At 40.8% G+C, this 71,890-nt stretch overlaps 4 protein-coding genes across 5 annotated transcripts in view; all 4 read right to left on the bottom strand.

The window, feature by feature from the left end:
* LOC103371855 (carboxyl-terminal PDZ ligand of neuronal nitric oxide synthase protein-like) overlaps positions 1-21,037 on the bottom strand; it is a gene marked incomplete at its 3' end in the record, with an annotated part of 35,974 nt that extends 14,937 nt beyond the window's left edge. Inside the window, exons 1-2 of the mRNA XM_008301319.1 lie at positions 20,574-21,037; positions 19,121-19,192 (exon numbers count right to left, since the gene is read on the bottom strand). Coding sequence (XP_008299541.1) covers positions 19,121-19,192; positions 20,574-20,678 — 177 coding nt within the window. The remainder of the gene's footprint in view (positions 1-19,120; positions 19,193-20,573) is intronic.
* Positions 21,038-26,560: 5,523 nt separating this feature from the next.
* Positions 26,561-34,168, bottom strand: cacfd1 (calcium channel flower domain containing 1). 2 transcript variants are annotated; one of them, XM_008301317.1, is made up of 5 exons: positions 33,562-34,168; positions 30,492-30,564; positions 29,673-29,798; positions 29,384-29,491; positions 26,561-29,016 (listed from the first exon to the last, which is right to left on the bottom strand). In XM_008301317.1, exons 1-5 carry the CDS (start codon positions 33,668-33,670, stop codon positions 28,926-28,928), a joined length of 507 nt encoding a protein of 168 aa, XP_008299539.1. In that variant the 5' UTR covers positions 33,671-34,168; the 3' UTR covers positions 26,561-28,925. The 2 variants fall into 2 exon arrangements, with proteins under 2 accessions (XP_008299539.1, XP_008299540.1); XM_008301318.1 differs by lacking the exon at positions 26,561-29,016 and adding an exon at positions 29,029-29,255.
* Positions 34,169-36,523: 2,355 nt separating this feature from the next.
* ptcd2 (pentatricopeptide repeat domain 2) lies at positions 36,524-39,250 on the bottom strand. Its single transcript, XM_008301316.1, has 10 exons — positions 39,121-39,250; positions 38,666-38,758; positions 38,184-38,313; positions 37,932-38,049; positions 37,751-37,829; positions 37,570-37,661; positions 37,326-37,439; positions 37,161-37,235; positions 36,964-37,077; positions 36,524-36,755 (listed from the first exon to the last, which is right to left on the bottom strand). Exons 1-10 carry the CDS (start codon positions 39,248-39,250, stop codon positions 36,534-36,536), a joined length of 1,167 nt encoding a protein of 388 aa, XP_008299538.1. The 3' UTR covers positions 36,524-36,533.
* A 7,102-nt stretch (positions 39,251-46,352) lies between these two features.
* map1b (microtubule-associated protein 1B) lies at positions 46,353-66,237 on the bottom strand. Its single transcript, XM_008301315.1, has 7 exons — positions 66,063-66,237; positions 63,877-63,978; positions 55,213-55,295; positions 54,236-54,376; positions 48,841-53,989; positions 48,503-48,741; positions 46,353-47,909 (listed from the first exon to the last, which is right to left on the bottom strand). Exons 1-7 carry the CDS (start codon positions 66,235-66,237, stop codon positions 47,754-47,756), a joined length of 6,045 nt encoding a protein of 2,014 aa, XP_008299537.1. The 3' UTR covers positions 46,353-47,753.
* Positions 66,238-71,890: the final 5,653 nt, after the last annotated feature.

Genomic DNA, 71,890 nt, shown 5'->3' with positions numbered 1-71,890 from the left:
GCCTCATCCTTTGCTTAGCGGCCAAGACGACTGTGACTGGTTTAAAAGAAATGTAAACAAGCCAGAGTGTTTTCCCCCTACAGCAGAATGATAGTGTGGTGTAGCCAGCCCATTGTGTTCTACAGCTACTTAAACCGGACAGCCGTCAGATCCTCTTTTATAACTTGCAGAGTTTGTCAATGCATCTGCCACAGTTAGGAGTTATGTGACCATTACAGGCGGTCAGCAAACACACCTGTAACTCCATCTTATTAGGCAATAAGAGGCCAACACCTCGGTAGGCACTGCAGCAAATTTACAATATATTTTCTGACATGCATGTTGCTCATTCTCTGCCTTATCAGTAACAAATAACAAACCAAATTCAGCACAGTAGCAGCCCTACCAATAATAATGAGCAACTGGATGTGCTACTTCTATCTATCTACCCCTGTGACCTGCAACAGTGACGCATGCAACTGCTTTTCAGAGCAGGCAACGAATTGCATATCATTTATAAAGTGCTTCATTGGCTCAACAAGCACGGCTGTCTGGATATTATTCAGGACTGATTTAGCCAAGGATATATATTACAATAAAGAAGTCCTTTAGGCCTTGCTGTCCAGACTGATCTGTAGAAAATGCACTGATCAAAACTGAAAGCAAACGGTGCGTCTAAATGTCAGACAGAGGGAGAAGAGCAGGCACTGAGGCAACAGACCGTCCTGCAGAGAGAGGTGAACGTGGAGACCGTGGCGATACAGAGATGCTGAGCGTGTCCAGTGCAGTAGTCTGGCAAAGCAGCAGTCAGAGTAATAGGATTACTGGGACGAACGCTGTCAGATCACAGGCCCTAAAATCCCCTTAACACCCAGTGCAGGGGGGCAACCATCACTGATCTACGTCCATACTGTACAAACACTATTACAAGGTTTATACTGCAATATAGTCAACACTACGACCTCTAACTAGAGGTCATAATTTTTATATTTTAAATGGAAACGAGTTTATTGCCTTGTTTATCTCATAATTTAAAAAAGAAGGCTTCCCCCTGAGTTGTAGCCACACGCTGATCAACTAATTAACTGACAGAAAATGAATCAGCAACTGTTTTGACAATCACGTCTGTTATGTTTTTAGGCAAAAAAATCCAACCATTGTCTGGCTGCATTGTGTGAGGCTTTGCTGCGTTTCTCTTTGGACAACAACATTTGAAGGCGGCACTATTTTTTGACATTTCCAAAATTAATCAATGAGGAAAACAATTGTTTTCCTCATTGATTATTTCTTCGATGATCTGATCATTAATGATCAGATCATCGAAGAAATAATCAACCCCCACTCCTCTATTGTATTATCCAGCTTATTTAGCTTACGTGCAGGAAAACAGATTAGAACAAGTAGCAACCATTTAATTCAAATGCATAAAAGAGATAAATGACAACCTTGCATCTGCTGGGAGTGGCTTGTCTGTTTAATTAACCCTGACTTATTGGCACACATATCTGTAGCTACAGATCTGTAGCTTGTCGAAATCACAGGTGTGAATGGACAGGACGCTGGGGAGGCTGGAGGTGGTGTGAAGAAGGTACATGATAGCAGGAGACCAGAGAGAACAGTCCAAGGCAACAATAATTAAGTAGGTGACAAACCATTTAATCCTCTGAACCCCAAGTAGCTTCTGGGCATTTTTCCCTCCTGTCACATTTTTCCTCACCGAGGGCTAATTTTGGACTGCAATATAAAGTCCTGCACCACTATGGAAAACAGCACAACCACAGCTAGAAGTAGAGAACACTCAAAAATGTCTTCTGTGTAATATGACGCAGTCATACGTCCATAAATTATGAAAAAGAAATTGGATGTCTTTGTTTAATTGTGGGCTGCAAGGTGGCGCAGTTGGTAGCGCCGTTGCCTCGCAGCAAGAAGGTCACCAGTTCACGTCCTGGTGGGGGCACCGGGATCTTTCTGAGTGGAGTTTGCATGTTCTCCCTGTGCAGCGTGGGTTCTCTCCGGGTTCTCCGGCTTCCTCCCACACAGTCCAAAAACATGTTGAGGTTAATTGGTGATTCTAAATTGTCCATAGGTGTGAATGTGAGTGTGCTTGGTTGTCTGTCTCTAAGTGTAGCCCTGTGATAGACTGGTGACCTGTCCAGGGTGTCCCCTGCCTTCACCCTAAGTCAGCTGGGATAGGCTCCAGCCCCCCGTGACCCTAATGAGGATTAAGCGGTGTATAGATAATGGATGGACGGATGTTAATTGTGCAAAAATTTGAAAAAAAAATGGAATCAACATGTGCACAGGTGTTACCAACACTTGAAAAATGGTGATATTTTACTACTTAGATGCTTAATTTGTTCCCATTCTTGTCTTATATCTGTTCTGCCTGCAGTTCAGCTACTTGACTGTTCAACTGGTTGCAACAAAGTCAATAATGGCTTCACAGTTGTGCTGAGAAACTCCAATTTTCTTTTCTTTGCAATATCTTATTAGTGCAAACTGTCAATTTTTGGTAAATTTTTTAAATGAGACATGTAGAATAAAGTGATTTTGATGAAATATCTTGATTTTAAGCTTAGATTTGGTTCCTAATCAAACAGCACATCACAGATGAGTAGTTTAAGGACCATCGGAAAGTTACAAATCCAATGATTCTATCTGTTTTTACAGTTCTTGCTCTGATAAATGGGGTAATTTTTTTTTAAAAAGACAACATGTCTGTCAATCCTACTGGTGGGTTTTGGGGCTCAGAGTGTTAATAAAACAATGTCCGATTTGAGGTCAGTGCTTAACCGCATATTAACCCTGTTTTCGGGGGGTAAACATAGGGTTCGACCCAGGGGCACCATCTGTGCCTTACATGCAAACAAGTCCCCAAAAGCCCCTCGCAAGAGGCTTTGTGGGTGTCGAGTGAGAGCTTTCATAAAGCTCAAACATGAGTAGCTTAAATCTGCGTCTGAGAGGACTGAGACAGCTCCACATGCAGCCCACTACACCGGCAACAACTTGTCTGACAACAGAAGGTTGGGCAAAGTGTGCCACCACATGGCATTGATTGATGACAGTCAGCTTGTCTCTACTTACTGCTGTCTGCCTTTTTTTTTTTTCTTCCTACCAGCCTGCTTCCTTCCATTTGTCAAGGTTAATATGCATTCACACCTAAGCGAACTGCTCTTATCGTGGTGCAGTTCACAGAGTATCTCGGAAATAACTACAAAGTGAAACTGCAGTGTGTCAAGTGGAGTCCCACAGAGGCAACAGGAAGAGATTGGATCTGGCCTGTATTCATTTAATTCAATCAATCAGGTAGCTTATTTTGTGTTTTCATTTGCTGGGCCTCGGAGGCTCTGTGATTCTCCATCAGTAATACACTGCAGCAGATTAGTGGCAATCAGATGGATCAAATGCACTGTGCAGAATCAAAGGACGCGCTGGAGATGCTCAGCCTGCAGGATGATAAACAAGATGATCACTGTCCTGCCTTTGTGTTATTACCCAGAGACATGACTGAGAGTCTATAGCTATGGTGAGTTCAGCTAAATCCATCAGCTAAAATGCTCACATTAACAATGCTACCATGCTGATGTTGAGCAGATACTATTTCCCATCAGCATGCAGACAGACACATTTATTACTAAAACAAAGTACGACTGAATGTTCAGTTACACAAGTTACATTTTTTACTTGATGATGCTGCTAAATGAAAAGCCAATAGCTGTGACTGTGCCATCCCGGAGCATGAATTTTTGTATAAAATATCACAACAATTAATAATTGCTGCGAAATTATATATACACAACTGCAAATGTCAATCATGGTGCGACTAAAACTGAGTGGAGAAGTAAGAATTCATGCTCTGGGGACCATGACAGTTTGACAGAAGAGCAGTTGTCTGTATGGCTGATTTTTTTTCCAAGTAATTCCCCAAAAAATGTACTTTCAACTGTGCAAACAGCAATTTGCATATCACAGCTCAACAACCAACATGGCAGATCATCTAGAGGTGATTTGAGGTAACTTGTCTGTGTTTGATTCTTCAGTAGCTCTTGCGCTGGGATCAGAAGTTAATATAGTTTAATTTTCAGAGCTCATATGAATATATGTGTGCTGCAGGTCTATTATCAGTTCAGTATAAAATAACAAGGTTAATCCTATAATTTATTTAGAGGCCTAACAGAGAGAGTGCAGTCCAGTTATGTTAATGCAGAGTTTTTTTTGTTTTGTTTTGACTAATTGTTTAAGATTTCAGTTGATTAAGATTTTCACTACAGCCCTGAAAATGTCCCTCTAATGCACCAAACAGCTGCTGACATGTTAGTCCTCGATGCTAGTGTGAATATATTCGGATCCCAACTGTCTGCAGCAACATTTGGACAGCAACACCCGGAGCTTCAGTGACGGTTGGTGGATATAATATGGCCTGTTAACTGTGACTAAAGCTTGTTAGAGAAGGTCAGTTCAGTTAAACTGTTCTCCGGGACAATGAAGCCCAGATAATGCCGGTAAGTCACGACACACTGCTGCACTTGTCTGATGTTCCTAATGCAGGTGACGGCAAAAGGGAGACAAACAGACAGGAGGAAAGAAAAAGAGATCTGAAGAGCTCAGGCTTCATCAAACCTCCCTGAACACACACACACAAAGTCAGAAACCAGAGCAGTCAAAGGCAGAGATTACACCAAAATCCAGTTGGGATCAAATTATTCAGGAAGCACAAGACAACATGAAAAAAGTGCTAAGTTTAGGAGGCTGAGATTCCGCTCCAAAAATATGCAAATGCCTCCAGTGCATATGATTAGACGGCTTATGGGCTGTCTCCTCCCTCATTATCCATTCAGTTTTTCTGCCCTGATGGGTTGATGCGCGAGGAGATAACAATGAATGCAGCAAAAACAGTTTCTCAAACTTTCACTGCAGAGCTGTTTGTTGCATAAACAAGAGTAAAGGACATCATACAGCATGAAAACCCTGATCTGCTTGTGCTCATATGCAGCTTTGATTTCATTGTATTTATTATTTTATCCGCTGTGCCGTGGAAGCGACAAACATGAACGCATGGATGGAGTTTGACAGGCAGGAACACGGTCCTCTGTGAGACCAATCTGTTGTTAATGTGAGTGACGGACATATTAGCCCTGTTATTTTGACAACAGAGAGTATGTTGTGTTGTTAGTGGTGGATGGCAGCGCTGAAGCAGTCCTCTGGATGAGCAGCAGCAGTTTGCTCTCATCCTCCATCTAATCAGAGTAGAACAGCAGCAATCACCGCGCCCTCAACAGACGAAACAAAAACCGCAATCCCGTCAACGCCTTTGGATTCCTAGACGCATCCACGAACCACACACATCTGTCAAACTCAACAGATGAGAGTTTTGGTAATAACAGAGAGACAAAAATTGTGGATGCAGTAGTTGGTTTCCAGTGTGGAAATGTATCCACTGGATGAGAGAGTAGATTTGGTACATTCACGCTATACGGTAACATGGCACTTACATAACAAACATATTTTAACACACAATTATTTATATAAAAGCAATACAATCAAGAAACATTTAAATATGACTTCTTTTTTGCCCAAAGATGCAAATTTGCTTTCACAGAAATACAGTATATGCAAATGGATTAGAACCATGAAGGGTCCCCCCAAGAATTTCTTACTTTAAAAGGCCTAAATAGGACTAGTAGTTTGATGAAGGTGGTTAAATTTGCCAAAGATATCAGTTCTGTAAGTTTTCAATTATAGTTACTGAAAATATGAATAGTGCCAGTGGATGAGTTACATTGAGGCTAAAGAAATACACGCATATACATACAATAAAAGTAGGGATGCACAATATATCAGCCAAAATTAGTGTTTTTCTGATACATCGGTATCGGTCCAGTGAACAAATTTAGCCGATGTGAAAAACCGATGATTGTCTAACATTAGCACCTTCTTCTCTACATTTGATATTGCTGCTATTTCACAGATCCGTCCATTAACTATACACTGCTTAATCCTCATTACGGTCACGGGGGGCTGAGTCTATCCCAGCCGACTTAGGGCGAAGGCAGGGGACACCCTGGACAAAATGGTCCTGGACTTGAACGTTAAACATGTTTTACTTTTGTTACGTAATAAAGAAGACTATGTGGTTTAATTTGGTATGGACTTCTTTTGAATAGTTTTCATGTCCTCACAGTGCTTACTTATACTTATTTTTTGGTGTGAACAAAAATTGAATATCGACATCGGTAATATCAGTTATCGGCGATATCAGAAATCTTGACATCGGATATTGGTATCGGCCAGAAATTTTAATATCGTGCATCACTGCATTGTTTAGTTTTAACAGTTCGATATAATGTGTTTGTTTGTGAGCTTTAGAGATATTGGTAGGCAGATTTTATCTTTACCATCTTACAAGTTTCGCCCGTTTTCGATTGGGCACCAAATGGTTTGATGAGTATGAAAATAGCGTGAATTATACATTATGATCTTTGCAGTCACCACATCTCAACCTCACTGTCCACCTATGGGACATTTTGACCAAATATTAGACACTGATCTCTGCCACCATCATCAAAACACCAAATGAGTGAATATCCTCTAGAAAGATAACGGCCCAGCGCTATACTACAACAACTTATGTTGGTTTACCTTTACTCTGTCATCAGTCTGTCTCTTGGTGAAAATCAAATACTAACCCTCAAAAAGCTGAAGCTAAAACTTTCATATCTTCTGCTTACTCAAGCAGAAACTTACAGCTCTTTCATTCAGGTGACTCACATAATACATGAGACTGTTGATATCCGATGGCAACCCACTTCGAGGTTTCCGCTTCGTGAGAAAATCGACCCACATCCAGCCCAGGTCAGGACAGGCATCGGCTAATGTGAGTTGACCCATTCAGCCATTCTGAATAGGAAATTAGCCCATTAATGCGCCCCCATATATGGAAAACCTAATATTGCCGCATTAAGGGTATTAAGTCATTCCAAGTAGTCGGAAGGACGCTGTTACAACTACAAAAGCACAGTGTAGATAACTGGTTAATGGAGGTGTTGACATCAGGATGTCAGCAGCGATTTAACGTCAACTTGAGCCTAAAGCTTTTAAACCCCCGACTGCTTCCTGCATGTTTAAACCAACACAGACCTGAGACAGAAAAAGAAGAAACCAGAGTAAAGGTAGGTACAATAAAAGAGAGATGAGGAGGGCAGAAAAAAAAAACAAAAAGAGAGAGAATCAGAGTGAACGATAGGAATGGGAGAATGAGACCTTGAGGCTTTTTATGTACCATGCTGGAAGAAGATGAGAGAAGTGAGATGAATGTACACACAAATACACACAGACACACACACACACAGACACACACGACTCCAAATCACATTTAGAAGTAGGGCAGCCTATCTGCCAGCTCAAAAGCCTGCAGCACTTTCCTCAATCATTATCCAACAAATGATACCATAACACAATAGGCCTAGTTTATCTGCCTACTCATGCTAAGAAAGAACGCTCCCAGGCAGAGACGCACAACTTACAAACCTGACACATGTTTATTTAAAGTAATATGGAGGACACATGTCTGGTAAAATGAATTTAATGTGTGTGAATATGAGTAAAACCCATGTGTGTCTTTGACAAGCAGAAAAAGGTGCTGCTTCTTTTTCTTTTAAACAAACCGTTACTTTAAATATGGATAAGGCTGCATATTTACAAAGGGTGAGTTTGTTCGCCCAGACTAAACTTTGAGACCGACACCAACCTGAAGATGAGAAGTCGGCAAACACATGTTTTTCGCGGCAGAAAATGTTGCCAAGGAGACGCGAGGAGCAGCCTGACATTTGTGGTTAATTCAAAGCTTGCGGAATAATAGCAAGAGGGAGCGAGAGCACAACAGAGCCATTCATCATTTATCACTCAGGATGAACTTAGGCAAACCGTGCAGTCGAACAAATCTAATCGCGCTGTTGGCTCAATTAGGAGGAACAAAGTGAATTTGTAAATTTGCAGACCGGGGAAATCACTTCCACCGAATTCAGACACAGCAAAAAAATCAGAAGAAGAAGAAGCAGAGAAAAGAGGAGACAAACAGTTATGGCTGTTATGGGTGTATGGAGAGCTCTGACCTCATAGAAGAGGTAGAGATGATGAAGAGATTCTCGTGGCTTCGAGGTAGAAGGTATAACATTTTCTATAATCTTTATCTTAGTTTAGGCTGCTAAGTACATCTAAAAGTGTGACACATACAACTTTAGTTGGTTGTAAAGTATGAAATGGCAAAAAGCGCTTTACAATGTGTTTCTCATTCACCCATTCATACACCAATGGCGACAGAGCTGCCATGCAAGGTGCTGCCTGCCATTGGGAGCAACTTCGGGTTCAGTGTCTTGCCCAAGGACACGTCGACTGTGGAGGGGGCAGGGATCGAACCGCCAACCTTACGATCAGAGGACAACCGCTCTACCACCTGAGCCACAGTCGCAAAGTGAAATTTTAGCCTGATGACGTCACTGGACAAAAAGTCAAGAGATCGTCTAAATTATTCCCTAAGAGGAACATTAACGTGTTTTTTTAATTAAACTTTACAGGAATCATTCCAATCATTTTTAAGATATTTTACTCCAAACCCTAAATGTCAAGCTCCCCAAAATCATCCGTGACCCGTGAATATCTGTGCAACATTCCACTGCACGGTTGTTGATATTTCAGTTTTGACCCAAGTGGTGAACTGACGGACAGATCGAGTGGCTACCATCATGACATTTCCATTTCCACACACAGAAAATCCACAGTTGGTTTTATGTTGGATGCATGAGAAATAGGTGAAAAGATATTGCTGAGGCCTCCATTATAGCTCGACTAGTTGAGCTGGTGACCCATGTACAGGGGCTATAGTCCCCGACGCAGCAGCCATGGGTACGAATCTCGCTCTTGGCCCTTTGCTGTAAGTCTTTCCTCCTTTCTTCTCCCCCACTTTTCTGCCTCTCTCTCGACTGTCCTATGCAATAAAGGCAAAGAGGCCCAATAAAACTAAAATAAAACTTTAAAAAAAAGGAAAAATGATATTGCAGTTATTTTGACAGATTTGCGATTATGATACGAGTCACAGTTTTAGCGGTAATTGTACTTCTTTACATTTCTTTTCCACTCAAACCAAAAACAAAAATGTTCATGTGATCATCTGTACCAAACAAGTGTGTTCCCTTTACATCTGGAGAATATGATATGCAGGCAGGGGCATCTCTGTGGCACCACAATGCTTCGTTTAGAATGGGATACTGTGACGCATTTGGCAGCTCCTATGATTTGGATATTTCACTTGGCCGTATTAAAATTTTGATAATATTTGGAATAATTGTTTAGCCTTGGTGTTACAGCATCTCTGAAATGTTATAGCCTGTGGGGTGCTTCTAATCAGAAGTGGCAAGAACTTAAAAGAGTGGTCAGAGAAGGGAGTGTTGGATCCCACTCTCATTAACACTCTAGTTTCAGTCTTCTAAATATAAAGCTGCAGCTGGCTTTGCCGAGACTAAAAACAGGGACAAGCAGCAAGTCTGGCTCTGAAGGTAATAAATTCTACCTGCTAGAGCTGAACAAAGAATCAACTCACATCTTAACTTGAAATAATTAAATCAGGAAATCAGAAAGGCTGCAATCTAGTATATGTGAAGTAAGGCTATCAAATAATGAGACTAATGCTGTAATTCTCCTTTATTCAATTAGAGCAGAATCAGGCTTTCAGGGGTTGTTGTTGCGTGCCCATTAATCACTGTATGCAGGCCCAGGCTCATTATCTAATAAACACACCTCACACATTTTGCAGCACAGCTGATCCAGGGTTTAAACTGTCGTGTCAATGGATTAACAAATTCATGCTGTTCTCTTTGTGTGACAGTCACGCTCTCCGTGGTGTCTCATGTCGCAAAGCTCCATCGCCGTTTAAAATCACAGTGAATACTGGACTGATGCTTGACTTTAGAAAATGATGTCTACATGACTAGTCGTTATTGTGACTCTGCCAGGCAGCCAGAAGAGACTCCAGCAGGAGATGAGTTGACCGAGGTGCTGTTTTATCACTTTGGTAATTTATTTATTTTTTTACAGAGGCTGGACATATGGCCTGCACACCTCACATACAGTCATTTATGCAGACACAAGGACACACTCTGATGCAAATGAGTTCACATGAGTGCAGATTGCAGGTGCAGACACACACCCATAAAACTCACACAAACAATATCCGTCCAACACGCACACAAGCATGCGTGCAAGCCCGTCCAGTTCCCCGGTGTGTTGACTTTAGTTGTGTTTGCACTTGAGATTAGCGACAGCAGGGAGTAACAGCAGCAACGGGCAGGTTATAGGGCTGCTCAGATGAGTTTCAGGCTCACAGGGATCTTTGTACTGTAGCCTAACGATGAGCTTGGACTTGAGAGTAAAAACTATGATTTAAAACGTAAAAGTTTGTGTGGCATCTTGATTTCAACAAACCTGCATCAATCTACTAACATTGTGCGTTCACATTTATATAAAATAAATGATTTTTGAGCTTCCAAACGCTACATCAGTGCAACAACTAGATACTGAAAACCTGAAAAACCACACAGCTACTCCAACTCTGCGTGCTGAGGCTGCAGAGTAATGGTCAGGGAATGTCTATGAAGAAAATGTGTCCTCAGGCTTCACAGCAGGATTGAGTTCATGGCTTTGGAAATGTCTCTTAGGATGGAGCTTGTTTAGGGTGAGCACGGGGACATCGGAGTATGCAAGACCCGACTAATTGTAGCGCTGAAAGGCAGGGAACAGCTTCAGGGCAGACGATGACAGCAGAAGCCTCTGAGTTTGTCTGTGCGTGTGACATGATGCTGGTAGCAGAGACGGGGAACTCTCACCACCTGTCTGTCCATCCATGTGAGCAAAGACCGGCTGTCCCTTCGGTATATTTAACCACCTCACACACCAGGTTTTTTAAAAAAAGGAAAAAGTGCAGAGAAAAGCAGAAAATACTCCACAACAGAACAAGAAATGTAATATTTAACTCTAGTGCACAGTCATGAAAATAAATGTATATATCATATATTCTGAAGGTAACATGATGTTTCCATTATCATGAGAAGAAAATCATCTGAATTTGTTTTTCAGAGTCAGAATATTAGTTCACTTTCAGGCTCACTAGCATTCAGAAATCAGCTCGTTTCAATTGAACTTCTGCAATCAGTAGATTTCTTCTTGGAGACAAACCAAATCTGCATTAATTTCTAACATCATGTTCAACTTTGGTGAATTTTTATTTGCAAATTAACATCATTCTGTAACAGGCACGCCTATAAGGCGACAGAGAGCCGAGCAACAAAGTGAGCTGTCGTAGCTTGTCAGTTTTGTTTGCTTGTTCTATTTTATTTAATCTCCATTGTTAAGTAGTCTGTTGTTGGCTGTCAGTTGGTCACCCTGGAGGAGGAGGAGGTGGAGCAGAGGACCAAACTGCTGGTCATCATGGACGACACCTCGCACCCCCTCCATAAAACCATGGACAATCTGAAGAGCAGCTTCAGCAACAGACTGATACAACCCCACTGTTCCAAGGAACGTTGCAGGAGGTCATTCCTCCCGACAGCAATACGACTTTTTAATGCTTCAGTCTAAGCACATTTGCATATTCTGTTCAATTGCACATTTCTGTATCTCTCTTATATATTCTTGTAAATTTGTCAACTGTTTCTATATGATACTTTCTATATTTTATCTTCTTTTATCTCGTGGTTAGGAAAAGGTGCTGGAGGTCAACAACAGCAACATATGGTATAACAGTGACAAGTACAAGTGTAACATCTAGGGCTACACAATATGCCAACAAAATGTATTTTGACAGATTTTGCAATTGGGATATTCATCACAATTTTAATGGCAATGGTACATTTTCGCATTTCCTTTTCAACTAAAACAAATATAAAAACAATAGTATTTTTGCTGCAGTCTGTACTAAACAAGCTTGTTCCTGTTTACTCAGAGAATACGATTTTGAGTCGAGACATCTTTGCAGCAAGAAAAAGCTTCTTTTACGAGTACAACAGGATGTAGTGATTTTTTTCTTTTATTAAAAAACTGCCCCAATGACAACAGGTCTGCAGACACAGGTACAGGTCCACTGCAACGTCATTCTGAAATCCAACTATTAGTGACAGCTGTTTAGTAGTAATGCTGCACGCACTACTTTCACTCAGACTAACGAGGCGATTGCTCATAATGTGAGGTGGCTGCTACTTTCAGTATCACTCTGCAGTCAACTCTGTTCAATCTGTCAAAATGCAAGGACCTACATGTTTAAATCTCAGAGTTTGGTCACTGAAAGGTCCTATTATTTTATGATTAGTACTTCATTTATTTAACTTAAGACTGCCGCAACTTTTGTGATAACCGTTCCATCTCTTATAACATTTTTAAAAAGTGCAACAAATACATGTTTGAAACTATTTATATCTTTCATCCCTTGCATTAGAATGTAGAGCAGTGATTTTTTTTGCAATCACATCACATGTTTTGAATGTACGACACAATAAACACTGAACTGGAGTCATAGATTTCAAATTATCCAGCCTTACTGTCTGCTAAGTTTTTGTGAAATCCCAAGTGTGCTGCACTCACCACATTTCTACAATTGCATTAAAAAATGCACGAATGACTTATTACTCCTGTGCCACTTTCTGGTCTTCCTGATGGTGAGGACAGATTGTGACATATTTTTGAAGTTACTGTTAATCAAGAAGAATGGGACCCCCCGTTCCTTGGGAGTAAACAAAGGGTAGCTGCGCTCTTTCATTGCCGAGATCACGTCTAATCCACTAAACATATAGGTCACCTACTATGCTCTTGTACATCTGCCATTAAGCTGGCATGAATACACAGTGAAAACAATGCCCCCCATTATGGTTCATGCCTCCCGAAATACAGCACATCCCACATTCACACATGTGCCCGACCAACCGCCCGCGCTTTGCTATAGATCTGCAGCCCCCCTGGAGTTAAGCTGTGCTCTCATTTCTCCCCTGGATTTCTGGGACATTCAGGGTGTGTAATTGTTATGCAAAAATGTAATTCACTGATATTTAAGATCTTTTCATGTTGGGTCCTGACTCCTGTTCTGTTCTGCATGGCCGCGTTGTTTGATCATGCTCTGTGTTTTAATCTAATTTTGGTTCTGCTGTAGGTTTAGAGTGGAAAAGCCTCATTTATGCATTTTACACTCATGCATAGTCCGTATGTATATGTGTGTGTGTGTGTGTTGATCAGCAGCCTTCAGGCATGGGTAAGCATTTGTTATGGCTAGCTGCCAAAATTTGACTATTAGGAATTAATTGAGGAAGGATGACAATGGAAAGTAAAGAAGAACATTTTCTGTTTTTCTCATTTTTTTCGCTGCTGCCAAACAAGCCGACAGCTGCCACAGTGATGTATGAATGAACATGCAGAAAAGAAAAAAAAGGCTGTTAATAGCGAACACACATGCTCTGCAGCGCCGGTGCCTTCATTGTGTTTGATGATTTGGCAGTTCCCATCAGGTTTTGTTGACAGAATCCTTGGGCCCAGACAGAAACTGGAAGATGTAATGTCAATACCCGTATGCCAATACTTAAATATTTACCATTACATAACTGTCTTTGCTGAGAAAAACTGTTTTTCTTTCCATAGTTTGAGTAAAGTCTGAAGCATAGAGACACAAAACTAAACTGAGCTCATGTAAAAATTTCTGTTGCGCTTTCTGACAGGTCCGGACCGACTGCCTTCCCATGACATCCCTCTCGACAGCCAAACATCTGCTCCTGACTGAGTCATGACAGAGCTCTCGGTGGACTGACACAGACTCAGCAGACCCACGCTGAGAGGGCTGCAACCAAAGGAACGTGAGCGCTCCTTCTTTCTCGCACGGAAGACAGGAGTCTTCTCCTGAGATGTTCCAGACAGACGTGCGGACAAATGCAGACAGAAAGAAAAGCTGAGGAAATCTGACTCTTGGCAGTCTGAGGAAGGAGGCTGCATCCTGACGGACATGTGAGGGAGGCTTAAAATCCCATTAGAGCCGATCAAAATTCAAAGGGAAGCATGCATAGCCTGCCCTCAGCCTAAAAATCTATTCCTGTCAGCACTGAGTAGATAGCCAGAGATGGGCTAAATTGAGACGGTCTATTTTGGTAGGAGGAGAGTGAGGGGATGGAAAGAAAGCTGCACCGAAGAGAGGGGGGGTCAGAAATAAGAGAGAGGGGAGCGATGGAGGCATAGACAAGGGTGACGAGGAGAAAAAAGCCTTAAAACTGCTTCCTTTTGTGTGGAGACAGCAGCCTCCTGTAAATAGTACAAGTGTGTTTCCCAAAGAAATTCCAGTACATACACACGTCCTTTTCTGAGGCACTGAGCCGTGGCAGACAGCGAATCTTTCCATGTGGGTGCAGCAACACCAGCCTTTGTTATGCAGCCTCGTTAATCGATTGTGGAGGTTGTTAGAATGCAAGAGGTCTCGCCGCTACGCACACACACACAACAAGCATGGAAACGTGTCCGCAGACGCACTTGCAAACTTTCTGTGCCACCGGTCAAACTGAATGAAACAAATTCTTAAAAACCAACACAGTAGGGCCGGTCAGCCATAATGTGTGTGTGTGTGGTGGTGGGGGGGGGGACGGTTAACAAAAAACTACACTGAAAAGATCCCCAGGATACAAAATTGTGTCTTTTCACTCTCTCGCTGTGGGAATGGCAGGTGTGAGAGTTTGTAAAAACGGCTTGACTCAACTAGCACAACTCCCCTGCTCTGTCAAACCCAGATTCGCTGTTTATTCAGAGATGATCAGGCGGCGCTGTCTGCTCTCCCTCTCGCTCCTCTCATCTCTGCTCCTGTTTTCTCACATTGACTGAGACTAAAGAGATTAGCCGAGGGAGATGAAACGACTACGGCTCTGCCAGCAACCGCGCAACCCCTCTCGTTTCCAGGACTTCCTTCCCCAACTCTTTCTCCCGCTGCCATCGCTTCATTCCTCACTCTCTTTAATCACACTCAACTCCTCTGAGTCGCTGCTCGGTGCCTCGGCTTTAAAAAAAAAATAAAATAAGGGTTGCACTTTTGAATTAAAGGCAAGGTCTTTGCTTTTGTGAAGAGATGAGGAAGGGGGAAGTCAGGATAGCCAGTCAATATCCGTCTAAGTTAATTACATTTGACTTGGCGAACAAGCCAAAAGCGCGCACGCTTGCTCTTAAACGCTCATGTGTTTGCATTCACACAGCGTTGGCGCAGTGTGAGAGGGTTCACCCGAAGGAAAAAAAAAAAAAAACGAGGCAGGAGGCTCAAAAATACTTCTCATGTGTTTGGAAGCAGGAGGACAAGCGCTTCCATAAGACCGACTTAAAAATGAGAGCGTGGAACTTTTGAAAGAAGAAAAAAGCTTCTTACAAACGAAAAGCTTGATGCATAAACAATGCAATGCACCCCCGGGGGTTTTGCTGCCGGCCTGGTGTTTTATGATGGCTAACATTAGCTAGAATTCATTCGCAATCCGTGACTAGAAATAGCAGCTGTATGCCTGACATTATTAGAACAGTTCACTTAATAACTTTGAGACCACTGTGGTGTAGTTTACATGTCCAATAAAGAAAAAAAAAACCTGACTGATATATTAGACATTGATATTCTAGATATATCTGGTATTGCTGTCTGATATGTGGCGAAATGTTTTAGGTTTTTCTTGATACAGAACATCCATCCATTATCTATATACGGCTTAATCCTCACTAGGGTTGCGGGGTGCTGGAGTCTATCCCAGCTGACTCAGGATGAAGGCAGGAGACACCCTGGACAGGTCACCAGTCTATCACAGGGCTACACTTAGAGACAGACAACCAAGCACACTCATATTCACACCTATGGACAATTTAGAATCACCAATTAACCTCAGAGTGTTTTTGGACTGTGGAAGGAAGCCGGAGAACCCGGAGAGAACCCACGCTGCACGGGGAGAACGTGTAAACTCCACGCAGAGTCCACACCGGGATGCGAACCGGCGACCTTCTAGCAGAACATGTTTGAGCTAATTTAGAAATGGTGTCATGGCACAGTTTGCACTCCACTGTCTGCAGCACATGTAGCCAAGTATGCATCACACGACAATAGTGCGGAGTCAAGTGGCCTCTTCACGGTAATTAACTAACTAGTTTATGAAATACATACGCGCCACTGACAACTGTAATTGCTGTCATGGCTCTTTCCTTGTTCCGTAGATAACAACCCTCTCTTGTTCATCCAGAATACAGTTCGGGGACGTTTCCAAGATGGCTGCTAAGTGGTGAGACTTGCCTACAAGGACTTTGAAAACATGTACGTCTTGAAATTTTTCTTAAAAGTGGTTGGTGCCAAAAACAACCTAGATATGCTGTTAAATGTCCTAAAAGCAGCTACAAATAACATGTAGTTTGCCAGCTCATGTGATTGCCACTTGTGCCCAACATGGCTGCTGTTCAGTGAATACTCTCGTTTTAAACACGGCACACTAAGAACCAGGGCTGCTGTGATTAGTTGGCATAATTAATGATGGTAATGATGAAAATGCATTCACATCAATACATTAAAGAGAAATGTTTTTTAAAAAAAGAATTCTAAAAGGTTTCAGTGTATTACACCAAGTCTCCGTGTTCAAATGTAACTGCTGCATCATGATGTCAGAAATTGTTTGAATACAATTTGCGCTGCAGTTTTTTTTATAAAGTCAAGATTCAATTCTACAGTCACTGTGTAACATTGAAAAAAATGACAGAGCATGACCACATGTGAGACCGTCAAAAAGCGATTCACACAAGAATTACATTAACGTGACTCTTTAAACCCTGTCAGCCGGGCTGCAAAATGTACAACATGTATCTGATAGCTATTAAATAATGAGACTGTGTTTATGTCAGTGGAACCACAGAGTGCAAACACACAGGATCCAATCATCAATGGGCTTAAACAACCTCAAAGTGAATAAAACTGAATTATGGCATATTTAATAGCCCCACCTCATAGATTTTAAATTACAACCATTTGCTAATTGCACTGTTTTAAATTGTGATTTAAACTTGAAACCTATGACATGTTTAGTCCTACTCAGCACTACGGCAGCAGTCTGACTCGGATGCATAAGAATCAGTTGTGCATTTCAAAAGACCAAAGGCTTTGAAAGTATCGGAATACTACTCAGATTACCACAACACAAAAGGAGGTTCATTCACTAGTGCAATACATGAGTACCTGAAGAGATAACACACGGGGTGTTTGTCTAGATGCACCACCAGAAACGGTAAAACCTCTGCAAGTGTGCAAGAGCACGGAGAGCTTTTAAATATATTTTGTCCTTGTAACTGCTAAATTCACTCATAAAGCTCAAACTCAAATATAACATGAACTTAAACAAATTGGGAAAAACAACTAATTGGGAAAATAGCTGACAGATTAACTCAACTAAAAAAATAAAAAATGCAAATCATGGCAGCTAACTAAGAGCCGAGCTAAAGTCATCCACTGGTCAGTGGACTAACTCCAGTCTATAAATAGCCACATCTTGTCACTGTCAGTGGAGATGACTTTAAATACATAAGTCAAATTAATAAATCAGAGGCTGTTTTTATAGATCTGTGCTTCCGATCAGCCAGAAACTCCCTTTTACATTCATCACGAGACTCTACGGCAGCACTGTTCTTTATTCTTGTTCGCCATTGAAAAATAAAATCAGTCTATACATTAGGCTGAGAGTTGCAGCTTTAATAAACTAACTCATTCATTATTGATTTAAAGTTTTTTTTAGATTTGAAGTTAATTTATACACAAGCCTGTGCGTGCACATGTGAGCCCACAGTCAGACATAAATAGGCCGTAATGACTCATTACGTGCATTTTTAAATAGGAACATCACAAATAGATGCTGGTAAACAAGACTTCACTTTGATGTAAAAACAACTAGGTCTTGTGTACGTCTTCAGAGAAATAATCTTTTTCTTGTAGCAATCAAAAGCATCTTCCCTGCCTGCCTCTACCTGCTCCTGTTTAGTGCTCTGCCTCCGCCTGCGGTGGATCGCCCTCACGATCATGTTTACTTTACAGCTTTATTGATTTGCCATTTTGGGAATTGCAGGAAATCAGAGGCACTATCTGCACACTCGGCCCATTCACACAGACACAAGGGCTCATAAACAGTTGTCTCAGTTTATCTCCGGGCCTACTTTTTTGTGGATGGGTTCAGGCAGCACAGTCGACACAGCAGTCACCTACAAACCCAATCTTCAACACTGCAGGAGCTGAAAACGCAACTAAAAGACGAAATGGTGGAAAAAAAAAATCTGGATGTTTTTAAAAACACATGCATTTTTCAAAGGATAAATGCACAATATGGATTTTTATTAGCTAAAAAAAAAAAAAAAAGCACACATTTCTTTCCCACATATTCACTCAGCCAGGACTAAGAGCCTTGTCGTGTCTGAACCAAGCTAGTCCGGTGACTCACGCTTAAATTACTGAACCACCACGGCTGTCTGATTCAGCTCTGTGTTAGCTACTTGAAGGCCTTCTGGGACTAGGAGAGGGAAAAATGATTACATGATACCCACAGTAACACTGATACGGCTCCACGGAAGAGGGGAAAAAAAAACAATCATCACCGTGATATGATGAATGGAAAATTAAGAAAAGGAGGCTGGAAGACAGTAAACAAATAAATCTCGGAAGTACGGGAAAAAAAAAAGAAGGTTGATTTGAGAGGCGCTAATAAACCATCAGCTCCACAGAATAATAATAAGCCACAAACTGAGTTTAATCAAAGGCAGCACACACTGCGCCCATCAGTTCTCCCAAAATTAGAGATGGCAAAGTCAGAAAACACACACAATCCATCTCGCCTCTTGTTGCTGCTACAGAATTCATCTGTGGCCTGCATTGCTTTCCAATGTCAGAAGTGGAGATCTGCTGTCCAGCCAGTGCATGCGTCACTACAGCCCCCCGCACAAATATCACCTGACAGCAGCGCACCATGATTGTAAAGGTAGTTTCTGTCCTCCATCACAATCACATGAGTGTGTAGGTCAGTGTGTGTGTGTGTGTGTTTTCCTTAACCTGCATGACACTGTGTGTTTTTTTCCATCTTACCCTGATTCTCCTCATGGCCGCCACGATCTCCATCCGACTGTTGGGCCTCGGCACGTCCAGACTCCCCACGTACTGTGGCCACACACAGACAGGAAACACATCAGTTGGACATTGTTGTATGCACTGCAGTCCATAATCACACTGATATCATGTATGGAACCACACTCAAAACTGATTTCAAACGAGCTCCATTTTCCAAACAACCCTCAGTGGAGGTTCCCCCTGCAGTGGACCTCGAATAAAAATGCAGCAAAAATTAGACAACATTTACACAATTAAGTCGTACTTTTATGTGCTGATGCTTCCCCCCTCTGAGCATCAGCACCTTGAGCAGGATGCTGGACAGATCTGCTTATCTCTCATTGCAATAAACCAGTGGGCCTCTATTTAGGACAGAATGTGTTTAATGTGGGCTATAGAGGACAAAGCCATGCTTTATTAATAAGCTCCATGTGGATTGCATATATTTGAATTCATCGGGTGTTTAATTAAGAGGCTCCAGGGACCATGTCGCCTTTGATGTCACCATTATTTTGATTAGAGTAAATAGTCTGAGAGCGTAAAATCAGCAACACTGACTTTAATTCAATGTTTACTCGGTGAGGATGTTTTTTATAATTGCATTTAGTATTTGCACACTTATTTCCTCATTAAGCATCTCATTGTGTATTGATTCATTTACTCTGCTGTGTGTGGCTCTTGTTCCTACTTATTGAAGAGCGTTTGGTCTCCACACCAACTAACTGGTGTGTGCCGTTCATTTAGAGCTTGATCGTGAAGGCGAGCTGAGTGAGCACGCTGCTTAATAAGAAGACCTCATAAAATGTGAGATAGAAGCACCATGGGACTGAACTTTGGACGTGTAACACTCCTTCGTTTTAACCCTTTCTGCTCCCTGTTTTCTGATCAAATGCTAAGGTGTAAGGTAGATGAACAGAAAACAGAACATTTTCATGCAACGTGACAAACATTTGCTGTTTTTAGCTTCTGCATTTGGAGGAACTGCAATCTTTTTAGTTTCATATCACAGGAAACTCTTCAGGACAAGACATTTTACTTTCTAACTTTTTTCACACAAACAATCTTTAAATCAAATAATCAATCCTGAAAATAATCATTAGCTGCATCCCTGCTATAAAAAGGACTGAACACTGTCTAGCTGCTTCCTTTAGAGTTAATAATTCAATAACTTGGGGAAAAAACCTGAAAATACACTCAGGCCACTTTTGAGCATCAAAAAAAAAGAGCTTTTTAAAGACTGTGCCAACCAAATGTGAATTATTTTAAAGCAGCTCCACCAACAGCTCCAATAAACCACATGTGTGTGGACAGGACAGGCTGCCATGTGTTCAAACTTCCCAGCTGAGAGGGCTCCACGGTGCACCTGCCGCTCCAACAACACAAAAGCAACACAACTCTGCAACCATCAGGGGATTTTCTCCTCTGCGTTCACCTTGGCTTGGAAATATATCCCATGTTGATAGGCTTCCTCGTTGTGCAGCGGCAACCTGGAGTCCGCCACATCGTCCACCAGGTTGTACCTGTTCCTGGCGGGCATCCCGGGCTTTCAGGCGACCGAACACACTTCAACAACTAAAGGCGCAAAACAGCGTCGCTACAATCCCCATGTGTGTGCGCAGCGCGGCTCCACGAGTGAGTTCCCGGTGGAAACGCAGTCCATTGTTGTTGCTTCAAAAACAGGTCCCAAGAAGGACACAACTGCGCGCCTCTTTTTTTGTTTGTCCTCTTCAACACACTTCAGGATCTCCCTCCACACATGCGTCCGGATAAAGACGCGCAGACGTGCGTTTTTCTGTTTCCGAAGCCACAGAAGGAGATCCTGCGTTGTTTCCCTCCGCAGGTGATGTTGGCTGCTCGCTCTGGGTATTTTTTTGAATCCCGTCCTGTTGGTGGCAACGCTGCACCCTCTCTCTCTCTCTCTCTCTCTCTCTCTCTCTCTCTCTCTCTCTCTCTCTCTCTCTCTCTCTCTCTCTCTCTCCCTCCACAAAGCACAAAGCAGGTCCCTCATTGGAGAGAAGTTCCCAAGCATGATGCAACCCGGAGCTGGGAGGAGAGCCAGCGATCAAGTTAGTCCAGCCCTCAGGAGATGAACATTTGATACACTCTGGATTGACTGTGGGGGGCCCAATCCTGCAGGAATAAAGAGAATAGAAAAGGAAGTAGCACGTCATTACAACTGAAATGTCACATTTGAAGCATTTCTGGTGCTGCATTTACTCAAGTTGATGCATGCACATGATGAGCTGTTTTAAATATAAGGCACTGATTAAACTGTTCCAAAAGATGGGACACTTTTTGAATGTAGTATTATTATTATTATTTTTTTTTTTTTACAAAGCACAGATTTGAGAGTAAATCATCAGAATACTCGTCCTCCTACTGTCCCCAAAAGACCTGACTAGGATAATAATAGCAATAATATTACCTTTATGTGTAGCATTTTCAAAACACAAGTGCAGCCATTTACATTGTTTGATTTTTATACTCTTAACTTAGTTAGTTTTTAATTGAAGTGCATGTAAATGATCAGTTGTTTCAAATTTAAGCACAGATTAAACTACTCTAAAATACATCAAAAAGTTAATTCCACATTTTCCACCTATCAGTGCACATTTTATAACATAGTTGTGACATTTAAAGTACATTTTGTTGTCAGTATCTCTGTACTTATAGCTACTTATAATACATATTTTACTATTTTTTAAATGTAGGACTTAACATTTTTTTAGGGCACAAATTCTAGTTTAATGAGAGTAAATTATCTGAATACTTCTCCTACTATTGTCTATCCCCCCAAAAAAGGTCTAAATATAATAATAATGATGATTCATGCAAATGTTTTGTTAAGTTTCATTTTAAATATATTGCATTGTTGCAGATTGAACTACTTTAAACTCTCAGTCAGTTTATAAATAATATATTTTTGATGTTTGGGTGCATTTTGTTGTCAGTGCCACTATACTTTTAGCTACTTTTTAAAAACTTTATTTAAAAAAAAAAGTTACCTATTTTTTTTAATACATTTTTTTTTAATTCTATTTTTATATATTTTTACACTACGCCCCAAGAAAGCCTGAATATAATAAGAAAATGAATAATAATAATATTAAATTTCTTGATTTTGCACCTTTCAAACCAAAGTTACAGAGTGCTTTACAATAAAAAATTTAAAAAAAAACAAAAAACATTTTGCAAGTAAATAAGATCCAAAACATAAAATATCACACTATAAATTGGTTCCAACAAACATATTTCTCATTTGCAGATCCAGACTACATCATTAGTTCTTGCCTCATCCTGTGGCTCCACTGCAGGCCTCCAGCTACTTCTTCTCAACATAAAAGACAGGTTCTTCTGGGTTTCATTTCGCCCTTCATGACCGCATTAACGGTTTGCAGGTGCTGCTCAAATGGCTGAGGCTCACACCAACCTCGTGTGCTCGTTTTCATCATCCTTGGAGTTTTCCCACAGGAGCCCAATTAGTCTCTCAGCAGATAACAAGAGTTCAGTCACTAAACAGCCACTTGTGCCGACATGCACACGGTGACATCTCATTTTACACAACAAATGGATGTTTGCTGGTGGTGAGGTGGAGATGATGGAGCGTTGATCCTCGTGAAGTTTGGTCTTTATCAAGCTTAAACCTCTTGTTGTTGCCACATATTAATGACCTTAAGCATCATGTATGTACAAGCCCTCAATACAATGCAAAGGGGAGCATCACATGTTACGCTTTTAAAGCATCAATAATAAATACCATCCTGTCTTTGTACTAGTAATTTATTACATAATTAAATACTAGGTTAAGCTCTTAACACACATTACTGAGATAATCTCATGGCGCCCTCTGTTGGTTACTTGCTGTCGGTTACTGAAGGTAAAATGCAACTTCACCTTGTTCCCAGATGTGTTTTAATATTATATGTATAAAGTGTAAGTCTTTGCTTTAGTTGGTTACTTTGCACTTGAAAGGCAGCAGATGTACTCATGTGGACTAATCTTTTAAAAAAATCTAATGAATTAGGGTCTCCTAATATGAGAAAATGGCATCCAGGTGCCCCAACTAATTCCCTCTAATCTGCACTCAAAGGGCAAGATATTAAAACTGCAAAATAATAAGCTTATTAAGTGAAAGAAAATGCCTGGAGTCAACACGAGGGAGGGATAATGCTGACATAATGCACTTTTAATTAAATGGTGACAGATGGTTATCATTAACTTGATTAATTAAAGTGGCATTAGCCACCAGTAGAAACTGCTTTAACCTGAAGGCAGTGGAGTGGTGAGAGGACGTACCACATGGGTGTAAAAGCCCCGAGCAGTCAATCCCGGGTTTGATTCCCTGTGGACCGGACCATTGGCTGCGTGTCATTCCCCTTCAGTCTTCGCCACGTTTCCTCTCCCTCTTCGCTATCCGTCTGCATGCTGTGCAATCAATCTGTGCAGTGTAACAGTACATTCAGACAAATGTCAGCCGTCTACGCAAAAGAATCCAAGCAGAAGGAGTCCAACATGAAGGATGTGGTGTATTTGTGTACTTGTGTAAAAGCCTATGTAGGACACAGAATACAAACAAAGACTATTAGGGTTCTACAAAATGTATTGAGTTAAAGTACATGCAATGGAGGTTAATCTTTAAGGGGGCGGCCTTGTAAGTCTGAGGGACTTCAGCTAAGAGCAAGATATTTATCATCATTTATAGAGCCTTGTTTCTTTAATCTGTACACAAAACACCCCAAAAACAAAGTGTAAAAATGATAATTAGCTCCTTTGTGTTCTCCTGTTTCAAAATCTTGGACTACTCCCCTTAAGGTCAAAGGGTCACTTCTTCTTATTTTGTAACATTTCCATCCATGAGGAGTGCATGTTAGATTTTATAAAGATGGCAAAGTTGTTTGGTAAACTTACTATCTATCGTGATCCATCCACGTTTCTGCAAATAAAACCAACTGAGAGGATTCATCCCCCATCATGATTTATGACGCCAGACAGTTATGGATACATAACAGGCTGTCTTTATTCTATTAGCGATGCCCAGCAAGAGATTCCCATCTGGCTGCGTCAGTGTTATGTCGCATTTATCTTGATTGCATTAAAATCAGAAGGTTTCTCGTGTCATCATCTGATTTTTACAGCTGCTACTAAAAGTCGAACCACCTAAGAAGACCTGGGCTGTAAAGAATCACTGAAGACATTTCTAGGAATGCAGCTCTCTGTGAACAACTGGATCTACAATGCTGGTACTGACGGCCAGAGAGGGATAACCTGAGGAGACATGGAGAAAATTGTGAGTAATAATGTTCAGACAAGTTCGCTTACAGATACCACAACTCAATTATTTGCAGTACATCAAAAAAAAAAAAAGCAGAATATAAAGTCATGTTTGTTCACGGTAAAGTAAGTCTGACTGTCTCAGGACTTCAAAAGACAGAAGATTATTTTCTTAGTGACTTAGTTAGGTGTCTTTTCGATGCCACGGTGCACCTTGGTGGAAAAATGGGTACGTCAAGTCAGACTGATTTCACTATTCATCACTAAAAGAAGGAACCCTGCATTACACCTAAAAACAATCAATCACAAACACGGATGCAACGCAGTATACAAACACAATATGAAAAACGACGACCCGAGGGCAGCCTGTGTGTCTGTGATGCAACGCTAACACACTATTACAAATTCTTCCACACTCGCGGCCTGAAACACTCTTTCAGATGTTGTTCTTTGATGATTATTAAAAGCAAAAAAATGAAAGAAAATTCTTGACACCCACATGAACAAACCTTCAAGAAGATCTGTCCGGTGCGTGACATCATTGAGGGAATGGCTTTGATTTAGCGTTTTTTTTTTTAACTCATGCTGAAAAGAAAGGAAGTAGAAAGTCAAAGTAAAGCATAGAGAAGAGAAAGCTGTGATAAATTGAGATGATAGCACGAGCCTCTGAACAAACACGATGAAATGCTTTATGGAAATCCTCAAGGTTATTTGCTCCGGTAGCAATTCAGTGCGATTAATCACAGGTCTGGTTCCGAGTGTCACAAACACTGTTTTTATGTAGAGGTGGAAGAAAAATAACCAAAGCTCACACTGTCTGTGAAGTAGCTTTCAAACAATCACAAATGCATAATACATAAGGATTCAAGAGGTGTATAAGATCTGACAATATGCATGTTTTCAAAGTGACGGGAGACAACTGTAGTTATTCAAATGAGGCCAAAGCAGAGCTCAAAGCACAGTTGTTCTGGTTTAAAACAGTGTTTAACGTCCCCTTCGTGTCAGACGTCTGTGTGATTATTGTAAATTGGATGTTTGTGCAGGATGATGCAAGTGCAGAGTGCGACACCACCAGTTTTTCTGGACTCGTGAGTAAATTTCAGTTCAACATGTGGGTGTACAAGCAGCACTTGCAATATCTTAGATTTACAAGTGTGTTGTACTGATTAACAAAAATTTGAATTTGAAGTGTTACAGAAGAAATTAAATGAGAATTATGGGGCATTTAAAAATCTCAACAGCAACATGAATCTAATCTGAACCATCATGAAACATTCTTCACTTACTTCATCACTTAGTTAAGTGGCACAAAGTAATCCACGTTGATGTTAGCTGTTTTATATTCAAAACATTTGTCCTGGGTTCAAATCTGGGCCTGGGATCTTTTTTGAGTGGAGTTTGAATTATTTTTTTTTTCTCTGTTTTTGTTATGTATTTTTCATTCATTCATTTCATTTCATTCATTCATTGCATGTTCTCCCTGTGCAGTGTGGGTTCTCTCCGGGTTCTCTGGCTTCCTCCCACACAGTCCAAAAACATGTTAAGGTTAATTGGTGATTCTAAATTGTCCGTAGGTGTGAATGTGAGTGTGCTAGGTTGTCTGTCTCTAAGTGTAGCCCTGTGATAGACTGGTGACCTGTCCAGGGTGTCCCCTGCCTTCACCCTNGAAGTGTTACAGAAGAAATTAAATGTGAATTACGGGGGATTAAAAAATCTCAACAGCAACATGAATCTAATCTGAACCATCATGAAACATTCTTCCCTTCATCAATTAGTTAAGTGGCACAAAATGTTCCGCGTTGATGGATGGATGGATGGATGGATGGATGGATGGATGGATGGATGGATGGATGGATGGATGGATGGATGGATGGATGGATGGATGGATGGATGTGTACATTTTTTGTGCTCATTCATCTAGCAGATGTTGAAATATTTTACTGAATAGGTGAAAATATATCTTGCCTGTCGTGCAGGACAAACAGTCAAGGGATCACCTAAAGTCAGTAATATTTATCCTTCAGGACCTTTAAATCTGAACATAATTCCAAGGCAATCAATGCAAGAGTTCTCAAGATATTTCACTCCAAACCAAAACCAAGAGAAGAAACATCAGGGGAGGCCCAACCAAACACAACACACCTCCACTATGGTGGTAGTAGCAAGTTTGTTTAATTCACTAATTTAGAACAGGATTCACATCACAACACACATTGTACACATATCCCTTACAGCAGATGATACACTCAACAGCTGCAGGTGTAAAACCAGTCAATTCATGAGTCTTGATGAGACGTGACTCCAGTTAAAAAACAGGAACTGGTGGATGAGGAAAGCGTTCAGACTGTGGTGTAGGCGTGTGCAGTGTTAGACTGTAGCATATCACTGGTGTGGATGTAGTGTTTCAACATTTGTGAATGCTGGTTGTGCACGTTTTAAATGCATCACAAACGCTTTTTCTGTTGGCTCGAGTGAGGACGCTCATGTTAATGCTAGTTCTACCTGTGATCTATGCAAAAAAACTACTCGGTAACTAGACGCTGTGCATTTGGTACGTATGACACCTGAGAGCTGGTGCTAATGTGTGAATAATGGACTCAGTCACTGGCCTGCTAGTTACACAAAGAGCAGTAAGAGGTATGTGTAAACAGTTATTCCAAAAGCATCCTTATTACTGATAACACAACAGAGGCAAGGCAACAACAACAACAAAAAAAAACAACACAAATCGTACATTGCTCTCCACTGCCTACGTCATTTGAGTGACAAAGCTAAGCCATGGCTCTGGTGATTGTGTGGGATACAGACCAATTAGTCCCTGAATCGAGACACTTCCACTCATTAAGTTGTAGCTGTGTTGTGGTGGAGCGCACTAATTAAGACTAAACATGGAATAATCAAGAGATAATCAGTAACAGGTTCTAAAAGAAAAAAAAAAACAGGTACAAAAGGTTTTACAAATGAGTGCACATTCCGTTTTTAAATAATTGTACCGCAAAATCTGCAGCCGCCAATCGCTTGAGAAACCGTCGAGCTGAGTCACGCACTGAAAGCTACCCGAGGTTCAGCGCAGGCGACTGAACCAACTGAAAACATTATAAAAGCATACAACCAAAATAAAGATAAAAGGTCTTCATCTTTGGGTATACCAAATACATTCCCCTCTGGTAAAAATATCCCGACTGCCTCTATATGTTTACAGATGCACTCAGGCTGCAGCTCAGAGTTGTGTGTGCACTGTGGGTTTGGAACTCTAAAAACCACTCTGCCCGCTGCCTTATGAGAGTTTGGTTGACTCATAATAATTGACTACTAATAAAGCAACCGATAGTTCTTTTTAAATCAAACCCTGATGCCAAAAAAAACCCCTCATCAGCATCAAAAATCAAAGCAGGAAAAACATTTTGGGGCCTGAATACAATGAAAAGGTAAGGAAACACTTGAGGTTATTTACACTTCTGTGGTGTAGTGAATAATTTAAGAAGTCAGGCAGTTTCTTTCAACAAATTAAGCAACATAAATACAAAAAAAAGATAAATTAATAATGCAAAATGAATAACAAAAACACACTGGCCCACCTGTTTTTCATCAAATCTGATGTTCAAACGTTTAAGACTCCCAATCAAACGTGAGTACAGACATTCTGTAGCTCTGGTTTTTAATTCTTGCACTAGTTGATATTTAATAATAAAAAAAAAAAAACATTTTCCTCAAATAAATGATCTAGAAAGTCCCGTCAGGGTTCTTCTGACTTGGACATGGAGGCCTCGAAATTCCTAATCCTCACATCTTGTTTTGTGACACGCAGCTCTTCAAGAATATTGTAATTATTGTATAAATGTAATTATAGTTTGTGTTTAATATCTGAATGTTGCTGATGTGTTTTTTTCCCACGCTGCACCAAACACTCTGGTGGCGTGGCTGTTAAAGTGACACGAAGTGGGATATGCTGCCAAAAAGCAGGACGCATGCAGATCGCACAGCAGCGTTTGACCTCTCTTTATGCGCTCAATCCGTCACACAACTCTGAATCACAGCCTCAGAGTCCGAGTGAATACCCTGAAGTCAATTATGTACATTTTACAATCACATTAATTTCTGCTCAGAATTCCTGAAAAAGGCTTTTTGGGCTTTAAAGATGTACTTCAAAAAATGTTCCTGCCAACACAGCAACTGACAGTAGCAACAAACAATAAGAGACACAAACCCATGAGAAGAATTAAAAACAAAACAACAAAACTTAGGATGTAAAGTATCGAGTCACAAATGATAAATCCCATTTACACACCAGGTACCAAATAATGGGCTGAATCCACTATCAGTCTGTTTGGATGCTATTAGCTCAGGACAACACATACTTAAAGTCAATAAATAAACTGTTATGTAGTAACACAACTGATAGCGGGGACAGGAGTGTGGAGGAAGAGGTAGGACGGGTGGAGGACAGGGGAGAGGAATTCAAGTGTAAGAACTGAGGAAAACCGAGGAAGAGGAGGGTGGAAAGGCAGCTTCCTCACTCCGGAGCCCCGTTCGTCGTTCCCGTCATCCTCTCTTCGTCCCCCTGTTTCTGATGCTGCAGTCTGGCGTAAGTCACTGCATCTCCCCTGAGAGACGAGGAAAAGGAAGACAGGGCGCGAGAGAAAGATGGTAATGAAAGGTTACGTCCAGGGAGAGGTGAGTAGAAAGGAAGGGAAGGCAAAGGGGGACAGTGTTAACTGCGGGGTCATTACACGGCACACCTTGTCAAAAGTTAATTTGCATGAATAAAACGTCTCATTAGGACGGTTAGAATTAAAATAAAAATCGTGTTAAGTGATTAGAACGTGGCATTTAACGTAACAGCCTGTGTTAATGTGATTTAATGGGAGTGACACATCAAGAGATAGGAGTAATTATAGCACAATCTGAAGTGTTTCAAGTATGCTTTTAAAAAATGATCCACATGCTTCTAACTACGAGCAGACATCTTACTTTTTGCCTAAAGATGCGAGGCCGTACAGAACTCCTGTGGCAAAGGCGATGGCGTTTCCAAACAAGGTTGTAAAGGAGAAACTCAAGAACACTGGAAACAGAGCCATCCTGTTCAGCCAAGGTGACGGCAAACAAAGGACAAAAGAAGTCAGTAAATCATATTATGCACAGTCTAAAAATAAAGGAACTCGATTTCCAAAAGTATGTCCAACAGTCTATACAATGTGAGTAACTATCAGAAGTCCACATTTCAGTAGCCTTCAGTGGCATAAAGCTCAGTTGTTCTCACCCACAGTAGAAGAAGGCCTTCTGCCAGGGTTTGAGTTTGTCTGCACGGGCTGCTATTGCATTAGCGAACTCTATGAACTGGCAACAGAACGGGACTTCGCAGAGGAAGAGCACGAAGGCGTTCAACCTTGAGACGGGAAGGAGAGAACAAAAACAGTGAATTTTCCCTACTTGTTTCTATCTCAAATACTTGAGATTAAACGCAGCAGCCGTTTGGAAAAGAACCATTATGCTGTCATAGGAACTGAAAAATTGCTTCTACAGTTAGCTGGCTGGCGAAATTAGGGCTTTAGCTAATATTTAGTTTCATGAGCAATTCATCGGCTGACAGAAGAAAAACAAATCATAGCTGGCTTTGTTGGGGCATGTGCTGAAAGGTTCTGCTTAAAACGCAGAACAATCAGGGCGGTCTTTGGCACACGATCATGACAAGGTTTTCTCCACACCGCCAACATTAGGTGTGGCGATATGAGACTGGTGCTCACTGCTGATGTAAGATAGAAATATAGGAATGTAAATGAACCGCAAAAACAAGTTCACTGTGCACAATTTTTACAAAAACTGGAAACCTGTGCTGTCTGCCTGACGGGTCGGGATGTTTAAGATAGTTTGTGGCTGAAACCAGCTCTCATTTGTGTCAGTAAACACGACACCTCAGCCAAACTAAAACTACCGACTTATTCAGTTGTGCTACTCTATTCTAACAGCATCAGAAAGCAACAGAGACCTGGCAGAGGAAAGTACTTTGTGGAGAAGCCTGTCTAGGTTTATGGAATGTGCTAATTTATGCAAGAAAAGTGTGACTGTGTCGAGGACTTACACCATCCATACTCCAGCAGCGATGTTTAAAGGGTTCACAGTGACACAGTTCCACACTCCTGAGATGGCACAGGCTGCAAGATTAGGACAAAAGATAAAGGGTCAGTTATCATCACCACCACCTCACCGTTAGCTATTTAATTTATGCTGTACATCACATGAGAACAAAGATCTTAAAATGAAGGATGTGGCTGTTCAAACATCCTGCTCAGCCACTCCTGTGCTGTAATGGACAAGCTGCTTGGTGAGTAATACCTTCACACTATGAAGACCACAGGAAAATCAGCAATGTGGAACATATGGAGCAGATACAGTAAGCGATGCGAACAATAAGTTGTCTTTCATGAGCAGCGAAACACAGCGCTACGTTTTTCTGAAGCAGCCCAGAAAACGCAGTGAGTACCACATTCAAATCCATCACTCCCATCTGCTGAAGATGTAAAAGCTATTATGAAGCATGCTTGGCCTGAAAATTAATTACCCAGATCAAATTTGAAACACCAATTAAAACCGTGTCAAAATCAAAGCAGGGCACATCTTTCATGTACACCATAATGTGTTTCGGGTTATTTTGAATAAAGGCTCTTTTCAGCTTTTGCCACGGCTGTGATTTGTTTTGAGGGTTTCACTACTTTCACAGCACATCCTTCACATCTACATGTGGTGGGGAAATGTTGCTCAACAACAAACAAGGCCAATTGGACCGGCTGCATATCCACCGTCTGATATATGTGTACACTGTAATATGAGACGGGCTGCAAGTCCGTGAAGTTCAAAGGTAAGCAGGCCACTGACGGTGTGTTCATAGGTTGTGTAAAGGCTGCCTCGTGAATGGACGGTATGTGAACATTTTTGGCAAGCCCTGAAACACTGCGAGGTTTGGCAGCATCACACGTCCCAGAAGTGTGTCAGATAAAGTAATTAACACAGCAGTAGAAAATCAACTAATGACGTCAACCCGAGAGGTGTAAAAAACCCAATTAACAGTTTTATTCACATTAACACAACGCAATCTACTATACTCACAAAAAGTGAGGTCGACATGCACAACGGCCCAGTGTGTTTGTGTTTGTGTCGGACAACAGTATGATCATTTAGTTTGGCAAAAATCGGTTGTTTAAAGCTGGAAGTGACTGAATAGATTTCTTTCAAATGCAGAATCAACAAATACAGCTTCTTGTCAGGAAATGTACACTGAGGTTTAGAAGTGTCATGGTATTGTACATGCAACTACTTATTATTTATCCTAATGATTAATCTGCTAATCTGTTTTTTTAGGCAGTAAAGCATCAGAAAATAGTGAAATATGTCCACGATGGTTCTCAAACCAACCTGTGAAACTGCTGATATGATTTGCTGACAGCTTATTACAAAAGAAGACAACATAAACCCGCAGATATGCCTCCAAATACACACATAAGGAAGGATAATGTAAGATGGAATTTAAAAAATTACCCTATGACATTACTGCTCATTGATCTGACAATCTAGTAGTTTTTGACTGTTTCAGCACAAGGACAGAGCAATCACCCACTTGCTACACCTTTGCCTTTTACCCTTATGATAAATCTAAATGTGGGAAAGGGCTGTTGAAGTCAGCTGCACTACTGAAAACAGAAGGAGGTGTAGAAAAAATACTCATTTCTCACAGTAATTTCACATCAAAGCATTTTTCAAACTTAGCAAAGTCTATTTAAAAAATGATCCTGTGGTGTTTACTTGGTACACGTGATTCTACATTCATCAAAAATGCTAAAACACAGGTTGTTTTAACCCTTTTAGCTGCCACTCGATATGCTAACACCAAGTAAGTACATTTACTCAAGCACTGTACCTCCGATTTATGATATTTGTACTGATTAGTTTCTTTTTATTCCCCAGCAATTCACAAGTACAGCTAAAATTGGATTGACAGAGGTGGAGAATATATTTACATTTTTTATGTAAAATGCCTGAAACACTGAAAAACAGCTTCTCAAATGTCAGGAATTGCAGCTGTTTAATATTATGTTAATAATTATCCTTTAAACAATTTAAAGGTTTGAGCAATCGTGATGGATTTCTACAATCAAGAAAATAAGAAACAGATTAAGCAACAATGCATCAGTCATAATAATCTGATGATATACAGCTTAACAGTCACGGAGGGCATTTTTATTTACATTAAGTACATTTCCCTTGTTATACGTACATACTTTGAAGTGACATTATCAGTGCAGGTGTTATACTTGTAATACAGTATCTTTACATCATGATACAATCACTTCTATTGAGGTAAAGGAACTGAGAACCACCATAATGATGATCTTTTGTATTTCAGCTGTGCAGCAGCTTCAGGCTGAAACTCCAGAGTGAGATAACAGGATAAATATGTGCGTCTGCGTGGCCCGGCCAGACAGTCCCACACCGTCACAAACAGTGGAAGAACCACGTAGCATATCCAGCCTCCTCAATAATACAGCACCCATTGAATATGCAGCAGTTAATGTGATACAGGCACCGTGACTCTGGTGTCACTGTGAAGGGGAGACGGATAAAGAGAGAGGAGGGGAGGAAGGAAAGCAGGGCTGCAATGCTGCTGGAAAACTGCAAAGCCAGCACTTGCCACCACTTCTGTCTCACATTGAACTCCTGCGGGGAGTACCTGACCGTGTGTGTTCATATCACACAGTTCATTTAGGAGGCTGTTATGGAGGGAGCACGCAAACAGGCGGTGCCCAGCAGTGGCTGCTGCAGTGAGGGGGACAATGAGCGGTGACAAGGCTTTTGTTTAGTGGCACAGCAATGAGGTGCGGTACATACACACAATCAGAAACAGATGATACTAATCTGATGCCCTTTCTACTCTGTATTTGCTTTGACTCTTATATAAATATAGAAGAAAAGAGTTCACTTAATAAGGGGTATCAAGTATGCTGACAAGCCAATAGATCCACCTGTCTGTCACAGAAAATCAATGTGTTTGTAACCTGGCACACTCTGACATGACACATGCAGCAGGATTTCTGTGAACTTATTGTGTATTAACCAAAGCACACACACACAGACAATAGACTTTGACAACTACTTACATATTCCTCCTAAAACCCCAGCTATTTTGCAGAGCCATTTGTACCACCAGGTCATGCCATCATCCTCCGGCTCGGCTTTTGTGGGCGCTGCGGTCTCTTCGGTGCTCATTGTGTTGTTTTGTTGTTTTGTTTCTAGCTACGTTTTGCTAAAGCTGCTCAGCGCCACTGTTTACAGATGTCACCCCGAGACCACCCAGATATCTGGATTTAAGTTAGCGACTCGCCTCAAACTCACTGCCAACTGGCTTAGTACACCACCGAGGCACCTTACGGTAACACTACATATAATTTCTACGCCCTACGACCCTTTTAAAAGCCCTTTTCTTTTGTCTGCCCGTGTTGTGGGTCGCCTGATGTTACCCGCAGCTTTCCACACGGCTTCCCCCGTCAGTCAGGTCCAGCTAACCGGCTAGCTCATGCTAACAAGCACCGCCACCAGCTGCCGCTAGGAGTGGATACCACCGCTGCATATGTCCCCAACTTTCTAAAAAAAATCTCCAAAAGGAATAAAAAACTATCTTCAGCTCCTTTTCTACTAATTTAAAGGTATCCACTCGTGTTGTTTGGGACAAACTAGCAGCTCCGTTGTTCTCCTCTCCGGCTGCTCAGCCGATGTAAGCGGTGCATTGTGGGAGGGATCTGATGTGCGTCATGTTTTGTTTACATGCGGGGAGTGTTAATATATCAGCAGATTATGTTGAAGAGGAATATTCTCACACACATCTGCGTTTATCTCAGTGCAGATAGCATCCTTTGGCTACACCTCTGGCTATTTAATATTTTAATATTAATGCAAATTATGCAGGAGTGTACTCTGGTGTCCCAGGACTCTACAGGGCCAGGTTGCAGGTTTCATGTAATATAATGATTAAATCCAGTCACAAAAAGTGAATCTAGATATTGCAAAAAACAAAAACAGATCATCAAAAGATACCATTTAAAAAAAGAACAGAGAAAGAGAGAAATGTGGCAGTTATTAGAACACTAAGCCACATAGCATACATATATCAGTGAATATTTCTGTTAAATAGTTCAAATGTATAATACAACTTTAGTTTAATTTCCCAAAATGTGATGCCCACTCATTTGGATGCCAGGTCTTACAAGGTTAAATGTTCAGCTCCTTCATTTAGCTTTCTTTTTTCTGAAAAAGCAAACTGAGGGCCTAGCTTTATGTTCTGGTTTAATTCATTTAATCAATTTACTTGTGCATTTATTTAAAGATTTTATTTTATTTTTTTACGATAGCACTTCACTTTGTCTTATTTTGCTGTTCTGAATTTTTTTGAACAAATCCTGCCTCTTGTGTTTTCTCATTACTTTTATTTATAACAGGTTTTCCCAGGCCCTGAGTTCTTCATTTGTGACGTAATCATTTGGAAGGAAGGTTTGTGCTCCATTCTATTTGTATGGAAAGTGCTATACAAATAGAGTCTCACTGATTCATTTGTTTTCCTAATTTTCAAGGAATTAATATTTGCACACATTTAGTCTATTTTCTCCATTTAACATTTCCATATGAATCCATCTGGAGGACAAAAATATTCCTGTTAAAAGTAAACAGAAATGCCTTTGCCCTTTGTTCCAAGGTGCAACTACAAGATTGTTATTCAAGCAGCCAGAAATGACCTGGCTCCTTCTTTAGAGAATTATGAAAACACCTTCAGTGCAGAGGTGTCTAACATGATACTGCAGGCTTAAAAAAATTAAAAAAAATTCTGGTTATGTTTTTCAGAAGAAGAAAAAAAAGGCTGTATGACTCAAATGATTAAATCATAACATAGGAGGCATCAACCGTGGGTGACTGCTGAAGAGGTGACACAGCGGAAATCAAGTCTTTGATTATATCACTCTATAAGAATACATTTTCAAAGCTAATGGATTAATCAAGAAGATTCTGAACTGACTGTAGAGTTTGACAGATCTGGAAATATAAAAGTCTAAGAGGTTTAATTAAAGACCATGCAATACCCTGTGCTTCCTCTATATCAGGGGTGTCCAATCCTGGTCCTCGAGGGCCACAATCCTGCATGTTATAGATGTTTCCCTCTTCCCACACACCTGATTCAAATGATCAGCTCATCATTAAGCTCTGCAGAAGCCTGATAACGATCCTGATCATTAAAATCAGGTGTGCTGGAAGAGAGAAACATCTAAAACATGCAGGATTGTGGCCCTCGAGGACCAGGACTGGACACCCCTGTTCTGTATTATCAATGTGTCACATACCACATCAAGAGCGTCAATCCAAAAAAAAAATAAAAAATCCAGAACAAAGAGTAAATTACAGATTTATTTTATTAAACATATGATGAAGTTGGAATCACCCATTTCAACACTTATATGTACACAACACACTCCTCCCAAACCACTTACAACCTCAGTGTGAGACACTTAGAAAGAAAACTAGATCCATTTGGATGAAGTTAGTTCTTAAAGTTCAGCATCTTTCTAAGGACAGGAAGGGCATAGTGTCTAAGACAGGGGTCTCGAACTCCGGTCCTCGAGGGCCGCAATTCTGCAAGTTTTAGATGTTTCCTTCTTCCAACACACCTGATTCAAATGATCAGCTATTCATCAAGCTCTGCAGAAGCCAGACAACGATCCTGATCATTTGAATCAGGTGTGTTGGAAGAAGGAAACATCTAAAACTTGCAGGATTGCGGCCCTCGAGGACCGGAGTTCGAGACCCCTGGTCTAAGATGAGGTAGAACGGTGAGGGAGGATTCAGTTGGTTGCAATCTGCAACGCCGCCACTAGATGTCGCTAAAACATACACTGATGATCCTTTTAAGAAGTCATTTCCCATCACATTTTGCATTTGCAGGATCAACACTGTCGGTTCTCGTGTCTGTATCAGCAACAATGAGTAGACAGTTAACGGCTATTGGCAACAGTTCGTATTGGTGCATCTTTAGCGGCAAATTCACTTTCTAGCCAAAGTCACGGTGTTTAAATGACCAACTCTGGCTTCAGTCTGACAGCAGATGGTACTTCAGAGGCTTTAGAGTCCTTTTACTGATTATCTTCTCCTTCATTATCACCCCTTGTTTCCTCTTCCCTGTGGGCGTTCGGCACAGCATGTCATCGAGGGTCTGCTCAGTCACCTGGCCGGCTTCTTCAAGCTGAGTCACTGTCTGCTCCACTTCCATCATGTATGGTCTCTGCTCACTCCGCAGACGAAGCAAATTCACCTGAAACAGGTCACAAGAGGCCTCAGAGTCAACTCTTTCAGTAATTTACACATCAAACTCCAGAACTTGCATTAACTAATTTATTCTGTTTTCAAAAATAATAGATAGAAATGTATCAGCACCTTACCCCTTTGGCTGTATTCATTAAATAATTGCATGAATATGTTTAAATACTTCATCACCACATCCGAATGTGTGTTTCACTTACCACCTCCACTGAAAATTCAAGCTTTTTTACAAAGTAAGGGCTTTTAGGCAACAAAGCTGCTGACAGGATGGAAATGGCTTGTGTCATTTCTCCTGACATCGCGAGAAGTAGAACCTAAAACACAACAGAGAAATACATTAACCACTGCACAACTGCAAAAAATAATGGATGCTACAGGTACAATGCTCCACCTTTACCTCTAAATTTTGGCACAATCTGCCGTCCGTGTTCATAATTTGCGAATAGAACGACTGTGCCGTTTCTAGATCATTCTGAAACGAAAGAAGAAAACAGACATTATTTCAACGTTCTCCACATCTTCCTGCATACATGAAATGAATAGTCGAGAAGATAGAACTCACCCGCCGAAGTGCTAATGCGACAGCAAAGCAATAAGCATGCCGGGGGATTAAGGTCCTTTTTTCCTTCTCGTGCTCTAACAGAGCATTGCAGATATTGAAGGACTCCGCTGTGTCCTGACCAACACAAAAAACGGACATCAATTGATAGCAAACACCTGAAAACATAAACTCCACACAAATATAAGTCTTGGGGCTGTAATGTTAAATTATATTAAAACTGTAGATCAGTTATTTTAAATATTACCAGCTTGTAGCAGGTACCAGTCGCCAGTATCAGTGTGTCTTTGTTGAATGGTATGCCTTGGTTCTTCATGGTTCTTAGTACCTCCAGAGCACCTAAAAAAAAAATAGTCAAAGATTGGCACATTCGAAACAGGAGATAATAATTTCCAAAAACAAAACACCAAGGTTAATTTGCCACTTACTTTCATACGAGCCTTTCATGAATAACATATCTATGGCAATGTTAAAGGAGGTTGAGTCGGGGAAAAATCCTGTCAGATTCTGTTTAGACAAGTGAGACGAAATGTTATTAATTCAAGTCAACTCACATTAAAATATCCATCTTCTTACTGTTGTTTAACGGCTCTTTAATGTAACATTTACCTTATCTGTAATCATGACAGCAGCCAAGCCCTCCAGACCCAACTCATAGCACAGCCTCATGAACAGAGGACCAAACCTGAAGTCTCCGTGCATTATGTTATGGTTCTCTGCGTAATACCTTAAATCGGAAAATAAAGGATCATCTACTTGCAGCTCAGAAATCTGATAGATGACAGGTCCTGTGAGACCACAACGTGTGTGAACAAAAGGCCTAGCACAGTTTCTAAACTGCTGCTGAAGGACGCGGCGTACCTGTAGATGCCATCTTTGACTACCAGCATGTCATCTGAAGACTGGCACAGGTGGAGGAGAAGCTTCAGTTCATCTCGTAGAATCAGCTCATTCCGTTGTAGCTTCTGACTAAAGACATCAATATACTTTCCTGCAAAATTAGACAACAACAACAAAATAGTTTTCTTCACGTGAAACTGCAACTGAAATAAAAGTACACGTGACAAGAACTTAATACAAAAAACAAACACAGCTGTAATTGTCATGAGTATTTGACAAAAGCAGTGTGTCTGACGGATCATTAGTTACTCTTATTTAAGTGCTCTTGAATAATTTGCTTTAAACTTTGCTGACATGCAGGCTCAGTGCACAGCAGAATGAATAATAGGAGAGAAAAACGAAAAAGTAAGATTTGGTCACAGTACAGCAGCTGAATTGAAAAAGACCAAAACATTTCAATGAGAACCACAGTGTCAGTTTTCATCCCAGTGTCTTTACTCCACCTTTGGGTCCAACGGCAAGGTGAGCCACTGACAGCTTCTTCAGTTGGAATTCTTGCAGTTTGATAACATCGTCTGACAACAGGTGCCTTTTAGCTGCAATGAAAAACGCAATGTGGTGATTATTAGCACAGTCAACCAATCATTATTTTACGAAAGGCTTGCTCCTCTGAGTCTCTAATATCATAATTTAGCCTTGCTGCATAGCTAACACTATCTTATCTTAAATGTGCAAGGAGTTTGGCCACATTCTCGCACACACAACAACAACAAAAAGATCAGGGGGCTCACGTTTTAGTGGATTTTTAATGTGAACTCAACACACTTCATTTATGTAATTCACGGCTAACTGATGTGCGTAGTTCACGTGTGTACATGCTGCTAGCTTCTCTCTGTCTGTACAGCGGACAGTTAGGTATATCAGACGTGACACTTGTTGAAGAGTTTTTCTATCTTACCTCCTATGCAGCTTTCAATCCAGCCTGGCCGTAAAACACCACAAAACGCTCCTTTGTGGGATTCATTCAGTAACGACCGACAACATTTACCAAGTCTCCTCAGTGCCATGTTGCCCACTGACTGTACCATGATAATGAAAATAGAGGGGGACGTTATTGGGTTTGTTATAGCGTTTTAAAACGCAAACTGCGCTCGGAATGCTTAACCATATCGTTAAAAATGCTGACACATTGTAAACAGATGAATGTGGAATGGACACTATGTCCAGCTATTTGTTTTTGTCTCCGTAAAGTTCAGTTTCCAATTGGTATGATCCAATAAGGCGCCGTCCTGTGATCCAGCACACAGGTACAGTAACTTTTAAACTCTACAAAGTCATTTAGTTCAACTCCGTAAAATGAAGTTCTGTTTATTTTTTCCCCCACGTGCTTTCTTTGCCAGAAATAATAAAAGTGTTTTATTCTGAATGACACAGCAGCCAAAAGTGTTCATCGTTTAACCTGCAGGTGGTGCTGTTGTTCTGTGTAACGTGTCGAAGAGTTGCTTTTTTTTTTGCTGTCATGTCTGCAGCAGAGTAATATGTGTACTACGACTACGACTCCAAATAATAATGATGTATGGTAAATGTGAGACAAGAAATGCAACATTATTAATTATCCTGAAGGAAATTGTGATTTTCTTTCTTTTTTTAGTCTTTAAATTGGCTAAAATAAATGAACCCCAACCCCACAAACTCACTTTTTTAAAATTTTATTTTATATATCAGTAGTTTATGATTTTTTTTTTTAAAAAAGCAAAATGTATAGATTTTGCATTGGTTTTTTATGCACATAAATAACAAATATATGCTCCAGTTAAACTACTGATACAGCATTCAAATATTGCAAATCTGCGATGTTACAGTGCAGTGAATAATCAACAAACATGGAAAGGAATTCTGTTACATAATTCATAACCTCTTATGAATGCTAATCACTCTTGCAATCTGACTTGCTGCCAGTCTTTGTTTTTAAATGAAAATGTTTTCAGGTTTTCTGCTTGACATGCAACCATGAATTGAATATGATTCAGATATACCTTCTACAGCATGTAACCTCTGTACAAGGATATCACTTGTTTTAAACAACTTTTATTTCAGACCCTCCAGATGCTTCAGCATTCTCACAGTATGTTCTGAACTTGGAAAATAGGGATTTGCATACAATGCACCCTGTGCATATAAAGGGATTATACAGACACAGTTACTGGGGTTGAAAACAAATTTCATATCAAGCACATAAAGCATTTGAATCCATCCATCAATCATTGATACTCCGCTTAATCCTCACTAGTGAGGATTAAGCAGAGCTGACCCTAAGTCAGCTGGGAGAGACTCCCAGCTGACTTAGGGTGAAGGCAGGGACACCCTGGACATGTCACCAGTCTATCACAGGGCTACACTTAGAGACAGACAACCAAGCACACTCACATTCACACCTACGGACAATTTAGAATCACCAATTAACCAAAACATGTTTTTGGACTTTGTGGGAGGAAGCCAGAGAACCCACGCTGCACGGGGAGAACATGCAAACTCCATGCAGAAAGATCCTGGGTGTCCTCACTGGGACACACACCGGCGACCTTGCTGCGAGGCAACGATGCTACCCACCGCGTCACCGTGTAGCCCTTAAATGCAACATCCAAAACATATATGAAACATATGTGTATGTGTGTGTATGAAACATAGATGAAGAATGTAACTGTTCGAAATTGTTCCCCTCTTTCCTATTCTCTGTTTTATTATAGTGATTTGGTTTAATCCACCATCCAGTTATGTCCAAGTCCTCTTGTGAAACAGACAATGAGAGACTTTAGCAAAGGTTAAATACCAAAAAACAAAACAACAATAACAATAAGAGCAACAGCAAACACAAAATAGCACATAGTTGTATATTTCTTTCTGATCTGATTAATGCCACAACTGTGATTTGACATAACAATTTTATTCAAAATGACATTTAGTGAAAATTCTAATACAGTACAATTTTGTGTAATTATTATTATTATTATTTTTAAAAAACCCTGTAATTTATGTGATAATTTCCAAATCATTGCAAAGAAAGTTAAAGTCATGATGGAAAAAATAAATAGGAGATAAAAAATTAGGTTATCATTAGGCCTATCATTTTATTTTAAATGGTGTATGTTCACCTATTACTGTGGAAGGCTGCAGTAAGCTCCATATCCTGCCACTAGTTAGTGTACCCATTGACCTACACAGCATTACATAACAAAGGACCTGCTTCCTGAGAAGAGCATTCTGCTGCATTTTCCCTGTGAAGGACATTTTTATATCATACAATAAAAATCAAAATACATATCAAAATATATATCAAAACACAGTCTGGCTCACTATAACTACATTGTTTTGATTGTGTCAAATAATTGATGCTTGTTGAAAACTTTGGTTATAAAATATTTATATACACAGCATGCAGGTGAAGATCATTGCACATAAAGAAACATAAAGTTATTTTTTTCTTGTTTTTTCAGACAGGTCTTACTGTTAAAATGTGATTTTTCCACTGTAGGCAGAGGGCAGATAGAAGTGCAAAATGTCTAAAACTGGCACCGTTAGGGAAAGCAGCCTAAGCTGTATGTAAGTTTTGAAAAATTCATTCCAGCAATTAAGGTACATGCTATATAAATTCCTATAAGATAGACAGTCTTGCACAGAAAAAATAGGCCTGGGACAGGGAGGTTCCCTGCTGTTGCCTTAGCAACACGATCTCAGCCCATCCAGCTGAGATTGCTTGCTCAGCCAATCAGACACGGGGCCTTGGATAATTTATGGTATCCTGCAAGGTGTGTGTGTGTGTCTTAGCGGGGTTCTTTCTGCATATGTATGTTTGCATGGATTTAAAACTGTCCTACATATAGCTCATCTGTAGCTACAGGTTGAGAGTGTCTTGTGGTTGCAGCTCACGTTAAGCTGCTCCAATAATGTGATAATCAACAGGAAACTGTTTGTGGAGGTTCCATTTTAGCACTCAGACTCTGATTTCCCCTGACAAACAGCCAGGTTCTGCCGGCAGATAGTGGCTCTTACATCTTCTTTGATTTATCCCTGTGTGCACTTCCCTTTGGTTTGGAAAGTGCCCGGGGTGTCCCATCATCATTAATAAATGTCCCCACTGAAACAGTTTTGGAACAGGAAAAAAAACAGCTGTTACTGATTACAGTGATAGACTGGCTGTGCCACAGTAATAAAGCCACTGTCCTTGAAAGACAATTAAATAGGTTGGCCTCCATCCGTAGCAAGATTCCTGATGGACATTGATATGCAGGCCGTTTCACCCACTGAATGATTTTCTACTTAATCATGAACGCCTGTGGCTGCCTGCTGGGGTTGGAGAAATATCAGCGATGCTTTCTTATTTGCATAGCTTGTGTAGATTATTGTGATTCTACATGCAAGGAAATACAAAAGCTTTCTACTTACTGCTGTGCTTTGTATTTGCTAAAATAGCTCTCAGAGTCGAGAAGCTCAGTGTTCACTTGCTGAGAGACATCAAACGTGTGGAGCTGTGGTCTCCCACTGTACAACAAAAGGATGCTGAATTGTGGAGACATGTCCTATTACCTTGAGCTGCTGTGCTGCTTCTTGGTGTTCGCTGCTTCCTCAGTCAGCATCCCTGGGGCGTCTGATCAGAGACGCCCATCAGTTCACTACATGCAGGGGGAGCTGAATTTATCCTCCAAATTCATGTTATTTCTCTATTTTTTTTTCGCCTCTGACATATTTCTTATTTTATATATACTTAAACATTTATTTCATATGAGCTACATATATTTTATTCATTTGATATATTTCTGTCTTCACTTGTCCTGTGCATTAGAGGTTGTAGTGGTGGTTTAACACTGCAGCTATGCAGCATGGTCCTGCTTCAAGGTGATGCTTGCTGCAACCAATTTACATCTTCTTTCATTGCAGGTGTTCCCTTGTGGTACAAAAACACAAGACACATGCATTGTTATGCATTCAGGTAATATGACTGTTTATGAGCTGCCTCACAGGCACTGAGATATGACTACTCCCAAAGTGCTGGAATGAAATGCAGATGACAAATATAACTCCAGGGATTAGTCAAAAAAACTTAGTTCAGCTGCTATTACTTTGGAAACCTTGACTGAGAACTTTTCATTCATTCATTTCTTTGACCTTTTAGAGTTTAAACAATTCCTATTAAGGTATTTTATGTGTGCTGCACACAGTGCAAATATAATGTCTTTTCCCTCTTATTCTATGTCTAAGGATTTTAGTCACAGCTGTGCTTTGAGTTAAAAGCTAATGTTTGGTTAGATTAGTGCCTAACTTGTTTACTCTTTTAGTTGGACATGAAAATATGTTCCAATTAGCTTTAGTAAGTATAAGTACAGGAAGCAATAAGTGCAAAATAGCAAAAAACACTGACCTGACAATGGTCAAAATGCATTCAATACATGCCAAGGTGGTCATAAATGTCCATCAGATTTTATGGAAATCAGTCCGCTGGTTGTCTAATCATGTTGCTAAAAGCCTGAAATATGAATCTGCCCGTGATGCTCAATGAAAATTCAGGAGATCCCCGAAGTCTGGAAGATACATGATCTGGGGACCACAGATGTCTGTTCAACGTTTTAGATCAATTTATTACTGTGATATTTTCAGCTTTGGTGGATCAGATAACCAGCAGTACCATCTCCACAGCTACAAACAAGGTTGCAAATATTCATACTGCTTCCACACAAAGATAAACTACACACTACAAAACGTTAATTAAGTTAAAATGCTCACATACAGCTTTTTAAAAAACAAACAAACAACTAAGACTAAACCAGTAAAACTGAGCCTCAGTCTGTTGACACTGTATCTCTCTTGGGGACATAAATCCCTTCTCATTCCTGCTTGCCTCTCAGGGACATTTGTCACCAAGGAGGTCAGAAGTAGCAATTTGTCTCCTGGGCCACGATGTGACTTATTGCCAATCACATCACCATGAACATATGACTTTAACTCGACAGCTATGATTCTGTTCTCTATTATTATAATGAAGGAGTTTGTATGGAGTCAGTTAGGAATTTCTGTTTCTGATTAAAAACTATAGATTTAGATCATTGAAGGTAGGTGAGGCCAGTGTCCAAAAAATGTTTTTTAACTACGTACTTAATGAGAAATACCAACACACACAGAAGGTAAGACACAAGGTCAAATACAACTAAACCACAGGTAACATGTTTGTACACATAACTGTCAAAATGGTTTGAACAGCCAAGTTAGAGTCATGTGATGGCAATGGCATTCTGTTCACCACTTTGGTTCGGAAGTAGATATTTATATTGTGAAATGTCTCAGCAGCTATTGGATGGATTGGAGGTCCATGGTCTTCAGACAATGAATCCCAACTCTCTTGATAATGATCTCTTGACCTTTTATGTATCATGTCCAGCATGTCAAACTTGCAACTTATCTTGTGAAAAATCTTAACATCTGCAGAATGAACTGGTACAAATTTCAATAAACATTTATGATCCTGAGAAGATAAAAATGCTGATAGTGATAGTTTGACTATTTCCCAGGTATGGAACATCATTCATTTCCTCCTCAGCATTAATGTAAATAGATTTAGAGATGTTTGTGTAGATCAGTTATCCAGGTCATGGTAATCCTAAGAGCTTCAGTAGGAGGCAGTTAGGCTTCTCTTGGTTCGTTTGGTTCTTGAAGATGTTTCACCTCTTATCCTAGAGGCCTCTTCAGTTCCAGCTGACTGATGGAGACTTCTAGAAATACTATGTTGTTACCCCAAATTGACATGGCTAATGACCCATTAGTAACCCAAGATTCACATGCCTCAAGGTGTGTATGGTATAGTTTAAGTTAAACACAGATGTTAACCTTCTATGTTAAACTGGAACATCCATCTTTAAACAGAGAAGGGAATCGATGACACCACTTATCAGGCACTTATAATGCAGACTTGACATCTCTACCCATAAACTTTAATACTTTGAGTCATCCCTGACCTGGCAGTTTCACAACCATTCACTCTGGTCAGTCTGGGATTGTTATTTGGCTATTAGCCATTTGAGCTGGGGGTGACAATATAGTAAATCTGAAACGCCCCATAAATCAGTTAGATCTGAAGAGGCCTCTTGGATGAGAGGTGACTATCTTCAAGGACCAAAAGAAGTCCAGTTGTCTAAGGACATTTTGAGATATCATTAAATCTTGCAAAATCATCTGATAAATGTTTGTGAAACACTTTTATACCTGTTAAATGGAAAGTGTTAGCATTAATAACAAGAACAGGGGAAGCAACTCATAAAAGAATTAGTTTAACCCCAAAATGTGCCCCTGGTCATTCACAACTATAAACAGATAAAAAAAGAGAAAGCCACAAATCCTTTTTTTTTTTCACAACAGATTTTATTGTGGTCGTTTTTGAATGTTTGTTTGTTCTTTAGTAGTGGTTCCTCTTAGATTTGCCATATGGGTAGAGGAAATATTGCACACAAACATCAGAAAGCACTAAGGAATATCTTCACTTGAAACTAATTGCTAGAGGTTACATATGAGTTTGGGAAAGGGGCCGAGAGGATGCGAGATCACAAGACAAATATACCACACAGCTGCAGACAAACATTATTAAAGTTCTCCCAAGAGAAAGATAAGGAGAAAAGGCAGATAAATAGATGGAGAGAGAAATAGAGAAAGTGTAGAGAAAGAAGACAGAGAAAAGAGAAATGTCAGTTCAAGAGAAATGTCAGTTCAGAGTTTGTAGGTATGTTGTTGATTGACGGTAAGGTCCCGGTGTTAGTTTGAGGTTCCTCTGCGGGAAAACTGCTCTTTTGTGGTATCATGAACACCTTACGTCATTTGAGGAATATCTGCTGAAGTTGGTGAGTTGACTGAAGAGCCCAAAATACCAAAGTCTGTAATCATCATGTTGTGATTTGTTAAGTGTTTCTCCAGAAGCTGATCTGTGGCCTCTGTACTGTTAGTCTGGTATGTGTCTTGTTTGTGTATAAAGTGTCTAGTTTTTTTGTCTTCCATACTTTCACCTAAAACAGACTCACTCTCACCTCTGTGTGCTACCGTTTCTTACGAGTTCGCTTCTACTAGAAGCTGGTTCCCTTTCATTCCGGCTTAAGTTCTCAGCCTCCCTAAATGCTCACCATTAACCTGGAAATCTACAATTCGCTGCACCCAAAATGAAGTTTCACATCAATACAGTGCCCACTGGCAATCGCTGGAGTTAGTGAAGAGTACATACTGTATGTCATGGCACAACTTGCAAAAATCATAAAATGCTCCTTACTTCTATTTATTTAGCCTATAAAGCCCTGTTGGTCTTAATGCAAGTCTGAGCAAAATCCCCATTTAAAAAAAAAAAAAAGAGAGAAAAATCCTAATGTATCATAAGTCATGCACGTCTTCCAACCACTCCATTGGCCACAAAGCTATTTATAATTATAGTACAATGCTTTAGAAAAACAAGACATTTTAAGGTTTATGAAAATATCCTGCTTCACCAGCTTTACAATGGGAAAAGGCTAGCTTCCCCGTAGCTCATTGATTACATAAAAAACAGCTCTAAGAAATAAAATCAGATTTTCTCTTCTTGAAACAACTCAAAATCTGTAAATAAAACAGACAATCAGAAATAAAAGGCAATCCTCTTAAGAGATTTTACAGATGCGGCGAAGGCAAGGGAAAGCATAATGAAGCAACTTCATGTTGCACAGTGTAAAAGGCTGTCTGGACAATCACGCACAATGATTGAAATTTAACGTAATACATTATGACCAATACATTAGCAGCAACAAAAACTGGACAAAAATAGACATTTATCAAGTAATAAATAAATAACATAAAACCCAGCCAACTTAAAAACACACTGAACAAGTTTATAATGGTAAGTGCACTCTGACTCACTCGTGATAAATAAGAAATCAAACGCCATGTCATTGTTAATCGGTGTTTAGTGTCCCTTCAAGTTAAGTTAGATTTACTATCATTCAGCTCTGTAACCATTTAACAGTCATTTTTTGGAATCGGCCTCTGGTGTTCAGAGTTACCTGTCTAACCTTCTGCTTTCCGCACCAGTTCTTATACATTCATTTTGATTCCCTAAGGCAATAACAGAACAAGTGTTGTTTTATCCTTTGGTGTGGATAACAGCCATTATTTCAGAAAATACCGGATGCAGGGAAGTTTTGTTCCTTCAAAGCAGTTACATTGATTAAAAGCTCACATGTATTTCGATCTGAGGATGCAGAGGAAACTCAATACATCAACGACAGCGTTATTATTTGAACTGGAATCAGCATATTTGGACAGTCATGACTTGGCTGGTTTATATGGTTTCTTATCTCCGCTCCAGTTCAGTCCATTTATATCTTGGAATCAGATTGAGGATTTCAAGGATGCATTACTTTATACATAAAACATTGTCGTTTGCACGGACCTCTTCAAAGCTAATTTGTATTAGTGTTAGTTAATCCTCATGGCAGATATTTATTTCATTCTAGCATATAAGTGTGTAAGTGTTAGCTTAGGCTTTATGCTACATGGATTGGTTTTCCACTTCAAATCTCTCACGGAACAGGCCTACATCTCTATCTTACAAGCTGGGAAGGACTCATCCTGCATGACGACAGTGCTGCTGCTGGCCAGGACCATGATGTTCAGCTCCTGCTGCTTGTCGTGTGTCTCCTGGTACCACTCCCTCATCACATCAGTGTCATGGGTTGGAATCAGAGTGACCTGACACAAGGGAGAAAGAGGTCTTAAACTAAAGCCTTCACAGAATTCCTTCTACTTATAGAAAAAATATCTTTCGGTTTCTGTATTTCTTTCCATCTCACTTCTCGTCTGATCGTAATGTATCTGATTATGCTTCAGGATCAGTTTACATCACATTATATTGCAATGGTATGTTGAGTTTAGAAAAATAAATGTGAAGATGGTTTTAACATAGAAATGGAGACATGAAGAGTTATTCATGGCCGTTTGTCAAGTCAGTAGAAAAATTCTTTTGTTTTCATTTCCCCTTGATGTTTTGTATTTTGGATTAATGTATCGTAACCAAAGTTTCATCTGCATGCAGATGTAATGAACAGCTCACTAAAGAGCCTATTCTATTAAATGTAATATCTTATATTTTTAATCCTTCTGGCACTCTACGATCAGGATGTTTGTATGAACGGAAAAGAACATACTCACTGTATTTATATCATATGAAACTAAATAAAACTGCTGTCCCAAAAGCATCTAATACCAAAGGCCGATGGAAATTTGTTTAATTTTACAGTATTGCATTATTATAAAGAATTGCTACATTATTACTTGTAACTTACTTGCATATTGTTTCCCCACTGGGCCTTTCCTTCCAGCATAGCATCAAGGACAGCCCGACAGGGTTCCTGAGCTGTCTGGTCATTGCCACTGACCACATAGTAAGATGACCGCACACGCTTAAAGAACTCAGCATCCACATTTTTGGCACTGCAGTGATTGGGGATGTAAACCAAATCCATGTACATGGGAGGGCAGTTGGGCAAAGTCGCACCAGCTGATGCCTTTCCACTGCCTGTACCTGAAAAAGCATACCTTTCTCTTAGATAATGTTTCAGCAATATGAGGTTATAATGTTGGGTAGTAGAGACATAAATGATGACAATGAAAAAAGACTCACCTGATGTTGCGCTTTTTACTCCTCGGGATGCAGAGGTGTTGGTCGCATTTTTGGCATCTTTCCCTTCTCCAACACCCTTCTTAGGAGAGGCAGTCTTTGAGTCCTTCACCTTTGATAGACCACTCTTTCTGGCTGGCGATGAGGACTTTTTTAAGAGCTTTTTCTTGTTGGACTTCTCTCCTCCATCTGTATTGGCATTGTGGAGGTTTTCTTCAGCCTTGAGTGCCTCTGGGTCCACCATGCAGACATCGTGGTGGCCTGAAGATGGAGCAGGGTCCCTGAGTGCCACCGGAGGAGGATCGGCATGTCTGTAGGTCAAGGTTCTGTCAGTAGGTAGAGTCTCAGAGTCGTCTTCAGAGTCAATGTTGGCATCAGCTGTGATGGAGGGGCACTCCTCTGTCCCTGGTGGGACATCTGAATCTGTCTGGGAGGGGGCTGATTCACTGATGGATGTGGGTGGGGTCTCCTCACATTGCTTGGCAGAGAGCTTCCCTCCTGGGGGTGGGGGTCCTCCTCCTGACTTGGCAAGAGGCTTTTCCTCATCCAAGGCATTTTCTTCATTGATGAAGTATTCGAGAGGGTTAGGGTTGATGAAAGATGGGGATAATTCTGTCTTGGGGTGACGGTACTCACATGAAGTGACTAGGCAGAGGTCGACATCTGTCTTGGATGGAGCACAGGGACTCCTCTTGGTGTCTGGATTCCTCGAGCCACAGGCAGAATCATAATTAGGGGAGAGAGGTAGATATGATGGGGAAGGAACTTTGGGACTCACAGGGGATTTTTTCTCAAGTGCAGAATACTCACATTTAAAGGGATTAGTCTCCTTTGCTGGGGAAAGTTTCTCCTCTTTCGATAGAGTAAAAGACGATGATGGGGACGTAGCTTTGGGAGGTGAGGGTGATTTGTCATATTTCTGCTGTGTGTCAGATTTAGCTGTGCACTCCACAGATGGCGCAGATGGTGAAACTGGGCTGCTGCTGTCTTTTGCCGGGGAACTTCCAAGCACTGGGGATGGCTCATTGGAATGGGGAGAATGGGTGAGAGAGGATGCCTTTGGGGTTGCTGGAGACTTATCCGTTTCCTCAGCCACAGCTTGTGGCATGTCTGTCATTTGGCATGGGGTTGTAACAGAGGGAGTGGACTGAGATGCATCTGATGGGGTTGCAGAGGTGGCACGAACTGAATCACTCTCTTCAAAATGCAAAGGGTTCTCTACTGCAGAGTTAGGCTCTCCAGATGCTCTTACATCTGTTACATCTGAGGGGCTGTAGTCAACCTCAGTGGGGCCATTCTCCGTCGCACGTGAGCTGCTGCCTGCTGATGGGTGCTCTGGAGATTGTTTACTAAAGTCCAGGGCTAAAGAGTGGTCAGGGGACTCCTGGCCAAACTCTATTGACATGGTAGATTGCTCCGGGGATTTTGTGTCCATCATCTGTGCCCTGCTTTTTGTTTTTGGTGAGATATCCGGGGAGATAGACATAGGTCTTGGGCTATCTTCTTTGGTTGGAGATCCCTCAGCCTCATGAAAGGTAGTAGGGGTCTGAACAACGGAGACAGACAAAGAGTCATCTACTTCAGTGGAGTGAGGAGACCCCACCTCAGCATGAAGGGAAGGAGAGTCAGTGGTTGGTTCTGGTAATGAGCTGGTAGCCAGGGAGGCTGTGGATGCTGACGCTAAATGTGAAAATGTGTCTTCTGCTACAACTTCCTCCAAGGGGGTCCCAGACTTGTCTGATGTAGTACCCTCTGAAATGGACATTTTACTCTCTTCTTTGAAAGATGTGAAAGGATTGGTGTCTGATTCATGTTTGGTCAGTGGTACTGAGGACAAGAATGAATGGCCATTTTCTCCAGATTTCTTAGGCTCTATGTCAAAGGGGGATTTTTCCTTCTTCAATGGAGAATCAGGCTCAGCTGTTGGTGGTGGGCTCTTGGGAGAAAGTGCTACCCTCTCTACCGGTGAAGAACTTTCTGGAACTGGCTCATCAGGCTCTGGAGTAACTCTGTTGGAGGAGTCTTCTTTATCGCTTGTGACTTCCACAATTACTGGACCTTGTGCCTTCTCTTCTGACGCAGGTGGTATAGTTCCTGCTTTTTCATCGACTGGTGACTGATAGTAAGGTGTGTGACCAGAAGACTGAGGTGAATTAGCCCCTTCCAATGTCTTGTCATCTGGGCTGATGGAAGAATCAGCTGTTGCTCTGGTGCATCCAGCCAGTGTGGTGGACAGCTCTATTGGAGCAGCAAACAGTGATGGAGAATCAACTATATCCTTGCGGTCCACTGAGGGAGAACGTACAAGAGGTGTTGTTGTGGATATTGAACTGAGTCTATTTGGGTCAGCATCACATTTTTCAAACTGTTCTGCTTTCCCTGGTGAGGGAAGTTCCTTACAGAATTTATCTTCTTCCAGTGATGATGGGGGAGATATTGTAGAGGCAGAATGGTTGTAGTCCTGGCCTTCTGTGGCTTCACTCTGATCTGATCCTGGAATATCCTGAAGTGGAGATAGCTTCTTCCGATCAACTTCTCCAGATGCTGAAGTTTCAAACCTGCCAACATCCTGAGATGGAGATTCAGTCTCATCACTTGTAATGTCCCTGGGAGTCAACATCCCATCCATGGGAGTAGGCACACTAGAGATTTCAGTGGTGGACTGAGTGTGGCCGGATGTGACGGTATAATCTTCAGGTGGTTCATCTCTGTTTTCATCATCTGAAGCTGTTGAGCTCTCAAAGCCAACTGGAGGCATTTCATCGTGGATAGATGCAGCTGGAGAAACTGGTGAGGACACTTTGGGTGAGGCGGATACAATCAGATTCGGTTTCTCTGTATCTCTCTGAATTACTTGCTCATCTTCTACATTTTTATTAGTCACATCATCCTCAACAGCCTTTTCTTGTATCATTTCATCATGTTTAGCTTTGGGTGTATCTATACAGGTACTGAGATTATTCGTATCTACTTCTACTCTCTGTGGTTCATAAACTTCTTCTGTTTCTCCTTTCTCTTCATAATCTCCTCCCTCTTCCATTACAGTGCCCTCATCTTCAAACTTCTCAGATACGCTGCCATTGAGTTTTCCCTTAAGTACCTGTTCTTCTGGAGTCTCTCCATTATCACCTTCCACCTCTGTTGTGGTTATACCCTCATCCACAGACTCTAATGCCTCGGGTGACTCTTTGGTCTGCATCACTTCTTCCTGGTGGATCATCACAGCTTCTTTTTCCTCAGTTTCTTGTACAGTTGCATCATCCTCCACCAACTCTTCAGCTCTGAGCTCTTCAAAGTCCTTGGTGAGGTCCTCTGGTGATGACATCAGAGATCTTTCTGCTTCTGGATCCTCTGCAACAGCAACAGCAGCAGCAGCAGCAGCAGCAGCAGCAGTAGCTGCCAGTTTGCTACTGTCCACCTTTGTGTCCTTCTTTGCTACCTTTGTCTTTCCTTTATCTTTTAACTTTGATGGAGTTCCTGTGTCTTTCTTTGAAGCATCGTCTTTTTTCAGGGGCTTTGGTTTGAGAGTCTTTTCTTCAGTGGAAGCCTTTTTTATGTCTTTAGAGGGCCTTTTAACTTCTTTCTTTACGTCTTTCCTGTCTTCCTTCTTTTCTTTCATTGGTGAGTCTCTTCTGATATCCTTTTTAAGAACTTTCTTTGCCTCCTCTTTCTTTACTTTTTCATCTTTTTTACCTTCCTGTTTGAGGGCATCATCTTTCTTTGCTGCTTCTTTCTTAACCTCCTTTTTCTTTTCCACAGATGCTTTGGTCTCCTTCTTAACAATCTTCTCCTTTTCAGTTTTGGGTTTTATCTCAGATTTCTTTTTCTCCGGTGTTTCATTTTGGGCTGCTTTTGATTCTTTCTCCGGTGCCTTTGCCTTTTCCTTTTTCAGTGAGACTTTTTCTTTTTTCTCTGCCTTTTGTGTTTTTGATTCTGATTCTACATCAGTCTTTGCCTTTTCTGGTGTTTCCTCCTTGGATTCCTTCCTGATGTTTTTGCTTGGCGATGGCTTTGGGGTAGACTTCAGGCTCTCTTTGCTGTCTGTTCTGTGTTTCATCTTAGCTTGCTTTAGTGTTGGTGTTGACGGCATATTAGATGACATCGATTTTTGAGTGACAACTGGCTGCTTCAGGAAGTCCAAGTGCTTTAGCTTTTCTAAACCATCAAAGATGTGATGCTGGGTGGCATTTCCAGGAAAGAGAACGCGCACAACCTTATCTGAGGGATTTGCAGGGTGCCACACAATCAGTGAAGAGATAGAAGTCAAGTAGGAGAGAGGGAACTCAGATTCTTTTCCATTCGGAAGCAGAATGGAAGTGGTGTCTTTTTCACTACCTGTCCACTGCTTCATAAAGTGCTGCATCTCCTTGCTGTTCTTTGATGGATTAAGCACATACATCTCCAGCTTCCCAACACCCATTTTCTGAAAAAGTGTGATTGGTTCTATAGCGTTTCCTACAGGCCTTTGCAAAGGCTCAATTCTCAAATTCAGCTTGGTGATGAACTGCTGAGTGAACGCTGCCTCCTCCACATTTCTGCGCACTCTGTAATTAGGTTCAGGGGTTTCCAGGCTTTCGGGAAAATTCACAAACACAACGCCGATATCTGGAGAAATCATGTTCTTCACCCAGTCACTGTTAGCTGTCGAGCCCTGAGACTGTTCCTCCTCGAGTTCTGCAATCTTCCTCTGCAGCATACTGTTGATGCCTGGCAGGTTGTCATCACCAGTGTGGGTCAGCAGGATGGAGTCCACCCTGTCTAGATGTCTCACCAGCTTCCAGAAGCAAGACCTCCTGTCTGAACCTCCGTTAATCAGCATGTTGAAGCCGTTGACAGCAAAGAGAGCAGAGTCACCGCGACCACCAGGGAAAATATAGCAGCATGGTTTGGAGAGTTTGAGAAATCCACCTGAGGTTGGAGGTTCTAACATGTCAAAAGGAGATGGGATCTCTACTGATTCAGATAAGTACTCTGTGAACTCTGAGAGGCCCTCCATTTCAGGGAGGATGAGAGTGGAGTTTAGTTTCATGTTGATGAAGTCCTGCAGGTTGTGTTTGTCCAAGTTTGAGTTTTTCCAATCGCCTTGTTCGGGGCAGGAGAGCGTAAGGTTGGCTTTGTTTGCTGGGTGAATGGTGCTGAGCAATTCACCAATCTGAGCATGAGAAAAATTAAATGACTTGTAATTTTGAACATATTGACCAATCAATCAATGCAATTTCAGATTCAGTATGCATCAGTAGTTCTTCAGCGTGTTATATGATGCATTGTTTAGGCTATTTAGGAGGTGGGCCACTATGTATTCTTGAGTTTAGCGAATAGAACACAAAAGGTTTTCATAAGTGAAACTTTAAGGAAAGGTTTTCATGTCATCACAAGAAACTTCCCCACATTGACTCACCTCTTGGTCAGTGAAAATGTCGATGAAGTTGAAGAAAGAGAAAGATCCAGACTGAAGAATCAGCTCCCCTGTGTTTTCAGAGCATTGTCCTGAGAGGACCAGAAGCTTGTGTCTGGCAGTGTCTGAGATCATCAACCGAGCCTGAAAATTGAAAGAGGAAAACATCCTTTATCTGTACCATTAATTTGGAGAAAAGCAGACACATAAAAAGTTGGCTAAACTTGTATTTATTTATTGCATCTGCATACAATATGTCCTTTATACTACTAATATCATAGAAAAGGGAACACAAAGCCTTTCTGCTGCAGCAATCAGCTTAATGATTTTGTATATTTGAAATAACCACCAGTTTCGCATCACTCAAATCCATTAGCTAATTAGCTGGCTTGTTCTCTTGCTGTCCAGTCTGCAAACTTTCCCTTCATCCCTCTATCTCTCTGCCTCTCTCTCTTTCTGCTGGTCTTTTTTTTTTTCAACTTCAGCAACATCAGCTGTTCTGGGCAGCTAGCCAGGTCAATCCTGCTGCGCTCTGAGATATTATTAATGCACAGTTTGACTGCAGACATGGCTAGGGGGTGGAGGCAGCACTGAAAAGGAGCAGTGACACAAGAGAAAATCCTGTCGTCTATGCTAGGAACCCTCCCATCTATTTCTTCCCATCAAAGTGTAGCAAAAGCTGTCCTGCAAAAGAAAAAGAAAAAAAAAAAGTAAAAGGCTACATGTGCTAGCAGTAAATGAAGCATTTATCTTGTCGCTTTGATTTTTTTCATTGGTCCTGTTTGTTTCATTTCAGCCATCAGCAACAAACTAGTGGAGAGTCAGGGCTGAATAATAATCCTTTAGAGGGTGTAAATCCTTTGAAAAATGTTTAAATGGAACACACGCTTGATATGAGAAAAGAAGATGAGGGGGAAAAAAACAATAATAAAACAATATTAAAATCGTAGCTTGTCAACAACAAATAGAGCTCGTTTTACCTCGGTGCTGACTGCTTCATCTGAAGGGTTGATAAGCACCACCGTCTCCAGGATATTACTTTTATGGTGAAGAATCCTCTGCCCTGGAGACGAAATAGTTGCAGAAGAAAACAACAACAATGTCACAGTCATGTATTTTCATCACACCCAGACACATCACTTTTCAAAAAATGCCTGCATGTTATAACGCTATGGTGTTGCCATTAACACTATTAACACTACTAATGTCCCATTAAATGCATGTTATGCATATTAGAGCTGAACAGATTAACCCTTTAAACCCCAAAACCACTCAGTGGGTTTAGGCATATTGTCTTTTTTAAATCACCACAATTACACTATTTATCAGAGCCAGAAACTGTAAAAACAGGAAGAATTGTCAGATTTTCCGTCAGTCTTTGAGTCGTGGGACAAAAATTGAGGGACTTTTGGCTGAACTGCAGGTTGTGTTTACACATAGCAGACAGGAGACATGTATGTAAAAAAAATAAAATAAAAATGTAGGTAGTATATTACAGTATCTAGTGTCCCCTTAATCTCAAATTGGTAACATCTGTGGAAACTTGTTGTTCATGTTGATTTCATTTTTTTTTTTTTAATTATTGGAAAATAAATAATAAAAACTTTCCTTTTTTTATGATTTATGACTATGTATACTTTTGCTTTGCTTGGGGTTCAGAGGGTTAATCAGGTAACCAATTAGTCGATCAACAAGAAAATTAATGCCAAATATGCATCAGCTCCAGCCTAAGAGTAATGAGAATTTGCTGCTTTGTTTTATGGGATAATAAATGGACTATCTAGAAGGTTTTGAATTGTTAGTCTGACAACTAGAGTCACTAATGACGCTGTCTTGGTGACTGGCATAGAGGGGCTACAGAGCAAATTATTAGCTGATAATTCAAAGAAAAAGAGAAAAGTTTCAGCCCTCATGAACTACAGAAATGGTCAAAATGTGCTTTAATACATCAGAACACAACAGTTCCCTCTCTGAAAACATGATGAACAGGTCAACTTGAAGAACTGCCCTTGGGTCAGTCAGTGAGTGCTGCTGTACTTTATTATGTATGAAAATGTAATATAAGTCATGTGAGGTAAACCACCAAGGGCAAATTATCTTGTTTCATGTCTGCCCTTCTGATTTGACATTCAACTCCCAGAAGTCTCACAGGAAGCCTCAAAACCCCAACCCCCTACCCACAAAAAAATAAAAAGACATAACAACAGGCTACAGTCGCTTCCCTTTGTGCCGTTAATAGTGTCATAGTTTAGGCTTGTCTACACTGTAATGACATTAAACTGTGATTACATAAACCCCAATGAATCCCCGCTCCTCTGGTTCTTACGAGGGGCAGCGCTCTGCAAATTTATCAACTAATTCATCAAGCGCAGACGAACTGGCAGCTGCAGCACGGCTGTGTAAATGTTAATGTTCTCTGCAGAGTACAGCTCTTTTATCACTAAGATGGATGAAATCTCTGGAGATTGAAGCATAACACCCCCTCCCTGGATCCCAACCCTCGACATTAAAACCTGCTTCTGAATTAAATTCGTCCTCTATCATACTTTGTTGTGAGACATCATGTCGCTTATCTCTGTACGGCTGCATAGTGTCAGGAAAGATTTTTTGTTGTGTGATTCAATATTATTATGTTACCTTCAGGAACTCACTATGAATTCATTATAAAACACTCCTACTAATTGAAATTAAAACTACAATGATGGATGTTTTTTGTTGGGTGTGTTCTTTCTTTGTTGAGTTTGGGGCAACAAAGATAGTAAATGATTCTGCAGAGCTGCGTGAACCTGCAGTCGGGGGAAGATTTTGGGTTCTACAGACAAGAGGAAATTTAGCTTGGTGATAATAAAACCTTTTTATGTATCTTTATTGCACACAAGTTGCAAGAAAGGTTACACAAAATTGAGGTTATTTACACTGACATTGATCACTTTGCTATTTAGTTTCTCAGGTAATCGATTAATCATTGTCATATTAAAGAACAATTACAGATAGAGCTTTCAGATTTCTTTTTTGTATGTGACCAGCACCAAAACCCAAAGATGTTCAACGTCCTATCAAAGAAGACTAAGAAAAACCAGCAGATATTCACATTTGACAAGCTGGAAGGAGCAAACTTTGCCAATTTTTGCTTTGAAAAATTTCAACCGGTTATCAAAATAGGCAATTATGTTTCTGAAAACTGGCTAATTGTTTCAGCTCTACTTGGCTTCTCTTGTCAGACCGAGCTCTGATGACAAACAATACTGATGTGACTCAACGATTTTTCTGCCTCACTGTGAGGCTCAATAGTTGTTTATTCTTCGACAACGAGGGATTAAAAAGAGTTCAGTCGGTTGCATTTTGCCACAAGACACATTTTTCAGTCGTAAAGGGCGCAAAACGAACAGCGGGGTGCGACGGGCTCATTATCAATCGTCCTGCGTTTTGGATGATTGATTATGATAATGACTTTGATCCGACTATATGTGTGTTTTGGTGGGGGGGAGTTCTCTGGCCCAGCTGATGAGACATGAGCCTCATTATTTTCCACCCGATCAATCCCTCAGTGTCCCTTTGTTTCCTCTCCTTGTTATCACATTTCTTTTTTAATGCTTTACTCAATAAATCCCTGCAAAACCAACTGCGTGTTCATTTAGATCAGTTCCCTCCAAGAAAAACTAATAAATTTTAAAAAAAATTGCTGGAAAATATAAGACAAGACTGTGTGAGGGCAGTGAGGTGTTGCTTGGAGATGAGCTTTAAATTCAGAAGCACTGAAGACAGAGTGTGCCTTTTCTCCAGAGACGTGACACTGCAGCAGCTATGTGGCTGCTCGGCTGATTCCTCCATACATATTTCATATTGCAGATTCTCATCATGGAACATATAGCCATTAACTCCGCCGCTTATCCCCGAAGGGCTGTCGCTCCGTATGGAAAAACTCCTGCATTCACTGCGGCGGCCCCTTCACAGTGTATAACCATTAGCCTCTAATAATCTGGGGAGTTCAGGGGAGGTAGAAATAATGACTCTAGGTTTCCTGATTTCATCAACCCTTTAGCAGTTTTGATATTGCACTCTGAGTGTTTCATGGACTTGCTTGTCTGTGGGGAGAAGTATTTCTAGTATGACTTTAATTTTGAGACAAAAAAACAACAGCATTGGTTTATTTTTCATTTTGTCTTTTTTTTTTTTTTTTTTGGTGTTTTCAGTGCAACAAAATGTTTTAAAGTCTGGTTTTGTCTCGTTTTAAGTGAATATAGGTGTTGTTATTAAGTAAAAGAGTTGGAAAGTTAAATAAAATCTGTAAAATGACTGAATTAGCACAAACAAGGCACTGCAATGTCATGACTTTTGGCTACTTAAGTTTGAAATGTAGCAGACGCCAGAGGGTAAAGCCATAGCTTATATTTATTAGCTTACAGTGAAGAGTCGAGTTATTGCCAAGCATAAGACAGCAATATGTTTAAAAGCAATATTCCTGTAAACATGTTGTCTCATGTAGGCTCTCAGTTTGAAGGTGACAATGTCAAGATGCTTGTGTGTTTTGCTTTAGGGGGAAAAAAAAACACAAGATGCAACGAACATGAACATTTTTTTGAATCATTTTTCCAGTGATGAGGCTATAACGGTAATGGGTTAGTTTCAGAGCAGAATTTTCCTTTCTTTTTTTTTTAGTGTTGTCCAGAGTCCTTGAGATGTGAGTCTACCGCTTGTGGTTTCCTTTGTGTTCAACTGGATCAGAGGTCTTGATTGTTGACATGTTTCTGTAACAGCTCCACGTATAAAGCTGTTTCTTTTGCATTTGCATTTTACTGGCAGGTTGATGTAGAGATTCATGTCGGTTTAATGCCACCATCATCAAAATCGACTGTTGGAGAAACCAGGCTGGCTGAGCTTGAGGAGACAGCAGTCTCAAACTGATGACCAGAGCCCCTCTAAGAACAATGGAGGAAACACTTTTCACCGGTCGGTGAAATGAGAGAACGATCAATCCACATCCTGTCCATGCTGCTGTGCACATGCCATAACTGTAATTGCTAATGTAATAGACGTGCTTCTTGTTTTCCTTTGTCTGCCGTCGTGGGTTACGCCCTGCTTACTGGCCTTTTGTGCGATGAAACAGAAAATACAGCCGTTCGCGCGCCATCAAGACCACCATCGCCCCCTGTCTGAGCTAACTCATCAAAAAATGACAGATTGTGCACTGGAGCTTGCGTGACCCTGACAATTACCTTGATCGATATGAGAACCCCTAACGCCCGGCGCGGCTCCGTCTCAGCGGGAAGCGAAGTAATGTGACGTGCATCGCTGAGCATTCAGCCTGAACAGAAAACCCAGGACCGGTATAGCCCGCCTGCCACAGACTGAACCAGACGGGAACATCAATGTGGATGGCACCGCACCAAAAATAGATCAGTGGAACAACTGAATCCACTGCCTCTTTCCTTTTGCATTTACAAACAAAGCCTTTGCATGTGAGGATTCTAACTCAGGTGGATCCCCTGTGTGGCGTCAGCACCTTTCGTTATTCTTTTCTACTACAACAGATTTGGCCTCTTGAGCAGAATTTTTCCCTTTTTATGTCCCCTACACACAACTAGTTTAAAGAGGGAACCAGCATACGTAACACGTCTGGGTATGAGGCTAATAGCACCGCCATTAATCGGGTTGACTCACAGAGCAATCAATCACCTCCATGATAGTATGAATGCCTATCAACAGCGTTCAGTTTTAAGCTCCTTTACAGTTATTATCCTCAGGAATTAACCCGTCAAATCAAGCGACAGCCTGGCAGGAAAAAGCCAAGAATAACTACATTATAATACCTTCCAACCACCTGTTTTTATCACAGTTCTTTCAGCTATGAATACGAGCGGATACGTGGCTTGATTGACGCCTGATTGATCGATCGGTCTGCTGATTTGCAGCTACCGGCCGGGAGCTGCTGTTTAGAGGAATCAATAGTCAACGGGAAAATGTTGAGAACATCAGGAGGAGCTTTATCTCAGACAAATTTATTAATGAAAGTCAACACAGATTTTAGTCACTATTGATTACAAACTGTCCCTAATAGATTTGTGGTTCAGAGATGGCTTTTTAAGGCTTAAGTGTTGTCCGCACTGAAGGCAGATTGCTGGGAAATCTGTACGTAAGCAGGAGTATCATATATCCATCAGGGAGAGACCGGGGGTCTCCTATCCAGCCCGACTTCCTGCTGTCCTTTCCTCCACACTCTGGGGTCCAGGCTGTCTGAGCTCTAACGCAATGTGACGGATGGCCTGCCATCTATCAAGCAGACGGGTAATTGCATTTGTCGTGCTGAGCCTGATACCACCTGCTGGCTTTCCTTCAAACACAGATCCATAAACAATGAATGCACTAAAAGCCAAAGATAAACGACGAAAACGCTGCACATAAAGATATTTCATAGATTTTTGCAGTCAAGGATAATATTAGTCACAGCTCAGAAGCTCAGCTCACGAATCTGCTCCTCAAAGAAACTATCATGTGACATTTTAGGAAAAAATGCTGATTCACTTTCTAGCAGAGAGTTTTATGAGTAACTTGACATGACTCTCTCTTTGTATGGAGGAGTGAAACGAGAATCTAACTCCACTCTTTATACTTTAGTTTGCATGATTTTTAAAACAGTTTCATGGAGGAATATAATTATCTGTGTTCATATTTTCTATATATTGTCTGGGTTTTGATTATCAGAGTGTTGGCTGATTAAGCGGAGTTTAAATAGTTTTTTTTCAACCTTTTAAACTCACCAGCCGGAAGTTTCTGGGCGTTCTTTTGCTCATGTCAATATAAAATCCTGCAATATAAAAACCTGCACCTCTGTGGACACAACATAACTACGTCACGAAGCAGAATGAACTGAAAAATGTCTTTTGTGCAGTAAATTATGAAGAAAAACTAAAGCTGAGTTTATTTTTTCAGACTTGTCCAGCAAGTTCAACTCAAAATCACCTTAATTCTGTCACGTGACTGTTGTTTACAGCTGAGCTACTTATTTAATTTTAATATTTTTTTTTTAATGAAACATGTAGAATTCGAAGCACTACACGTCACACATGATTTGTTCAATGACTGTCAGACAGGTAAAAGTGGGATGATTCTTCCTGTTTGTACAGTTTATGGGTCGATAAAAGGTGTAAATTAGCATTTTTTTTTTGTAAAGTTAACATGCCGTTCATAGCTTTCGGTGGGTTTTGGTATTCAGAAGGTTGCTGGATAAATAAATCTTTGATCCTTTGACCCAAACGACTGTTGGCTTAGACTTCTATTGATTAGACACGAGGGTACTGTCAATCTTCTCATCTTACTCCTGGAGAAGAAATCAAACAAGCATATTTACAAAAAATTCTCACTATTCCCCTAAAGCTGTTTGCAAATTGCATCACTGTGCAAACACGAAAAACAGTGTTGGGCATTAGCATCGCCACAAGTAGCAGCATTACGAGTTTAGCTTCATTTCTCAGTAGTGTGGTGATAATGTGACTGTTTTCTGAGTCAAATAGGTTTTCTGTAGGAAAGCTCCTATTGATCCAGTGGTGTGGTAGCATCCACATGAGTCACATTTCCACAAGCATTTCTGAGGAAATAAGCCCAGTGGAGCTTTCAGTGCAGTCAGAAATAAGGATTAATCCATGATGCCACCACCATACATATAACCTACATTCCAAATCACATACTTTTTACTTTCAGTGTACCCGACTGCTGCCCTCACAAAACACATATGGCTGCATGCAGTATCCACACTACTGGTAGATACTACCTTTTCAGAATATTGCACCTTAGGTTTTGATTTCTTGCTCATCTTCTAGTGTAGCTTCTGCCATATTGGTTAGTTTAGGTTGTTCTCTGGAGGAGTGAAGCTTCGTTTATGTAGTGTAGCTTAGCTCACACAGCCCAACACTGGACACCAGGATAATTGACATGTTATAAAATTTTAAGTACATTTCTGTGATTTAAAAAATTCATGACTCACTGAATAAACCCCCTGCCCATGTCAAGGTAAATACTGTAGTTCTTTAGGCAGTTTTGAGAACTAGAAGTCCAAAACTTCCCTGGAGAAAAACCCTTGAATCCAATAAAATACAGTAAATTATTCAAATTTTCCTGCTTAGGTAGCGTTGACTTTATTTTTTATTTTTTAATTAATCTGTCCTTGCTATCATCTTTTCTCCTAACCGTCTGCATTTTTTTTTTTACCCCCCCCTTCCCCCCTTGTTTCCCTTGTTTGCTTTTCCCCCATCCTCCTTCCTTTGCAGCTTTGCCCCTCAGCTTCTCTGTTCCCTCCCTTCCTTATTTTCATGGACAACCCTTTGCCACTGGGGGATTCTACACTGCTAATTACTCCTGAATCAACTGTGCATCTAGTTGCAAGGCAACAGCACACAGGAGGAAGGAAGAGAGTAAGGAAGGGAGGATGGGAACGTGGTAAAAACAAGGTGGAATCAATGTCACTGGAGACAAACTGTCACATTTCAGCCTGAGGTACTTCACTTCTGCATTCTGAGATCTGATACAGAAACATTAATGCATCCACATCAATCTGCTGATTTGGTTTGCTGCAGCGTTTGTTGGCTGGATCACTCTATTATATGCATCCGACCAAGAACGAAGCCCCTGCTGGTCACATCCAATGTGGAGCAGAGCCAAGCAGAGGCTTTAACTGCTGCTGACCGTCAAGGCCGTGCTGCCCACTGACAGACCACATGTCCTGCCACACTGGATCTGTTCCATCTTCATGGAGCCGCTCCTTCACCTCGCAAACGATACGGCTATAAAAGCGCCATGCAACAAAATGCTGAGAGGGCGTTTCCAGGGGTTGGTAATAAAACTGCGTACTTAGTGTACTGCAAGGAGGTTATGGCTGACTGCGATGAGGGAGCGAACGCTGCTGAGAAATGCAAATATATTCATACATGTACTGAACATGAGTACAATTCTGAGGTAATTGCTCGCAATATAAGGTTTTCCATTTTCAGTTGTATTTTTCCTTTTGTCCTCTATTTTTCTGACAGCTGGGGAATATCTTATAAAAACTAAATGCACCATTTAATTAAAATGAAATGTAACGTTTTGTGTGCATCTCAATGTGGAACACATGTTTACTTACTTAATTTTGAAAAATAGAAAAGATCTAGTAGGAATATTTAAACTAAAATTACATTTTTCAGAATGCTAATGTCACACCATGCCTTCATGACCTTTAAAAAAAAATACAAAGCATAAAAACGCATTATTTTCTGGAACATTTTTACCTATAATTAAACAAAATTTTGCTCAAACTGCACTGTAAAATATATATTTTTGCAATCAGTTGCAGAAATGTTGTTAAAGATTAAAGAAGAGGCCTACATGAGTGTTTTTACTTCTACTTTTTTATTTATTGTCTATAGTGCAGCTACTAATACTCGTGTACTGTCACATCACATAAGTAAGATTTTGTCTGCAGGACTTTCTTAAAACAGAGAATTTCTACATTCTTATTAGATTTTTTCTGAGAATTTCTTTCATCACTTGAAAACTGCACATCTTGGTTTATGTGTAAGACGCAAGATGGAAGCGGTTAGAAACATATTAAAACGTTATACAATCTGCGAGTGTGCAACCGTCACTGAAAATGTCTTTTACTTCCACTTTACCTCTGACGTCTGCAGAGAAACGAGCCGAATGTCTGGAGACAAACAGCTTCAGCTCCTGGTCCAGGTTGCAGTCGATGAGGTTGGTGTCCCATGAGCGGATCCCTGCAACACAAACACACATAAAAACATGAACAAGAACATAAATAAACAGCAACTAGAAGGAAAGACGGCAGTGAAGAAAAAAACATATGTGGTCTGATGATGAACTGAATCAACACACAGTGGATTTGCACCGAGAACTTGGCACAGGTCTCGCAAATGTGAAAAGTCTCACCGTCACCCACACATCTGATCCTCTACATTGGAAAATCTTGGAGTGAACATGTGTAGACTTGTTACTGGTTTGGCATGAGAAAAGAAATCTATAATAGGAAATATCTATAGCCCTGTTTGTGCTTTGCCACGGCCCAGAAGCACCGATGGCCTCCACTGTGCTGCTGAGTCACAGTGATATCACGCTCTTCATAATCATGCCGAGTCAAGGCCTAATGGAAGCCTCTGTAAACACAGGAGAAAGTGACGTAAAATGGACAGATAAGTGTGATCCTCTGTGGTAAAGTGCACATGACACGGTAAAATAAGAAACTGTGGCACTTTCAGTATGTTGCAGTTGAAGATCTAAACTGAACAAGACTGTGAGACTTATGAATTCATTCAACAAACTACGAATGAGCCAAAAATGAGCAAAAATTGCGAAAACGTTAACTGTAGTTTTACTTTAGCCAATGAAGAAGCTACCAAAGGAGCAAGAATAACGGTGTTAATATGAAAAAGGTTTGAAGACACCAAAAAAAGAAGTTAAAACAGCACAAAACAGGACTTTAGAGTTTCCCTTTAATGCCAAATATCAACTCTTAACGTCATTGTTCGACAGTAGAGCCCACACAACAACCTTTAAATGTTAGTTTAAAAGAAAATAAACTGTGACTCCAACAGGTTGAACTCGACTTGATGCGATACACGCAGGTGAGTCTCAAAGCTAAACTTTTAAATTGAATCCTTTTTATGCCCATATAGCAGAAAATTGAACCTTTAACTAAATAGACCATCTAATCTGGGCTTTGTGGGGGTTTGTTAAAAAGTGGACAAAAAAATACAGAAGTCAGTATTTCCTCATAGGGAGCTTTCTGTCTGCTTATATAGAGGAGCCTATAAAAAAAAAAAAAACCTTGATCCAACACCCACACAGTCACTGCGCCATGTTCTCCTCTCTCACACTAACAGTGCTCTCCGGTCAGGGCCACTACAGCAGCTGTAGCGTCTCTCAAACTCCCTTCTCAGTATGAAGATCGGGCCTTGTGGCTTTCCGTAGGGACCGCAGTGCGGACCGAGCCACGCCCACAAGCCGGTGTGGGATGAGAGAGCTGGATGCGGGATGAGGATGATGATGATGATGATGATGTTCCCACAGGATGAGCGGGGGATTAATTTATTACTCTTCGCGGACAAGTAAACATTTGATTCTCGAAAGCTTGGTCGAGCTTTGCGCCACAACAAAAAAAATAAAACACAAAGAACAGCAGCTACAAAAACCTTTGTTGAATCCCTCTAGCTGTGGATTTGCAAAACAAAAGCCTGACGCACCTGATTAAAAGCTCGCAAGGTTCTACGAGAGAAAATCGCAGCTGCACCGGTTCCATAGAAACGCGATACGCTGCATTGTTGACGCATCGTCCAAATGTGATGCTGAATCATTGCTGTCGGCTTTATTAGAGCAGGCCCACGTGTGTGGATGACAACAATCGGGCCTGCTGATATTAATGTGACCGGGAAATAATCAAAACTGAGCCCGAACTGCTCTGAAACGCAGTGGTTTAGTGGTGAGGGAAGTACCTGTGGGTTACAAGAGCAGGAAATGTGATTATTTGGCGATATCTCATGGTGATGTTACAGGGAGGGGCTGTTCTGGAGCCCTGTTATGAGCAACATCACGTCTACTTCACATAGTTACCCACTAAATACGCTTCAGATATGGTTAATGAGCAATTAATATGCGTAATGCGCATAATCGCACCGTGCGTAAAACCCGGCGTTGCAAACAGGTGCAGCTTTGAAAGTCATCCAGGCTTCATGACTTTAAATGCCGCAACTTCCGAGCTGCGCATTCCTTTCTCAAGTCATTAGACAGACGTTAAGTTCAGCGGTCGCTGGTGGCCTACACCCACTTCGCAAAAGCTCCATCTTACCTTTCTCAATGTCCGCAATGGCACACTTCAGGTGATCCTCCGTGACGATCTCCCCGATAACCACCAGCAGGTAAAATTTGCTGTCGTTGAAGTGATGCGAGGGGCTGGAGGACGTGGGAGAAGCCCCGGTGTTGCCTAAAGTCTCCATCTCCGCAGATTCTACCAGGGTGGCCATCCTCTCCTCTGTCTGCCTCTGTCTCTCTGTGTCTCTGCCTCCTGAACGCGCTGAGGATCCCAGCAGCAGCAGCAGCAGCAGCAGCAGCCTCCTCCCTTTATTCGCTGCAGAGCGCCGGAGTGGTCTCCAGACATACAAGTGGAGCCCTGATAGGAGTGGCCCTAGCTTTTTATACCAGCAGACATTGTGTCATATTCGGTAACCGGGGAGAGAAGAGAGCGCCGAGGTTTTTTTTTTTTTTTCGCACACTCACTCCACAGCTGATGTCATCCGCAACGAATCAAACGCCTCCGGAAGCCAAAGAGACTTCATGCTTTTTTTACTGAACATGTTAATCAGTGATGGATTCCTGATGACTTGTTACTCAAGTACAAATACTCCACTGGCAAAGTAATAAACAACGTTGGTTTTTGATCTGCCAAAATATGTCTGAAGGTTGTTTTCAGTTTAAAGATTGATTTGGTTTTATCCAATATTCAGGAATCTGTAGTTACTGTTACAATGAAACTAAAGCAAAAATACTGACATACTTAGCATCAGTTTAAAAAAAAACAAAAAAAACATTTATTTTAACTATATTTTTAGTGTTATACAAGCCTAAAAAAAAGAAAGAAAGAAAGCAACAGTTTGCGCTGATCTTTTTTAAGTTATGACAACTTCTACTAAAATTTTGTTCAACCAACAAACTGTATTGGCTTTTTTTTTTTTTTTTTACTACAATGGAAGGTATTGACATAAACACAGGTTTTAAAGTTGAATAAGTTGTTCCAAGCAGTACCTTCATATTAATGAAAATAAATTCATAAGTGTCATATACTTGATTACTGTAATTCTAAGGACAACTTCTTATGTTGGCAAATTTTAAAAATTAAGTTGTTCCAGTGTTCCATAAGTAGGAAGACGACTTTAAAATCATGACCTTGAGGTGAAGAAAAATGTCGTAATTCAGCCACTTTCAATAAATGACTTCAACTTGAATTTAGTCCTAAATCAACTAAAGCAGAAACTTGACTTGAAATGACACAAAATTAAGTTGGTGCAATTACCAACATGATCATGTCAACATAATAATAACAATAATAATAATAATAATAATAATAATAATAATAATAATAAAAAATATCTAAATATATATTTGATTATTATCCTGCAGCTATTCATAACATACTCGACATATTTACATCGTGCTAACACTAATCAATTCGTCAAGTGGCTGTAAAGTACAACACTGACCTCTACTAACACTGTGAAAATGAATATAGCACAATAAAGGATGAGACTAGTTAAATTTCTATTACCTGGGGACATTTTTTTAAAGGCAGCAGTGCATTGGAAATTATAGTCTGTTGAATGTATTTGGGTAATGAGGAAAAACCTTTTAATTTCAACATCAATATCTTATCTCAGGGCAAAGTTATTTGTAAAATTCTGAGCTGCCTAAATCAAGTCACTAATGTAAACAGTGTGAAAATGTTCTGTTCAGCTCCCACCATCAATTTGTACAGGAGTCTGTTGTTAAAGGTCATTCTTGTTTTTGGCTCCAAAAAAAAAAGTCATTTAATATTCATCATGTTTTGACAAATAATACACCACTGTTAGAATGTGGCTGTTTTTTTTTAACTTATTTCTTTTTGCTGTAGTTTATTACGGAGTATGCTATGCTTGGGAAAGGTTTCATAGGTAAAGTGATAATAATTCATGAGACCACCTGTCATAAGAACGAGAAATATTGTAGAAATCTTTCAAAAACTTAAAATGTTATTTAATTTGGCAAATACACTGAAACAACTAATTAGTAATTTTTTACTCACAATAACCAAATAAACTTTTGCATGGCGTACGTTGGCCTTCATGACAGCCTGCATTCTTGCTGGCAGAGTTTGTACAATTTATGTATTTTTCGACAGTCTCTTGTGTCATTGAGTTTGCCGGACGAGTCCCCGTTTGTTACAGCTCTGCTCAACAACTGTAACAAAAATCGGGAGACAAAACTCTGGTGGTGGTGATCAAAAAAGGTGCATAAAAACAACCAAGCAGAACCCAAAGACCATGCTGCTGGTGTTCCTGGAGACAGGCAGCTCCTGTCAGAAAGAATCTGTCAGAGAACAGGCAAGAGACAGAATGAGGGAATGAGGGAGGCCTTATATGACAGAGCCACTGGGCCCAGGTGTGGCTCAATCAACCAACGACCCTCCACTCAGCCTCTGCAACAAGAAAACAGGGACACCTGGTGGACTGATGGAGGGTCGTCGTACCCCCCATAAAGATGGTGTTCCCACTGGGAATTGGTGAATCAGAACAGGTGAGGCAGCCCCTCAGGAACAGGTGATGAGCACTGGACTGGTTCAATTGGACCTTCTCGGCACTGGGAAGCTGCAACTGCCTGAATACTCAAACCAATACAAACCTCAACACGACAAACACGCTGTTCTCCAACAATCAGAATCGTTACCATGGCTCCGTCTCCCTGACGGCCTCACCAGAACTGACTGAACTCCCCCCTAGTCTTTAGGTGGTACTTGTGGTGGGTATTTATGCACTCAGAACCCACACGCCCCGTGAAGCAACCGAGGACCCCACCTGCAGCCTCAGACGTACTCAGAGACAACTGCTCCAACCATTTTCTTACCACACTACCAAACCCCCCAACAGACTCCGAGGAATCCTCTCTGAAGCCGGACCAGGACAGAAACACAGCAACTTACCACAGCTGGAGCTACAGAAACACAGAACTCAGACTCACCAGCATCACAGCCTGGCAACACAAACTTTCTCCGAGCATATTAGAGAACTACTTTGACACAGAATTACCTACAAAAACCATTTGCTCTGACTCCAGATAGCTCATCACAGTGATTGTCTCCCTACACACTGATTAAACAGGCCACAGAGAGCGTCACTCACCAACACTGAACCAGCACTTGTCCTCATTCACCAAAATTACCATCCGTGTTTGGGTGCTAGACCTTCATCTGGCGAATACTCTGGTACAAAAAGAATCCCTCTTAAATAGAGAGCAACTGCACAACCAAGTAACATTCCTCACTTACTAAAGAAAGGTGTGAATTTCAAAAAACAGGAATGCTTAAAACTCCCAAGAGCTACAGCTGCATTCTCAAAAGACTAGACTTGTAGATCATGTGTGAACCGGCAATGCCAATAAAGCGATTAACAAAAGACACTAATTAAGTAGATAACAGATAAAGCAGCGAAGAGGAAAGATATATCTCTAATTGAGTAAAGGCTCAATAACAGATTTACTCAAGACTCTGCCAAGTACAATATATATATATCCAGTCAGCATCCATGCAGCAGCTGTAGCAGAGCTGCATTATCAGGAATGTGGGTACGATACATTTTTTTTCAGCATCACAAATATGAGACACAAGATTCATGACATCCGTGTGTCTGCTGCATCAGTTTTGACCATTAAAAAAAAAAAATCCATCCTTTGCAAGTCCCCTAACCTCAGGGAGGAGTAATAGATAGCTGCTGGTTTTCTTGTCTGTGCCATATGTCTCAGTTTCATTGGTTTGTCTATTTCGTTTGCTATTCCTTTAATGTGACCCCAGCGGCTCATTGTCAGGATGCAAGACATCATTCTGGGGTGTTTAATGTTAGCTTTAGGAATAATTCAGTGTATTTGGGGCAACTCACAGACAGGAGATAGGAAGTTTTTTTTTGGTTTGGGTTGCATGGATAACAAAGATCCCAGCTAATTAATGAGTATAAGATTTATTGCTAATAGACTTTCACTATTTGTAAGGTCCAGCCAGACATTTCTATACCGTGATATTTGACATTTTGGTTTAAATGGCTATAAAGATGATAAACACACTCATTTCTGATAGAGCCTCGGTGCTCACAGATTCTTCCAACATGACCAGTGAAAGTGGTGTGCACAAAACCAATTACAGTTTGACTGGAGTCATATTTCTGTCAAGTGTTCAGGCATATCAAATCAGTTTAAAAGCATCGGCATAAAATTGGCATCTCAACCTTAAATCATCCCACATATGGATGTCTGATCACAATATCCATCTCTGATCTGCTTCACATTCTAATGGAGAGTTTTCTGAGATTCAAACTCGTTGTGGAAAGCTTCCATTCCACAAAAAACAACTTTTCATATGAAAGAAAAATTTTGATCAGAGGGCGGGTTAAAGATGGGCAACTACAAGTGAATAGCAAATGAAAAGAAGTGAGATCACAGGATTTCCACTCTGTCATATTTCATTAGAAGGGAACTGTGAGCGTGTATGGCTGCGTGTAGATGTTAAATGCAGCTGGCAGTGAATAATAAGCCATTCTATCTTATGATATGAACATAAAAGATGCTCGGTTTTCCCAGGAGGATAATCTAACTGCTGAAACTTTGCCTTCTCTGGAAGCAGACAGACTTCGTAGTCGAGCGTTGCAAGAACAAACGTCACAGATTTGACAAGGGCAGAACAGGATGTGTAGATGCAAAAGGATGCACAAAGAGACACACAAAAAACCCAGACTTTCACCCTGGATTTCCCCGTGGCAAGCCTCATTGATGTGATTTAGCGTAGATGGAGTCACTGCAGGTGTATTATTGACTTAAAAAGCCCGTCAGGAGCAGGGGTCCACACAGCAGCTCCTGGATGTGAATATTTCAGGGCCTTTTGTGTGCCGGTGGGCTGAGTTTGGTCATATTCTCCGGTGGCCATGGGAGGTTGTATCAAACATTCATTATACACAGCTGGGAAAGAAGAAGGGCATTAAAAATACAACAGGGGGGCCACCAGAGGTCTCCCAGATGCAGGTTGAGATGGATGTGTGTGTGTGTGTTTGGGGAGTGGGGGGTGGAGCTGTTGTTTTTGGATGGAGGTTTGATGGACAGGACTGCAAGGATTTTTGCTTGCATACAAATGTATTTGTGCCTGTGTGTAGACAGACAGTCCAAAACCGAACACGGAAGGATTTTAATAATTCAAAAACCTTAAACTCTTTGGGGTCTTACAAAACATCAAATCCTGTGATGAGCCAGGTTACTTATAAAAACAACAAAGTAGTGGAATCCGCTGTGGATGCTGCCTGGCAACCAAGAAAAGTGTCTAGCAAAGAAACTAACGATGCATTTAATGAAGAAAAACGCAAATACTCACATAGACAGCAGGATGCTTTATGACAAGATCATGTCATCACCAACCTCAAAGATAAATCTCCAACCCTCCATGCACTACATATGTACAGGTTATCTTTAATATTGCTGATTATACAGCTGTTTGAACGACACATGTTGAATAATTTTGCAGCTTTTTCAAAAAGTGCACCTGCTCTGTCACAGCTGCCTTTGTTCTCACGTGGCGCTTTGAAAATTCACATATCAAAGTGTTGCTTGCCAAACCTCCTCCAGCAGACAAAGGCTGCAAACTGGCATTCAAACAAGTGAAACGCATCCTTGGCAGCAGGGTTCTTAAGTTTCAGTCACTTTGGTGTGACAGTAGTAGTGGATACACTTCACAGTTAGGGCTTTTGTTTTTTGTAGTGTGGCTTTGGTTCCTTTCATGAGACTGAAACCCCACTCATCACTCATCATCCATCATCTATCCTAAGGAGTCTATGCCAGCCGACTCAGGGTGAAGTCAGGGGACACTCCAGACAGGTCGCCAGTCTATCACAGGGC

The sequence above is a fragment of the Stegastes partitus genome, unplaced genomic scaffold, assembly GCF_000690725.1.
Source record: "Stegastes partitus isolate 25-593 unplaced genomic scaffold, Stegastes_partitus-1.0.2 Scaffold1658, whole genome shotgun sequence".
Classification (NCBI taxonomy): Eukaryota; Metazoa; Chordata; class Actinopteri; family Pomacentridae; genus Stegastes; species Stegastes partitus.
The sequence above is the reverse complement of the archived record's forward strand: the minus strand, read 5'-3'. Positions and strand labels throughout refer to the sequence as shown.

Excerpts from the sequence above, each read along its gene's own strand:
- cacfd1 (XM_008301317.1), bottom strand. The coding sequence starts at position 33,670 with ATGAGCACCGAAGAGACCGCAGCGCCCACAAAAGCCGAGCCGGAGGAT. Across the intron at positions 29,799-30,491 it reads GCTGCTGGAGTATGGATGGT|GTTGAACGCCTTCGTGCTCT; the intron begins GTAAGTCCTCGA and ends TCCCGTCTCAAG. Across the intron at positions 29,492-29,672 it reads AAGGCCTTCTTCTACTGTGG|GATGGCTCTGTTTCCAGTGT; the intron begins GTGAGAACAACT and ends TTGGCTGAACAG.
- ptcd2 (XM_008301316.1), bottom strand. The coding sequence starts at position 39,250 with ATGGTACAGTCAGTGGGCAACATGGCACTGAGGAGACTTGGTAAATGT. Across the intron at positions 38,759-39,120 it reads GATTGAAAGCTGCATAGGAG|CTAAAAGGCACCTGTTGTCA; the intron begins GTAAGATAGAAA and ends TTTTCATTGCAG. Across the intron at positions 36,756-36,963 it reads TTGAATTTTCAGTGGAGGTG|GTGAATTTGCTTCGTCTGCG; the intron begins GTAAGTGAAACA and ends GACCTGTTTCAG.
- map1b (XM_008301315.1), bottom strand. The coding sequence starts at position 66,237 with ATGGCCACCCTGGTAGAATCTGCGGAGATGGAGACTTTAGGCAACACC. Across the intron at positions 63,979-66,062 it reads CATTGCGGACATTGAGAAAG|GGATCCGCTCATGGGACACC; the intron begins GTAAGATGGAGC and ends TTTGTGTTGCAG. Across the intron at positions 53,990-54,235 it reads ACATTTTCACTGACCAAGAG|ATTGGTGAATTGCTCAGCAC; the intron begins GTGAGTCAATGT and ends TCTCATGCTCAG.